The sequence below is a fragment of the Triticum aestivum genome, chromosome 2B (assembly GCF_018294505.1).
Source record: "Triticum aestivum cultivar Chinese Spring chromosome 2B, IWGSC CS RefSeq v2.1, whole genome shotgun sequence".
NCBI classification, from domain to species: domain Eukaryota; kingdom Viridiplantae; phylum Streptophyta; class Magnoliopsida; order Poales; family Poaceae; genus Triticum; species Triticum aestivum.
This window is the reverse complement of record NC_057798.1, coordinates 113,738,884-113,810,972: the sequence shown is the minus strand read 5'-3', so window position 1 is coordinate 113,810,972 and position 72,089 is coordinate 113,738,884. Positions and strand designations below refer to the sequence as shown.

Sequence of the window (72,089 nt, the reverse complement as noted above, 5' to 3'; positions counted from 1 at the left end):
TATAAAGGTGCATTACAGGTATCTCCGAAAGTAGCTGTTGGGTTGACACGGATCGAGACTGGGATTTGTCACTCCGTATGACGGAGAGGTATCTCTGGGCCCACTCGGTAATGCATCATCATATTGAGCTCAATGTGACCAAGGTGTTGGACACGGGATCATGCATTACGGTACGAGTAAAGTGACTTGCCGGTAACGAGACTGAACAAGGTATTGGGATACCGACGATCGAGTCTCGGGCAAGTAACGTACCGATTGACAAAGGGAATTGCATACAGGGTTTGATCGAATCCTCGACATCGTGGTTCATCCGATGACAACATCGAGGAGCATGTGGGAGCCATCATGGGTATCCAGATCCCGCTGATGGTTATTGACTGAGAGCGTCTCGGTCATGTCTGCATGTCTCCCGAACCCGTAGGGTCTACACACTTAAGGTTCGGTGACGCTAGGGTTATGAAGATATGGATATGCAGAAACCCGAATGTTGTTCGGAGTCCCGGATGAGATCCCAGACGTCACGAGGAGTTCCGGAATGGTCCGGAGGTAAAGAATTATATATAGGAAGTGCTATTTCGGGCATCGGGACAAGTTTCGGGGTTATCGGTATTGTACCGGGACCACCGGAAGGGTCCCGGGGGTCCACCGGGTGGGGCCACCTGTCCCGGGGGGCCACATGGGCTGTAGGGGGTGCGCCTTGGCCATCATGGGCCAAGGGCACCAGCCCCTATAGGCCCATGCGCCTAGGGTTTCCCCCTAGGAGGAGTCCTAGTGGTGGAAGGCACCCCTAGGTGCCTTGGGGGGGAGGGAAACCTCCCCTAGGCCGCCGCCCCCCCTAGTAGATCTCATCTACTAGGGCCGGCGCCCCCCCTGGCACCCCTATATATAGTGGGGGAGAGGAGGGACTTCAGACACCAGCCCCTGGCGCCTCCACCTCCCCCCGTTACGTCTCTCCCTCGTAGTCTCGGCGAAGCCCTGCTGCTGTGACGCCCTGCATCCACCACCACGCCGTCGTGCTGCTGGATCTTCATCAACCTCTCCTTCCCCCTTGCTGGATCAAGAAGGAGGAGACGTCTCCCGTCCCGTACGTGTGTTGAACGCGGAGGTGCCGTCCGTTCGGCGCTGGTCATCGGTGATTTGGATCACGTCGAGTATGACTACATCATCACCTTGCAAGCTTCCGCACGCGATCTACAAGTGGTATGTAGATGCAAACTCTCTCCCTAGACTCGTTGCTTAGATGAACTCATAGATGGATCTTGGTGAAACCGTAGGAAAAATTTTAATTTTCTGCAACGTTCCCCAACAGTGGCATCATGAGCTAGGTCTATGCGTAGTTCTCTTTGCACGAGTAGAACACAACTTTGTTGTGGGCGTGGATTTTGTCATCTTACTTGCCTCTACTAGTCTTTTCTTGCTCAACGGTATTGTGGGATGAAGCGGCCCGGACCAACCTTACACGTACGCTTACGTGAGACCGGTTCCACCGATTGACATGCACTAGTTGCATAAGGTGGCTGGCGGGTGTCTGTCTCTCCCACCTTAGTTGGAGCGGAATCGATGAACAGGGCCCTTATGAAGGGTAAATAGAAGTTGACAAAATCACGTTGTGGTGATTCGTAGGTAAGAAAACGTTCTTGCTAGAACCCAATTGCAGCCACGTAAAAGATGCAACAACAATTAGAGGACGTCTAACTTGTTTTTGCAGCGATTGATCATGTGATGTGATATGGCCAGAAGTTGTGATGAATGATGAATTGTGATGTATGAGATCATGTTCTTTGTAATAGGATTCACGACTTGCATGTCGATGAGTATGACAACCGGCAGGAGCCATAGGAGTTGTCATTATTTTTTGTATGACCTGCGTGTCATTGAATAACGTCATGTAAACTACTTTACTTTATTGCTAAACGTTAGTCATAGAAGTAGAAGTAGTCGTTGGCGTGACAACTTCATGAAGACACGATGATGGAGATCATGATGATGGAGATCATGGTGTCAAGCCGGTGACAAGATGATCATGGAGCCCCGAAGATGAAGATCAATGGAGCTATATGATATTGGCCATATCATGTCACAACTATATAATTGCATGTGATGTTTATTATGTATTATGCATCTTGTTTACTTAGGACGACGGTAGTAAATAAGATGATCCCTTATAAAATTTCAAGAAGTGTTCTCCCCTAACTGTGCACCGTTGCTACAGTTCGTCGTTTCTAAGCACCACGTGATGATCGGGTGTGATGGATTCTTACGTTCACATACAACGGGTGTAAGACAGTTTTACACAGCGAAAACACTTAGGGTTAACTTGACGAGCCTAGCATGTGCAGACATGGCCTCGGAACACGGAGACCGAAAGGTCGAACACGAATCGTATAGAAGATACGATCAACATGAAAATGTTCACCGACGATGACTAGTCCGTCTCACGTGATGATCGGACACGGGCTAGTCGACTCGGATCGTGTAACACTTAGATGACTAAAGGGATGTCTAATCTAAGTGGGAGTTCATAATTTGATTAGAACTTTATTATCATGAACTTAGTCTAAAACCTTTGCAAATATGTCTTGTAGATCAATGGCCAACGCTAATGTCAACATGAACTTCAACGCGTTCCTAGAGAAAACCAAGCTGAAAGATGATGGCAGCAACTATACGGACTGGGTCCGGAACCTGAGGATCATCCTCATAGCTGCCAGGAAACAATATGTCCTAGAAGGACCGCTAGGTGACGCTCCCGTCCCAGAGAACCAAGACATTATGAATGCTTGGCAATCTCGCGCTGATGATTACTCCCTCGTTCAGTGCGGCATGCTTTACAGCTTAGAACCGGGGCTCCAAAAGCATTTTGAGCATCACGGAGCATATGAGATGTTCGAAGAGCTGAAACTAGTTTTCCAAGCTCATGCCCGGGTCGAGAGATATGATGTCTCCGACAAGTTCTACAGTTGTAAGATGGAGGAGAACAGTTCTGTCAGTGAGCACATCCTGAAGATGTCTGGGTTGCACAACCGTATGACCCAGCTGAACATTAACCTCCCAGATGAGGCGGTCATTGACAGAATCCTCCAGTCGCTCCCACCAAGCTACAAGAGCTTTGTGATGAACTACAACATGCAGGGAATGGAAAAGACCATTCCTGAAGTGTTCTCGATGCTGAAGTCAGCAGAGGCTGAAATCAAGAAAGAACATCAAGTGTTGATGGTCAATAAGACCACTAAGTTCAAGAAGGGCAAGGGTAAGAAGAACTTCAAGAAGGACGGCAAAGATGTTGCCGCGCCTGGTAAGCCAGTTACCGGGAAGAAGTCAAAGAACGGACCCAAGCCTGAGACTGAGTGCTTTTATTGCAAGGGGAAGGGTCACTAGAAGCGGAACTGCCCCAAATACTTAGCGGATAAGAAGGCCGGCAACACCAAAGGTATATTTGATATACATGTGATTGATGTGTACCTTACCAGTAATCGTAGTAACTCCTGGGTATTTGATACCGGTGCCGTTGCTCATATTTGTAACTCACAGCAGGAGCTGCGGAATAAACGGAGACTGGCAAAGGACGAGGTGACGATGCACGTCGGAAATGGTTCCAGAGTCGATGTGATCGCCGTCGGCACGCTGCCTCTACATTTACCTACGGGATTAGTTTTGAACCTCAATAATTGTTATTTAGTGCCAAGTTTGAGCATGAACATTGTATCTGGATCTCGTTTAATACGAGATGGCTACTCATTTAAGTCTGAGAATAATGGTTGTTCGATTTATATGAGAGATATGTTTTATGGTCATGCTCCGATGGTCAATGGTTTATTCTTAATGAATCTCGAGCGTAATATTACACATGTTCATAGTGTAGATGCCAAAAGATTTAAAGTTGATAACGATAGTCCCACATACTTGTGGCACTGCCGCCTTGGTCACATTGGTGTCAAGCGCATGAAGAAACTCCATGCCGATGGACTTTTAGAGTCTCTTGATTATGAATCGTTTGACACGTGCGAACCATGCCTCTTGGGCAAAATGACCAAGACTCCGTTCTCCGGAACAATGGAGCGAGCAACCAACTTGTTGGAAATCATACATACCGATGTGTGCGGTCCAATGAGCGTTGAGGCTCGCGGAGGATATCGTTATGTTCTCACTCTCACAGATGACTTGAGTAGATATGGGTATGTCTACTTAATGAAACACAAGTCTGAGACCTTTGAAAAGTTCAAGGAATTTCAGAATGAGGTGGAGAATCAACGTGACCGAAAGATAAAATTCTTACGATCAGATCGTGGAGGAGAATACTTAAGTCACGAATTTGGTACACACTTAAAGAAATGTGGAATCGTTTCACAGCTCACGCCGCCTGGAACACCTCAGCGAAATGGTGTGTCCGAACGTCGTAATCGCACTCTATTGGATATGGTGCGGTCTATGATGTCTCTTACCGATTTACCGCTATCATTTTGGGGATACGCTCTAGAGACAGCTACATTCACTTTAAATAGGGCACCGTCTAAATCCGTTGAGACGACACCGTATGAATTATGGTTTGGAAAGAAACCTAAGCTGTCGTTTCTAAAAGTTTGGGGATGCGAAGCTTATGTCAAGAAACTTCAACCTGAAAAGCTCGAACCCAAGTCGGAAAAATGCGTATTCATAGGATACCCTAAGGAAACTGTAGGGTATACCTTCTACTTAAGATCCGAAGGCAAGATCTTTGTTGCCAAGAATGGATGCTTTCTGGAAAAAGAGTTTCTCTCAAAAGAAGTAAGTGGGAGGAAAGTAGAACTCGATGAGGTACTACCTCTTGAGCGGGATAGTGACGCAGCACAGGAAACCGTTCCTGTGATGCTCACACCAACTAAAGAGGAAAACCATGATAATGATCAAGGTACTTCGGATCAAGTTACTGCTAAACTTCGTAGGTCCACAAGGACACGTTCCGCACCAGAGTGGTACGGCAACCCTGTCCTGGAAATCATGTTGTTAGACAACAATGAACCTTCGAACTATGAAGAAGCAATGGCGGGCCCGGATTCCAACAAATGGCTTGAAGCCATGAAATCCGAGATAGAATCCATGTATGAAAACAAAGTATGGACTTTGACAGACTTGCCCGATGATCGGCGAGCGATAGAAAACAAATGGATCTTTAAGAAGAAGACGGACGCGGATGGTAATGTTACCATCTATAAAGCTCGACTTGTCGCTAAGGGTTATCGACAGGTTCAAGGGATTGACTACGACGAGACTTTCTCTCCCGTAGCGAAGCTAAAGTCCGTCCGAATCATGTTAGCAATTGCCGCATACTATGATTATGAGATATGGCAGATGGACGTCAAAACAGCATTCCTTAACGGGCATCTTAAGGAAGAACTGTATATGATGCAGCCGGAAGGTTTTGTCGATCCTCGGAACGCTAACAAAGTATGCAAGCTCCAACGATCCATTTATGGACTGGTGCAAGCATCTCGGAGTTGGAACATTCGCTTTGATGAGATGATCAAAGCGTTTGGGTTTATGCAGACTTATGGAGAAGCCTGCGTTTACAAGAAAGTGAGTGGGAGCTCTGTAGCATTTCTCATATTATATGTAGATGACATACTCCTGATGGGAAATAATATAGAATTTCTGGACAGCATTAAGGCCTACTTGAATAAGTGTTTTTCAATGAAGGACCTTGGAGAAGCTGCTTATATATTAGGCATCAAGATCTATAGAGATAGATCGAGACGCCTCATAGGTCTTTCACAAAGCACATACCTTGATAAGATTTTAAAGAGATTCAGAATGGATCAGTCCAAGAAGGGGTTCTTGCCTATGTTACAAGGTATGAGACTGAGCTCAGCTCAGTCACCGACCACGGCAAAAGATAAAGAAGAGATGAGTGTCATCCCCTATGCTTCAGCCATAGGATCTATTATGTATGCCATGCTGTGTACCAGACCCGATGTAAACCTTGCCGTAAGTTTGGTAGCAAGATACCAAAGTAATCCCGGCAAGGAACACTGGACAGCGGTCAAGAATATCCTGAAGTACCTGAAAAGGACAAAGGACATGTTTCTCGTTTATGGAGGAGACGAAGAGCTCGTCGTAAAGGGTTACGTCGACGCTAGCTTCGACTCAGATCTGGATGACTCTAAGTCACAAACCGGATACGTGTATATGTTGAATGGTGGAGCAGTAAGCTGGTGCAGCTGCAAGCAGAGCGTCGTGGCGGGATCTACGTGTGAAGCGGAGTACATGGCAGCCTCGGAGGCAGCACATGAAGCGATTTGGGTGAAGGAGTTCATCACCGACCTAGGAATCATACCCAATGCGTCGGGGCCGATCAAACTCTTCTGTGACAACACTGGAGCTATTGCCCTCGCAAAGGAGCCCAGGTTTCACAAGAAGACCAGGCATATCAAGCGTCGTTTCAACTCCATCCGTGAAAATTTTCAAGATGGAGACATAAAGATTTGCAAAGTGCACACGGATCTGAATGTCGCAGATCCGCTGACTAAACCTCTCTCGCGTGCAAAACATGATCAACACCAGAACTCTATGGGTGTTCGATTCATCACAATGTAACTAGATTGGTGACTCTAGTGCAAGTGGGAGACTGTTGGAAATATGCCCTAGAGGCAATAATAAAAGTATTATTATATTTCATTGTTCATGATAATTGTCTTTTATTCATGCTATAACTGTATTATCCGGAAATTGTAATACACGTGTGAATACTTAGACCACACTATGTCCCTGGTAAGCCTCTAGTTGACCAGCTCGTTGTGATCAACAGATAGTCATGGTTTCCTGACTATGGACATTGGATGTCGTTGATAACGGGATCACATCATTAGGAGAATGATGTGATGGACAAGACCCAATCCTAAGCATAGCATAAAAGATCGTGTAGTTCGTTTTGCTAGAGCTTTGCAAGTGTCAAGTATCTCTTCCTTCGACCATGAGATCGTGTAACTCCCGGATACCGTAAGAGTGCCTTGGGTGTATCAAACGTCACAACGTAACTGGGTGACTATAAAGGTGCATTACAGGTATCTCCGAAAGTAGCTGTTGGGTTGACACGGATCGAGACTGGGATTTGTCACTCCGTATGACGGAGAGGTATCTCTGGGCCCACTCGGTAATGCATCATCATATTGAGCTCAATGTGACCAAGGTGTTGGACACGGGATCATGCATTACGGTACGAGTAAAGTGACTTGCCGGTAACGAGACTGAACAAGATATTGGGATACCGACGATCGAGTCTCGGGCAAGTAACGTACCGACTGACAAAGGGAATTGCATACAGGGTTTGATCGAATCCTCGACATCGTGGTTCATCCGATGACAACATCGAGGAGCATGTGGGAGCCATCATGGTTATTGACTGAGAGCGTCTCGGTCATGTCTGCATGTCTCCCGAACCCGTAGGGTCTACACACTTAAGGTTCGGTGACGCTAGGGTTATGAAGATATGGATATGCAGAAACCCGAATGTTGTTCGGAGTCCCGGATGAGATCCCAGACGTCACGAGGAGTTCCGGAATGGTCCGGAGGTAAAGAATTATATATAGGAAGTGCTATTTCGGGCATCGGGACAAGTTTCGGGGTTATCGGTATTGTACCGGGACCACCGGAAGGGTCCCGGGGGTCCACCGGGTGGGGCCACCTGTCCCGGGGGGCCACATGGGCTGTAGGGGTGCGCCTTGGCCATCATGGGCCAAGGGCACCAGCCCCTATAGGCCCATGCGCCTAGGGTTTCCCCCTAGGAGGAGTCCTAGTGGTGGAAGGCACCCCTAGGTGCCTTGGGGGGGAGGGAAACCTCCCCTAGGCCGCCGCCCCCCCTAGTAGATCTCATCTACTAGGGCCGGTGCCCCCCCTGGCACCCCTATATATAGTGGGGGAGAGGAGGGACTTCAGACACCAGCCCCTGGCGCCTCCACCTCCCCCCGTTACGTCTCTCCCTCGTAGTCTCGGCGAAGCCCTGCTGCTGTGACGCCCTGCATCCACCACCACGCCGTCGTGCTGCTGGATCTTCATCAACCTCTCCTTCCCCCTTGCTGGATCAAGAAGGAGGAGACGTCTCCCGTCCCGTACGTGTGTTGAACGCGGAGGTGCCGTCCGTTCGGCGCTGGTCATCGGTGATTTGGATCACGTCGAGTACGACTACATCATCACCTTGCAAGCTTCCGCACGCGATCTACAAGTGGTATGTAGATGCAAACTCTCTCCCTAGACTCGTTGCTTAGATGAACTCATAGATGGATCTTGGTGAAACTGTAGGAAAAATTTTAATTTTCTGCAACGTTCCCCAACAAAGAGATCTCGTCCCGAGATCTTAGGACCGAGTCGGAAGGGAAAAGGGATGAGGTGAAACAAGAGCTGAAGAGAAGAAGCAAAGAATCGAGAGCACTCGAGAAGAAGAGAGGAACGATGAGAATGACGAGAATCGAAAGCTCACGGAATCAGATAGACTATGAAAACACTCCGGTTAGAACGAGATAAGAAACGAATAAGACTGAAAGGATTTAGGCAGCACTCCGGCTGAAAATGGAAGGAAAAGAACATGAACTTCACAAGATGGGATGACACTTGACGATATGATTGAAGCAATACCTCCGGAAGAATTGAAAGAATGGAATTGAAAATATTTAGAAGGAAGGATTGAATGGAGTTGTTGAGACAATCAACAACAAAAGACTAAGCTTGTTGTGGAGTTATGGTTAACATCTAAAAATCATAAGTTGATAACTGGCCACAAACGGAAATGATTGGATAGCTGAGAAGAACGAAGAAATGCAAAACTCCACTTCAAAAGAAAATGAAGAATTACTTGCACTTCGAGACGCGAGAAGAAAAGATACTTGAACTCCATCGACAAGAATCTTGATGAACACTTGAAGAATGAATTAAATCATGAAGAACCACCATGAAGAACTCCGGTGACAAAAAGGATGATGAGATAGAATGAAGGAAGAAAGTGTAAGATTCAAGCCTTGCGATGATTTAGATGGAGGTTCCGACGAAATGGCTAAGGAAATTAGAACTCCAGAAAAGAATAGATGAAAACACTTGGAATCAAGAATTTATTCCTCACGAACAAACTCCGAAGAAAAGGATTAATCACTTGGAGGAAATAAGAATAAGATTTATTGTATGCTTATCCTTCATCAAATTAAATTGATGACAAGCAATGGATTTCACCTACTACTTATTCTTCTTGAAAAGGATTGAGAAGGGATAGCACAAAACTTGAGAAGGTCTTCCTGAGCCACCGGTAGGATTCGAAAGAACGAATGGATTAAATGATAATCAAGCAAAAAGAATCTTGAACGAACCACCGTTAGAATTCGGAAATGACTGACGAAAGGGACTGAATCACCGGGAAGGATTAGAAGAACCAATATGCTCGAGGGGATTTAGATGCAAAAGGACAAAGAGATCATGAGCTGATTAAAGAACCCTTGAACGAAGCACCGGGATAATTAGAGAATGATATCTGGAATGATGGCCTCCGGTGAAAAGAAATAGAAATCAACTCCTGAAATACTCCGGATGGATAAGAAAAGAATATCTGACAAATGGAATAATTCGAGACTGATAACATGAAGCTAGAACCATGAATCTTCGAGAGAACGGACAAGATTTAAGGGGAACTCTTCTTCGATCTTCAAATGCTGAGAAGGACGACGAGAAACACCACCAAAATTATTGAGATACTCCGGGAGGATGAAAAGCGAAGAGGTTGAGCCAACAATGAAATGATTTGAAATCGATCTTGAAAAGGCATGTGACTGATGGAATCCATTCTTACATCAAACTTCAAAAGGATTTGAGAATAGCTCCGGGAAAATCAGAAGAGTCAGGTAAGATCCTGGGAAAAGACCTGTGGGTTAGGACCCACTGAAGAGAAAACACTGTTGGAAAGGATTGATGAACACATAGATGATACACTGGAACAATTGAAATCTTTGAATAAGGTGACAACCTCGAATTAATTCAAACACAGACGAATCTCCTGAGATGTCTTACAAACTCCGGGATGATTGAATGGCGAGATGCAAACGAGCAGGGAAAACACTTCGAGGAAAAAGGATATGATCTACCGAAAAACTTGAATTGAATCCACCGGAAAAGAAAAAAGAGATGAAGAATGTCCACCGAGACGAGATTTCACCGGTTGAAATGATTAACGAAAGACTGAAGAGGATCCACACGAATGAAATAGATGGTCGAGAGAGAGTCAGACTCCGGGAAGAAAAGGGTGGGAGGGCGGGAAAACAAAGACAACTTGGAAGGGGAAATCGACGAATATCTTGAAGAGACAACACCGGTTGAAATCATTGAGGGAAGAAAGCAAAGACTTCGCACGAGTAGGATGGATAGTCGATTACGGATTCCGGTTTCGAGAAGAAGAAGGGTGGGCGGGTGGGAAAAAGAAAACAACTGAGGAATGAACTTAATGATGAAGAGGCTCGAGTCAACTTGACGAGAAATGCACCGGATAAAAAGAGCTGAGGAACAATGATCGGAAAACCAACTACGTGATCCTAAAGAAAATTTGAAAGGGAAGAGGAGTAATTCAAAACACCTACATCAAGAATCCTTACCAGAGCGACGAAGGGGCTGAGGAGTAAAAAGAATTCCTACTCTCCGATATAACTAGACTCCGAAAACAGTTTTCTTCTAGACTCAACAACGGCCAAACTACACGATCAATCAAGGGGGCTCCTAAGGTCGGTCGAGGCTCTGATACCAACTTGTCACGCCCAATATGCGACCCTATCCAAAAGGAACTCGAAGGTCCCACCAAGGATAGACCCGCATATTGAAACGCTTTTGCAAGGTGGATATCATTACATCAACATTATATAATAGATGGGGATACATACATAAGGCATACAATGCCACACGAATACAACATCACAATACAAAAGAGCATCATCCGACTACGTATGAAACACAAACAGAAACTCAAACGACATCCACCCTGCTAGCCCAGGCTGCCGACCTGGAACCTATCCCCTGATCGAAGAAGCAGAAGAAGAACTCAACGCAAGCCAACATCGCTCTCGCGTCATGATCATCAAATGAACCTGTACCTGCAACTGTTGTTGTAGTAATCTGTGAGCCACAAGGACTCAGCAATCCCATTACCATGGGTATCAAGACTAGCAAAGCTTAAAGGGAAAGGAAGGGGTAAAGTGGTGAGGCTGCAGCAGCGACTAAGCATATATGGTGGCTAACATACGCAAATAAGAGCGAGAAGAGAGCAAATGGAACGGTCGTGAAGCTAGCAATGATCAAGAAGTGATCCTGAACTCCTACTTACGTCAAACATAACACAGAAACCGTGTTCACTTCCCGGACTCCGCCGAAAAGAGACCATCACGGCTACACACGCGGTTGATGCGTTTTAATTCGGATCTGGTGTCAAGTTATCTACAACTGGACATTAACAAATTCCCATCTGCCTATAACCGCAGGCACGGCTTTCGAAAGATTATACCCTGCAGGGGTGTCCCAACTTAGCCCATGATAAGCTCTCGCGATCAATGAAGGATATACCTTCTCCCAGGAAGACCCGATCAGACTCGGAATCCCGGTTTACAAGACATTTCGACAATGGTAAAACAAGACCAGCAACACCGCCCGATGCACCGACAATCCCGATATGAGCTGCACATATCTCGTTCTCAGGGCAACACCGGATGAGCAATCCATACAACTAAAACCAGACCTCAAGTTTCCTTGAGGGGGCGCTGCAAAGGGCTCTAGTTCGGACCAACACTTAGACAAGCACTGGCCCGGGGGGGCTAAAATAAAGATGACCCTCGGGTTGGCCGACCCAAGGGAAAGGTATAGGTGGTGGTGAGGCAAATGGTAAAACCAAGATTGGGCCTTGCTGAAGGAGTTTTATTCAAAGCGAACGATCAAGGGGGTCCCATAAATCACCCGACCGCGTAAGGAACGCAAAATTCGAGAACATAACACCGGTATGACGGAAACTAGGGCGGCAAGAGTGGAACAAAACACTAGGCATAAGGCCGAGTCTTCCACCCTTTACCAAGTATATAGATGCATTAATAATATAAGAGATACTGTGATATCCCAACATAATCCTGTCCACCATGGAGAAATCTTCCACTTCACCTGCAACTAACAACGCTATAAGAGGGCTGAGCAAAGCGGTAACATAGCCAAACAATGGTTTGCATAGGAAAGGTGTCAAAGGTTAGAGGTTCATGGCAATATGGGAGGCTTGATGAGCAAAAGATAGGTAACGCGGCATAGCGATAGAACGAAGCAACTAGCATAGCAATGATAGTAGTGAGATCCAGGGTAGCGGTCATCTTTCCTGAAATCCCGCTAGGAAGAATAATGAGTCCATGAAGAAGATGAAGCCATGAAGACGAACCAAGCGTAGACGAACGAATCCTCACGATCGCAACGAAACGGGAACTATCGAAAAGAAGCACACAACATGGTAAACACACCACACATGAACAAGACATGATGCACAACAAGCATGATGCAAGACAAGACTACATGAAGCTACTCATGGTAAGAGATGATGCAAACAAGAACAACACATCAAGGCAAGTTTAAATGAGGCCGGGAACAACATATAACAATTCCGGTAAGTCCTCATATGCATATTTCGAAGTTGGTCCAGATCTGAATAAACCTTATGTTCTAGTTTGTTAAGCACCACGTTAAGATGCACCAAGATGACCTACACGAGATTCTAGTCAGGTTACGTATAAAGTTCATTTAGTTCGGAGCTACGGCCTAGAAGATATGAGCAAAACAAGTTAAACATGGCATTGATGCAAAATGCACCCAAACATCAAGAAAACACCTCAAAACATGGATGCAACATGATAATATGAAGCTACATGCAATTCTAAGCAAGTTTCATATAGAGCACACTCAAAACGGAGCAACGGTTCAACACACACACATGAAACAAGTTTAAAGGACAAGCTGTCCAAAATAGCAACTAGGCATATTGCAAGCATCAAAACAACATGCTACAGCACCCGAACATGATAACAAAAGGCATGGACATGATGTACAGGTAAAGCATAACAAAACATGAACACTGAGCTAACTCCAGAAATCACTAGAACATGCTCAAACACACATGGAAAGATTGCAAATTATAACAATTTCAGACTTTGCAGAAAATAACATCAGGTTGCAATGTTTAGAGCTATCAAACAACATGTTACAGGAACTTATAATGGTAAAAAAAGGCATGGCATGAATCTACTAATTGCATAGATCAAAAGTCCCTTACTGACCATGAGCCAAAAAAGATCAGACAATATGATGGCACCCATGTAAACATGGCAAGTTATATTACAGATTCAAACATGACAGAAACAGAATTATGAAGGCATGTAGATGAGCCTGTGCAACTCACTACAGAGCAATAAATGGCATGGCAAGGCACGCAACAGTAAGAAGACATGTTTGTGAAGCTAAGCATGGCAAGAGTAAGGTCATAGGGTACATGGAACACTAGCAAAAATCATGGTAACAACTGAACTTAATGTTAACAGGCTGACAGCAACATTTTCAAGCAACTTTGGAGCAAAATATGAACAAGCTACAGCAAGCTATAAATGCAACCAGGGGCATGAATCCATATAGCATGACATATAGAATAAAACATGTTTAGTGATCATCTCCAGATTATGAATAGAATGATTTATAAAAGCAGGTTTACATAGCATCGCGAAATAACAGATTCAGCCTAGCAAAAGAGCAACATCAAGTACACTACTTAACAAGCTCGATTCACTCATCATAAGTCATTGCATGACAATATAAGCATACAATCATCAAGAAGACATGTTTATGAAACAATCCAAGGCAAGAACAAGTTCATAGCATGCAAGGATCAACTATAGCATCCTTGGCTAAATTGAATAACATGTAAACAATCTGCCAGGAAACATTTTGAAGCAAAAGTAGAGCACGAAAATGACATGCTAGGATACTCCATAATTGCAACAAAGGGCATAAATGGATAGACAATAACCACATGTTCAAAACATCCTTACTGAAGTATCTCAAAATATGCATGGATCTCTCTGTAGCACCAAGTTTACATGGCATCAAAATAACAGCAGAACAGGGACTAAAACAGCAACATCACGATGCCTACTTTGCATGCTTGTGCTAGTCACCACATTGATCACAAAAATATATGGTAAGCACCTCTGTAAAGAAGACATGGCATAGTTCAAAACACATGTTGACATCAACCTCATAGGATGCACACATCAATCATGGCAAAAATGACAAAAGAGCTCGTTCTGATAACAGACAGCAGAAAACATTATGAAGCACTCTTACAACAATGATTCAGGCATCTAGATGACATCAAATGAACATGGTGCAATGGAATGAAATGATGTACTCGTCGAGACGAACAATTTGACATATTACACGTGCAAAACGGAGCTACATGCACAGAGATATGGCAGGTCAAACATGGCATAAAAATTACACCGATTCGGGGACTTGGGCAGAATTTCGACCTCGGGGAAAAGTCAACCGCGGCGGATCTCGCCGGAACTTCGCCGGAGAAGGACGAGGCGACTGGCGGGGCTCGGGGACGGCGGATCCGGGAGTGGGGATTCCATTCCCGGCGACGAGGTTGCTTGGGGCGCCTCGGGCGCGGAGATCCATGGCGGCCATGAAGGGCGGCTCCCTGTGGACAATAGGAGAGAGAGAGTTCGTGAGGGAGAGGGAGACGCACGGGAAGCATGGAGGGAGGAGAGGCAGGGGCGGCCCGACCTGGGTCGGCGGCGGGGTCGGGCGGCGTTGAAGCCGTGGGACGGCGGGGCGAGGCACCGGCGAGGGGAGGCGCCGGAGCGAAGGCAGCTGCGGGATCGGGCCTCCCGATCCAGAGCGAGACGGCGGCGCGGTGCGGGCGCGCGGGCGCCCCCCGAACGGCGGCGGCGGCGGATCCGGGCCCCGGGGGCCTGGCGCGGGCCGGCGGAGGCGGGCGGAGGCGGCGGACCGGTGGCGGGCGTGGGTTGGCTGGAGGGCGGCGGCGGACATGTCCGGCCGGGGACGGACATGTCCGGCGCGGCGCAGAGGAGAAAAACTAGGGTTAGGGTAGGAAACATCCGCGAAAATGGAAGGGGAGGGCCTATTTATAGGTAGAGGAAGCTAAGAGAGTCCAAATGAGGAGCGGTTTTCGGCCACGCGATCGTGATCGAACGACCGAGAGCATGGAGGGGAGTTTGCTGGGCTTTGGGCCACTTTGGAAGGGGTGTTGGGCTGCCAAGAGAAGGAGGCTTTTACGGTTACCCGGTTAACCGTTGGAGTATCAAACGGACTCCAAATGGCACGAAACTTGACAGGCGGTCTTCCGGTGGTATACCAAGGCCGCTTGGCAAGACTCGGATCATTCCGAGAATGTTTAACACCCGCTCACAACGAGAGACGAAAGGGGAACGCCAGAGGGCATAGGAGCGCCGGATTGCGAAACGGACAACGGGAAAAATGCTCGGATGCATGAGACGAACACGTATGCGAAATGAAATGCACATGATGACATGATAAAATGCAACACGCAAGAAAATGACATGGCAACGACGGCGAATAACTGGCAGACACCTGGCGCATCGAATCCGGGGCGTTACAGGCATCCGGGAGTTACACGATCTCATAGTCTAAGGAAATGATACTTGACAGTGGAAAAGCTCTAGCAAACGAACTACACGATCTTGTGCTATGCTTAGAATTGGGTCTTGTCCATCACATCATTCTCCTAATGATGTGATTCCGTTATCAGTGACATCCAATGTCTATAATCAGGAAACCATGACTATCTATTGATCAACGAGCTAGTCAACTAGAGGCTCACTAGGGACATGTTATGGTCTATATATTCACACATGTATTATGATTTCCGGATAACACAATTATAGCATGAATAATAGACAATTATCATGAACAAGGAAATATAATAATAATCATTTTATTATTGCCTCTAGGGCATATTTCCAACAGTCTCCCACTTGCACTAGAGTCAATAATCTTAGAAATTGCATCTTAGAAAACGTAATTTCCAAGTTTGAAACAAGCCTAAAGGATGATTATTAAGATCAGACACACTAGAGAATTATGCGCCTCATGTGGCAACGAACAAGTCCAAACATGAGAACCATTGTCTTTGTGATGAATCATGTGGGACCTACATGTGAACGTGGACACTACTATATATACAGCTTGATGTACACTCTTCAACCCAAGTGTATTCTCCTGGCGACCTAGTTTTTTCATCTTAAATGCGTCCTCTCGGTGACAGTGCCTTTTCATTCTTCAAACATGTTCCTTTTCTCCCACTTTTCATCTACTTCTTTTTCTTTCTCTATTTAAAGATATTTCATACCTGGCAACTATTGGATACTACTGTTTTTGTTACTCAACCTCAATCAAACAATCAACATTTCATCATATTTGCTACTAATAAATTCTCTTGAGTAAATACTTTGTTTTCAGGTTTGGTTGATTTGACAACTCAACAACTAAACCTTATAAGTATTCTTTGGATCCCCTCATGTTGAATCATTAAATTTGGGTTGTGATACTTTTCATCAAAGATTGTTACGATACACTACGCTTGTGGGTTATCAGCACACACATTAAGGGAGGGCTAGGCTTAGTTGATACCTGAGTTATAGCAAAATGGATCGGTGACAGTTAAATAGTTGAAGAAAGCAAGAAGAATGAACATGCAGCGAAAGGTTGGAATCTAGCGAGCATGTTGCGAAATCCCAAAAGCAAGCAGAAGGGGTGATAAGATCATACGTACTAAAAAACACACCTATGTGGAAAACAACACTTCCATGTTTGAAGCAAGCCTAAGGGATGATTATTAATATCAAACACACTAGAGAATGATGTGCACCATGTGGCAATGAACAAGTCCATACATGAGGACCACTGTCTTTGTATTGTCTCATGTGGGACCCACATGTGAACGGGAACACTACTGTACAACTTGACGTACACTCTTCAACCCAAAATATATTCTCCTGGTGATCTAGTTTTTTCAACTTAAATGCGTCCTCTCGGTGACAATGCTTTCTCATTCTTCAAACGTGTTCCTTTTCTCCCAGTTGTCATCCGATTCCTTTTCCTACTCCCCCTTTAGATCCAAAACTATTGTCACAGCAATATCGTCGTCATTATAGTGCTTGCCCTCCCCCTTTCATCCCTCTTGATTCATCATTACATTCCAGCCTCTTATGACGCTTTGTGTGTTAACCACCACTAACCACACTTTCTTCATCCGTGATCTGTCTCTACTCATGGTATGCCCAGAATTACCATCCCTCTAAGCTTCTGGTCACCAGCAAACCCTATTCCGCTCTCATTCCCAAAACGCCAGATCAAATTCCTCAGACAAGCCAGAGCATAATCGCACGTGGAGAGGGAATGGCGAGTGCGCATTAAGCCTATCCTGGTTACTCCTATTCTGTTATCATGATGATAGTGGAACCCATCCTTGTGAGATAATATTTTTTCGACAAAGCGTGAAGTTCTTTTACTTGAAATGAAGCATCAAGAGGATACAAACACGACGATTACACAACCGGCCTCGGCATAGTTAGGATACACACAGCCAACACCAACACACACAAACACGCCAACAACTAGCAAACTCATATAAGACCAAAGCTATGCTTAGGCGGAAAAAATAAAACCCGATAGCAAACAGATCTGCGATCGGCAAGCTACAACAATGACCATATCCGCATCAACCACCCTTGTGAGATCATATGGCAGAAAAGAAGTAAGTCTATCTAGCAAGTGGTGCATGCATTGTCTAATGCATAGGGAAGGGAAAACCCTCCTTTTCAAAAAAAAGTCAAGTGGTATGTGGATATATATTTTTGACTGTGCTAACTACCAACTAGTCTGTATTTAAGCAACGGGTACGTACGATCTCTTGTCAACCTAACCACCCATCAAAATGAGCACATGCACACCCATGCATGCACCCATGACATGCAGACTTTTTTTTGCCACACACATTGACTAAGCATCCATGCAAAGTAATAAAAGAAGATGATATCAGCAAAAGATTCTCTCCATTTCAAAATTTTAAAATGTTTTGTAGCTCATACCGTCGCTCCGATGAAAAAACTTTTTTCGTATAAAAGATCGCCACGACGAGGCCTTCCATACTAGATCCCATGTTGGTATGTTCCACGAATTTTTTTTCAGGTAAAAATTACCACGTGTGCTATGCAAATTATCCTATCAGTTAAGCATAAGTTATCATGTTGTTTACGCTGAAGATATCAGGCACAAAAATGGTTGCTCCAACCTTCTCTTCACATGCACATGTGTCCATGTAGTGGGGGAATTAATTTCATCCTAGATTCTCCCTATTTCGAAACTTCAAAAATATTATATAGCTCAAATCGTTGGTCCAACCGAAAAATTATTTCCACATAAAAACTCCGTCTTGAGAGACCTATGAAACTAAATGGCATGTTGATATATTTGATGAATTTTTTCGTGCAAAAAGTTATCAGGCCTGGCCTGAGTAAGTTATCAGCTCTTATGTGTTTATATTATCATGCTACTTAGACACGCATTACCGTACTATATTTTCAACAAAAAAACTAGGATAAAGTTACTGCAGTGTTTGTGCATGAGTTATCACGCTCGTGGTCTGTATGTTACCACACTATTTACACATAAGGTATCGAGGGTATGTTTTCGAACAACCTTCTCTCCCCGGATCAAAGTTATCACTGTATTTGTATGTGAGTTATCAAGTCTATGGTACATACATTACCGTGCTATTTACACGGAGGTTATCGGGAGAGGGGGGGTATCTTCCTGCCATGCTCCCATCCCCAGGTCAAAGTTACCGCGGTATTTGTACGTGAGTTATCACGTATAAGGTGCGTATAGTAGCAAACTATTTACACAAAAGTTAGGGGAGGGGGGGTTGTAAACAACCACCTCGCCAAAGTTATCAGGATCGAGGCACATAAGCTGTCAGGTCTATGATGTGTGAGTTCCCATGTTGTTCACACGAAACTTACTGGGAGGATATTTCATCCCCCCCCCACTGCGCTAAAGTTAGCAGGACCGGGTGTGTGATGTGTGAGTTACCATGCTATTCACACAAAGTTACCTCAGAAACATTTCAGCAACCAACCCTGCCCCCCCTCCCGCGGCGCCAAAGTTACCAGGACCGGGGTACATAAGTTATCAGGTCTGCGATTTGTAAGTTACCATGCTATTTTTACACAAAGGTTACCGGGGGTATATTTCATCACCCACCCCACACCCCCCACCCCACGCATGAAAATTACCATGAGGGTGTACATAACTTATCATGTCTTCGGGGCGTAAAACATATCATGTTATTTGCAGGGAAGTTATCGTGATATGTTTCAACAACTCCCCCCATCTCCACCCCCGTCGCTTACCAAGACTAGTGTACATAAGTTATCAGTTTTGTAGTATGTGAGTTACCATGATATTCATGCAAATGTTACCGGGGGGTATATTTTATCAACTGCCCTCCCCCGGTCGCCAAAGTTACCAGGACCAGGGTACTTAAGTTATCAGGTCTGCAGCGTGTGAGTTATCGTGTGTATTAGTATTAAAGTTATCAAGGGTATATTTCATCACCCCCTCGCCAACACTATGACCGATGAAAACATTCACGGTTAACAATTTCCGCAAGTATAAAATAAAGAAAATTAGTATGTTTTGATTTACCGAACAACAACTATGGCCAATGTGACTAGATGATTGGGCCAAAATTTTCAACACATTGGTCATCATTGTTGGACTTTTTTACCAACATAGAGTAAAGTACAAAACTAATCTAATCTGCGTCTAGTCAACAAAAAGGAGCTAGCCCAGTGGTTCACGTGACTGTGTAGCAATCATTTGGTCATGCGTTCGACTCGTGTGAACGCACTTATTTTTGCATTGTGTAGTTGGGCGAGAGAGAATTGCACGGGTGGCCGGACGCGCTGGGATCCAGATTGAACGGATATCAATCCGTTTGGATATGTTTCAAAACTGAGGTAGTTTGAAATATAGTATCATCACCTCACTCAAACGTCCATGGATTTTTTTTAGAACATGCATGCGGGAGAACATATACACGTGAGGTCTAAGGCCAAGCGTTGCACAAAAAAAGCACCCAAAACAGGTCTGTACTAATGCACGGGTCAAAACAGGTCAAAAGGAGTAACTTTCCAATATCAAACACCATATGTGGTCGGATTAGTTGGTTGTCGTGTTAAGAGCATCTCCAACAGCCGCCGAACGCGCCGCGCGCTAAAAACTGATTTGGCGCGCGCCCATCGCCTGGTTTGGCGCGGCGCACAGCGTTTGCTCCAGCAGCCGCGCTGTAAAGCCGCCCGCGCGCAGCTCCAGCAGGCGCGGTAAAAATGCAGCGCACGCTCATTCTAAAACATTTTTTGCATAGATAAAAAGAACGATACAAGATATTTTACATAGATAGATAGATAGTTTGACATACATAGATAGATAGTTCGACATACATAGATAGATAGATACTACTACTACTACGGCATAGATAGATAGATAGAAACTACTACGGCATAGAGCGATAGAAACTACTCCAAGTCGCTACCATCACCATCATCCTCTTCGGTGTCGTCCGAGGTTGAGATCCATATGTCGTCCCAACGTTCATCGCCCGCGGTGAAGAATGACCTCCCACCTACTGAAGCTATGTCGCACTGCTCGTTCGCCAATGCCTTCCGCTGACGCCGGTCAGCTCGCTCCGGGCGGCGCCTTGCCGTCCTCTCCGCCCAGTAGGCATGCTCGTCGGCGACGTCCTCCGGGTGGCGACGGCGCCACTCCGCCATGGCTCGCTCGTCCTCCTCGGCGACGAGGAGGCGGCGCTGCCGCCGAGCGTGGTCGGCACGGTCCATGTCGGTGATGAGACACGGCGGAGGGGCGAAGCGCTGCGCCTGCTCGCGCTTGAAGACGTCCCGGAAGTTCATCTGCGACCGGGGCCTGTCCAAGCGCCACGCCGCCGCGTCGTACGCGCGGGCCGCCTCCTGCGTGCTCCGGAATGTCCCGAGGCCGAGCCGGACGTCGCCGGGCCGTATCTCGGCGGAGTACCAGCCGTTGGGGCGCTCGCGGATGCCGCGATAGCCCGAAGCACCCCGGCGGCGCGGCGGCATGGTGGCGCGGTAGTGGCGCGGAAAGCTGCGAAGCGGCGAGGCGGCGAGGTGCGAGGGAAGGGCGCGTGGTTGTGTGCTGTGCGCGTGGCGAGCGCGGCAATTTATAGGCGCGCGGCAAGCGGCGCGCCAAATCTACTGCGTCGCGTGCCGCTTTCTCCCACGCGCGCGCAAACGCTTCCCGCGCGCGGTAAGTTCCCGCCACCGCTGGAGCGCGCGAAATCAGCCGGCGCGCGCTAAAACCTAACTTTACCCCGCGGGTGCGCCTTTTGCCGCGCCTGTTGGAGATGCTCTAAGGTTGGATGGGGGAGGCGCGGGTTTGATTCGTGCATCTCGCGATCGCGATTGTTTTTATCCATTATACTGTTTCGGCGAAAAAAATCTACCCGCACGATCTGAAATCGACGGCAATTAATGTGTTCGGATCTGTAACTAAAATCCATACGTCAGGATTTTAGCTTTTCCGATTTTTTTTCTGTTTGTTTTCTTTTTTTTTTCTTCAACCTTCGTTTGAAAAATGAAGGTTCGTGGTGATCAATCCAAACCACCATTCCTCCTCGCCATATTGTCAAGTCTTTGTTTGTTTTAGCAAACATCGCCAAGTTTATATATAACCAATACATATGTTCCCGAGTAATGCTACACGTACAAAAGGATACATGCTTTTACATAAAGGTAGATTTTGATTGGAGATTAAGGGGGAAAAGAGGCCCACCCCCATGAAAATCAGGGGGAGATGTTAGTTAGTTTAAAAAGATCCTAGTCAGCGTGTAAAAGCATGTAAACCTCTGTATGTTTAGCATTATTGTATATTCCCTTATGGTAAAAATTAAACCTGCTAGGGCGAAAACGTTGCTGGCCTAATGCCGAAGAGTGGGAGGCCGACTTTGGTACAGTCCGTGCTCTGCGCCATGCCAATTCATGCGATGATGGCTTTGGACCTGCCCATGAAAACGATTGCAGCAATGAACAAGATTTGTAGGGGTTTCCTGTGGTGCAGAAGGAAGGAGGTGAATGGTGGTAACTGTGCAGTTGCTTGGGAGACAGTGTGCACCCTGAAGTGGGCAGGTAGTCTCGGTCTGCATAACTTACGCTGGATGAACGTGGCTATGCAAACTAGATGGCCTTGGCTTAAGAGAACGGACAATACCAGGCCTTGGAAGGAATTTAACATCAAAGTTCCCAACGACTCTTTGCTACTCTTCAAGCAGCCACAAGGAGCATTGCACGGGATGGTCAAACGACCTTGTTCTGGGAGGACCACTGGTTAAATGGACAAAGGTTTCAGGAGGTCGCTCCCTTGATCTACAACATGACCCCTGCGCGGATTCGCAATAATCGGACGGTTGGGGAGGCCATGGAGGATGGAGCATGGGCCCAGGATGTGGGTCCGAACCTAGGACTGGATGCTTTGCATGAGTTCCTTCTATTGTGGCATGAGGTGGTTGCTTGGGATCCTACAGAGGACATGCAAGACGAAATTTTTTGGTCTTGGGAGGATAACGGGCAGTTCACGGTCCGATCGGCATATGCGGCAAAGTTCTGGGCGAGAGAAGTGGCACCCACGGCGGATCTCACTTGAAAATCAAGGGCGCCCTCACAATGCAAATTCTTCGCATGGCTTGCCCTGCGGGATAGATGCTGGACGTCGGATCGCCTGGCAAGGCGAGGACTACCGCATCGGGATACGTGCACCCTTTGCGACCAGGAGGAGGAATCTATCAACCACATCTTGCTTACTTGTGTTTTTTTTTTTTGAAGCGTGCTTACTTGTGTTTTTGCCAGGGTGATCTGGGTTGAGATCTGTCAGGTCTTGGGGAAGCCGGATTGGGTGACGTCGCAACATGATTCTCTCACGCCATGGCTGTGCGGCAAGAGTGGACCTTACAAAGCCAGTACAAAGGATTTGTGCACTATCCTTGGGCTTATATTGTGGGAATTATGGAAGCACAGAAATGCAATTGTCTTTGACGGAGCGCGGCGTTTGTGTGAGGCGCTACTTGGTAGAATTAGACTGGAGGGTTTAATTTGGTTGTCGGCCGGCCTGCTAAAAGGAGATGTAGCACCCTTCTTTAGTCGCTTAGCGCTGTGGGATAGGCGCGAGGAGTGAAGTTTTATGTAAGCTCTTGTAACTAACGGTGGATGCATTTTTTTGCCTTTTTTCTTTCTTTAATATATAATATGCACACTCTTGCATATTCGAGAAAAAAAAGGACGAAAACGTTAGTGGGTACCACTGTATACCATCATAGTTTTCTTAGGAAATTAAGACGTAACCACATGCATCTTCCAAAAGCTGTGCATGTGCGTGTGCGTGTTTCTTCCTACGCAAGAACATAAAAGGGATAGATAAAATGTTGTGCGTGTGCGTGTTTCTTCCTACAAAGTCCGTTGTGCGTGTTTCTTTCTACAAAACCCTTCAAACTGTCATAAAACAGTTGTATTAATACGGGACACGTATGGATAAATGGATCGATTCATTCGTGTCTTCCACGGAGCAAAACGACCAAAGATACGTACGTGGGAGAAATTCATGGAGTATCACCGTGTCGTTAGTTTGGTCGCGGTCGTGGTGGTGCTGCTGCGTCGGTGGCCGGCTTTGAGCTCTGCGCAGGCGCCGGTGTCGAGGACCATCACGGTGGACAGTCATGGAGGAGGGGATTTCTCGAGCGTGCAGTCGGCGGTGAACTTCGTGCCCGACGGCAACCGGGAGTGGGTGAGGATCCACGTCCGGGCAGGGAGCTACACGTCGGTCGTCCTTGCTATACGATTCCATATTGCACTCAACGATTTTTTTGTACTCCTTCCAAGATGTTTACATTTGGTGCACGTGGTGCAGGGAGAAGGTGGCCATCCCGGAGGAGAAAGGCTACATCTTGCTGGAAGGGGACGGCTCCTCGAACACGGACATCAACTTCAACGACTACGCCGGCGCCCACGTCCGCAGCCGCGGCGACACGTCGCCGACGTACCAGAGCGCCATCTTCACCGTCCTCGCCGACGACTTCATCGCCCGGAACATCGCCTTCAAGAACACGCACAACGCTCACGACAAGATCAACAAGAGCCAAGCGGTGGCGGCGCTGGTCCGCGGCGACCGGAACGCCTTCTATGGCTGCGCCTTCCATAGCTTCCAAGACACGCTCTGCGACGACCTGGGCCGCCACTACTTCAGCGACTGCTCCATCGAGGGAGGGATTGACTTCATCTTCGGCTACGGCCAGTCCATCTACGACGGCTGCACCATCGTATCCAACATGCCGCCGTCTTACGGCCAGAATCCCGGGTCGGTGACCGCGCACGGCAGGATCGACGCCAGTGACCCCGGCGGCTTTGTGTTCAAGGGCGGCGAGGTTAGAGGCACCGGGCGCCAGTATCTCGGACGCGCGTGGAACGAGTACGCCACGGTCGTCTACTATCATGTGAATATGTCCAGGATCATCGTCCCGCAGGGGTGGGAGGCATGGAAAGCAGATGGCGAGACTAACAAAGTCGTATTCGCAGAGGTTGGGTGCACCGGGCCAGGATCGAACATGACCGGAAGAGTGCCGTGGGAGAAGCAACTGAGCGAGGTGGAGGTGGAGAAGTTCGTGGACATGAGCTACATCGACGACGGTTGGATAGGCGAGCAGCCATACTAGTATGAGATGGCCCGGCCTTCTTTTCCACAACTCACTCATGTATTTAGATTTGTAACACCAATCTGTAAAAGTGCTCAACTATACTTTTCCACAACTTGTGGCTGGAAAAGTGCTCAAAAGGAAAACTTTGTAACACCAATATGTTTTGTTTGTTTGAAAATATACACCATGGCATCTTTATTTAGGAAAACATACAGAGTAAAATGTCTTTGTATGTTTTCCTAAATATAGCCGCAATCAAAAACAACTCATACTATTGTTCCACAAACAAAACGTCATCGAAATCCAGATATTAATAGTGACATTTTTTTTCCTTTAGCATTTCTGACACACTATAATGCTAAATTTGTCTATTTTATTTCTTCTTGTGTATTTTCATTTTGGAATTAAACTTTTCAGGGGGTTTTGTCACATGTCTTATGAACATTTCCAATATTTCCCTAAAAAATAAGACATTCAGATTTGAATATTTTGTTTAAACATAGGAGCATGTAAGTGTTGAAAGCACCTGATATTTTTGGCATTGGAAGAGAGAGGGCAGTATGAGTTACAAGTTTACACTCATTATGCATTGCGCGGTTGCATCTGGCCAAGAGAGGGCCGGACACTCCTCCTCCCCAACCCGTTCATGTGTTTAAATGTCACCAGAAGTGTGGAAGAAGAAAGAAACTCAATACTCTCTTGGTTTTAAATTAATTCAAGTTCTAATTTTATCTTAAGTCAAATTTCTTTCGGGTCGATTAAGTCTAGAAAAATGCATCAGCATTTGTAACATCAGATTAGTTCTATCAGATTTCATCATAAAACACATTTTCTTACTATACATGTTTCATCAGCGTCACCAAGCCTTTTATGGTGATTGGTGTCTCGAACACCATCAGCCGAACTACACCATCATCGGCATGTCTCAACTCCAATGTCCATCTCCCGTGACATAAGGGAAGGGCGAGTGCTAATTAAGTATATCCATTGGTTACGCTTGGTCCATTATCATGATGACAGGGAACCCGTCTTTTAGAGGTCTCTATGGGAAAAAAGTAAATCTACCCAGCAATTAATAGTGGGGTGTTTCTTTAGTTCAAGCCTTCGATTGAAATCGAGATATGCAATGATCAATCGAAACCACCCACCATATCGCCATGTCTATTTTTTCGGAAATGATAAATCCCAAACGTTTAGGATCTGACCATGGCAAAATTGAACGTTTTCAATGGAAATTTTAGTTACGCAAGGATGACAAGTTTAGTTGGCATGCACATTATTTTTCTGGCAAAAAATACACCGAGCACCAAGTTGCCATGCTTGCCAACTAAAATTGCCATACTCGCGTCACTAAAAGTGCCATCGATAACGTTCAATTTGCCATAGTCAAATCCCAAACGTTCGGACATTTCAGGGTCCTTTTTTCCAGAAAAGGATCCCGATCTATTGTAAAAGATCACAAGAAGTTCTAAACACGTCAAACATAATGCATATATTTTCAGAAGTTAAAGTTTAACTTATTTTATGGGAAAAAATATTTACATGTACAATACCTAATAAATATCACAAGATACACCGTGAAGTATATCTTTATATTGCATTCATTTTTTTCATTTGGTATTATTGATGTTGATAACTTTCTCTATCAAGTCGGTCATTATACTTTATTCTAAATAAATTCTATAGACACTACATACTGAAAAGGAGGGAGTACAGAAAATCACAGTGTTTATAGAGTTATCAATACCTACATTCTCACAAGGTAAAAATTAACAACTGCCAGCGCTATATATGGCCGCAGTTTACCATGCATCATAATGAAGACGTAACAACTTGCTCATTTATGCAAAATCTTGGTTTCTTTCTACAAAAAAACTCTTTAAAAGATTTCCGCAAAAAAACTCTAAAGATATTGCAAACGGTCAAAAAGTTTTGCATTAATACGGGACTCGTATCGTATGGATGGATCGTGTCTTCTACAGAGTGAAGCGGCCAAGATATACGTGTGCGCAGGAGAAATGGGGTGCCACGGTGTTGTTAGTCTGGTCGCGCTCCTGCTCGTGCTGCTGCTCCGGTGGCCGGCGTTGAGCTCTGCGTGGGCGCCGGTGTCAAGGACCATCACCGTGGACAAGAAAGGGAGAGGGGATTTCAGAAGCGTGCAGCCGGCGGTGGACTCCGTGCCGGACGGCAACCGGGAGTGGGTCAAGATCCTCGTCCGGGCAGGGCACTACAAGTTTGACCTTGCTATACAGTTCCATATTGCATTTTTGTACTCCTTCATTCCAAGATGTGGTTGGTAAGCAAGTATACTGATGAATGTTCGCATGCATGCAGGGAGAAGGTCACCATCCCAAAGGAGAAGTGCTACATCTTGCTCCAAGGGGAGGGCCAGTCGACCACGGAGATCTACTACGACGCCAGCAACAACGGCACAGTCGACGACCTGCACCTGCTCATGCGCGGCGGCAGCGCGGGCGCCTACGCGTCAGGGACGTTCGAGAGCGCCACCTTCACCGTCCTCGCCGACGACTTCGTCGCCCGGGACATCGCCTTCATGAACTCACACAACGGTTTTGACAAGCGAAACGTGAGTCAGGCGGTGGCGGCGCTGGTTGGCGGCGACCGGAGCGCTTTCTACGGCTGCGCGTTCACCGGCTTCCAGGATACGCTTTGCGACTACACCGGCCGGCACTACTTCCGCGACTGCTTCATCAAGGGCGCCGTCGACTTCATCTTCGGTTACAGCCAGTCCATCTACGACGGCTGCACCGTCGTGTCCAACGTGCCCATGTCGCACAGCCGGCAGCCAGGGTGGGTGACGGCGCACGGCAGAATCGGCGCCAGCAGCCCCGGCGGGCTGGTGTTCAAGGGCGGCGAGATCGGAGGGACTGGCCGCCAGTACCTCGGCCGTGCGTGGAACGAGTACGCCACAGTGGTCTTTTACCACGTGAACATGTCCGGCGTCGTTATCCCGCAAGGATGGGATGGCTCGAAGAACGTCGGCCCCGATACGATGTTCGCAGAGGTTGGTAATACCGGGCCGGGGTCAGACATGGCCATGAGAGTGCCGTGGGAGAAACATCTGACCGATGCGGAGGTGAAGAGGTTCGTGGACATCAGCTTCATCGATGATGGTTGGCTAGCCAAGCAGCCATAGCCAGGAATCGGATCAACGGTAGTTGCAGGCATTTTTCTTAGGCAAACATGCGAGCTTTGTTATGTCGTCACAGTATTTATAGGGACGAAGAGAAGATCACCGGGTTGTCCTAACCGCCAACCCCTAAAGCCAAAGAATGTTTTGCAAGATTATGAGCCGCGACATTCGAGGTTCGAAACACATGATTAAAATTACAAAAAATAAAAGCAGTAGAACGATCTATAATTTCATGCGCATGTACCAAAATGTTCATAGCTTCCCTCCTTGATGGCTTCAACAACCACCTTGCAATCCAATGCTAGAAAAATCCTCTGAATATAGAGATCATCTGCAAGTGCCAAAGCTTCTCTCACTGCCAAAGTGTCTGAGTGCTGTAGGATCTTCAATATGCTACTGAACACAACTGCCGATGCTGCCAAGAAGGTGCCACTCTGATCACGGCACACTGCCCCAAATGCGCCAAAACGCCCGACCCTTGACACTCCAGCATCAACATTTATCAGGCCTAGAGAGATCCGTGTTTTCTTGTCCCTGCTCACTCGTGTGTGCAAATGGCACTAAAAGTGTGAAAAGAGGCTTAATTGTGTGCTCTCCCTTGATTTAAGTCAAATTTCTTCAGATCTGGCAAAGTCTGTAAATTATAACAGACATTTTCAGATTTTGTGAGTTTAAACAAAACTTTTTATAGTTTTGGAAAGATAAGATTATTTACAAGACTATGTTGGTTTATAGTTTTTTGCTGAAAGAGAGAAATAGAAAAAGGGAAAAAAATCTTTATTGGGCTGGCCTTAGTTGCTTTATCATGCCATGGCCTGTCTGGTGGTAATCCGCGACAATTTTCTCATAAAAATCATTACACAAATGGGCCCCCTGAGTCCACATTTGATATGTCTGATATGGAAATCTAAGAACCTTCGGAAATTTAGGCCAATTTATGACAGTGTTGAGAACGTCACTAAAAATACGTCATGGATTAATATATTTCTCGTAGTGGTCAATGTTAGAGGTTGTTTGTGCTTATCTTACAAAGACAATTGATTATATATTTTTTAACACTAGGAGGTTTGTTTTCCAATGGGCTTTTGATTGAGTTGTTTAGAGTGAGATGGGGCACTTTAAACCACATGAATTTGGTGACACTCTAAAAAAATTTAGAACATGTACATATATTTTAGTATTTGAGATGCTTTTGACGAAAAAGGGTTTCTCCCCGCTTTGTATTACAAAGCAACCATCCAATACAACCAACGATAGGGGCTGGGGCAGAAGCAGCACAAACACGCCCAAAAGAAATGAAAGAGAGAAAAAGAAAAGAAACAAATGCCGAACAGCGGATCGACAAAAACGACGAAGCCTCGTGACTGTTGCATCCACCGGAGATCGCCCACCAAGCTCCGAGACTCCGAAGCACCGGTACCAATCAACACCTCCAAGAAGGGACGCGATGATGATGACGCCGCTGCCAAGGGTTCCCCCCGTACGTGGTGAGGAGAGAGGAAGGGTAGCCCCGACGCCCTCCAGAAAGGGGGCGGCACCCTCAGGCGCCACCGCGTCGATGTGGCCAAGCCAACAGGGATTTCTCCCGATCTCAGCCTCTGCCTCAGGCACTTCGGAGCTCGCCACCAAACCGACCACCACCCCGCGCCAACACGAACACGAGCTTCGCACGCTGTCTCACCACGGCACCATGAAGATGGTCTGCATAAGGAAGAAGAGGAGCCGGGACTAGGGCAGCAGCACCGTCGGCATACGGGAGGGCCCCACCTCCACCATCCACAACGGTAGCCAACCGGACGCCATAGCAGGAGCCTACCGGGCCCGTGGTCCCACAGGCCCGGACAGCTCCAGCTTTGGCGCAGCAGCTGGCACGCCGTCGACGTCGTTGTCCCAGTCCAAGCCGCTCCCCTGCCTCCCCATACAGAGAGCGTCGTGGTCGCGCCAGAGCCGACCCGAAAGGACCCAGAAGGGACCATACGGACCAAGAGCTAGGCCGGGGACGCGCCACCGGCCGGCCAGCACAACCGGACCGCCCCGCCGCCAAGGGGCAGCACCACCACGTCGAGCGCCGGCGGCCTCCGCACCAGGACGCCGGACCGCCACCGGCGGAGGCGCACCGCCGCCGACCATCACCGCCCGAGCAGGGGAGGGCCGCGGGCGGGGAAGGGCATGCCCACCGCCGCCAGCACCACGCGGCCGAGGACCGGCGGCGCATGCTGACGACGGCGGGGGAAGGCAGGGGCGCGGGGGAGGGCCGGAGGAGCGCGAAGGAAGGGCCCGGCTGCCTCGCTCGGGGAGGCGGCGCGGGTTAGGGGGAGTGGAGGGGTGGGGGAGGACGAGGGGAACGGGAGGGGGGAAGGTGCTGGCGGCTCCGGCGGGCTCTGGCCGCCGCAGCGGCGGCTCCGCACGGGGGAGCCGGTGGCCGCGGTGGGGGAACCCTAGGGGCGGGGGAGCGGGGTCGGGAGAGTCACCTGATTCATCCTCCCTCACTAGGCTTCAGCGTAGAGATGTTTGAGATGCTTTTTATAGGCCCGTCTCGGTCATCGGGACGTGCAACGTGTTACTCAAACTTGGTCACGTCACTCGCCATATAAGATGTGCATTCCTCAACTACAAACTTGTCTTACTATAGCTCAATCATGTCAACTTGATCTCATGGAACTTTCTCGTCTCACTTTAACGTGTTCACACCAAGGGAAGTTCAGTGTTAGTTGATAGCATGGCCATAACTAACAGAGAGCGCAGGATTGTGGTGACTGGTAGACAGGAGAAGCTATAGTGGCAAAAGATGGTTGGAATCAAGGCAGAGCATGGAACTATTCGCAAAAAAAAGGAGAACATGGAACTGAATGCTAGAAGGAAACAAAAGGCATGATGAGATCAGACAAACTAGAGAAAGATGTACCCCATATGGAAAACAACATCTCCATTGATGAAGCAATAATAAGGGATGATAGGGCCAAACATATAGAGAAAGATGGTCTTCGTGTGAAAAGATGACATGTCCAGGTCTAAGCACCACATTGTTTGTGTTGTGTCTCATGTGGGACTGACATAACACTACCGTACAACATGATCTGGTCCCTTCAACCAAAACACATCCTCTCAGTGAACAACTACAAATGCATCGTCCCGGTAACCATGCATTTTCATTCTTAAGACATGTCAATTTCATATTCTCCTCCCACTTCTCATCCTCTTCCTTCCACTTCAGATCCATAGTTATCGTCACCACCATATGTTCTCCCCACGATCACAAATATGCGCTCACTCCCCCTTTGTCTCGCCATGCTTCTTCACAACAATTGATGTCATGACAGCAGTACGACACTTGTGTATTAATTACCACCTATCTTACACACTTTCCCATTGTCGATGCATTTCCAAACATGATCCATGCCCCCTGCCCCCCCCCCCCCAAGAAAAAACATTTTTTTGCAACCCTCTAAGGTTCATTGAGATCCCATCATTTTATGTCTCCAACAAGCTTCGAGGTTGCTATGGGTCGATCGCAGGACACTGGTTTGCTAGTCATGTATCCCTTGTGCCTCTGTCTGGATTTACAAGTTAGTGAGGCCCCACTCCCCGTGTTTCCCAAGATGAAGACAAGTAGCTACACCGTGATAAGTGCTTCCGTGCATGAAGACAATGTGCAAGTCGTCCGCAACGGTGAATCTGTTGTGTTAGTAAATCTTTATTTATTCGGGGTTTGATTATATTTGTCCTGTAATAACGTTTGTCATTCAATCCAGTTGTTGGACCCTTCAGGGCCCATTCCTATGTCGGAAAACCCCAAGCCACCAGATTGAGCTCCTACTACAATGCCATGCTCTACCATGTGGCACTACCAAAACAAGTTAGGTTATATCTACATTCGGTGGTCGTACGGAAGAAAAAAAAATCTATCCAGCAAGTGGTAGCTTGATTTTTCTTCGAAACCTTCATTTCTAAATGGAGCTTCTTCAAGATCAATCGAAACCACCCAATCCTCACCATATTGCCATGCATTTTCTTAATAAAATATCACCATGTTTATACTTTATACAGAAATCAATAGATATATTCCCATATGGTAAAAATAAATTAATACCTTGTTCTAAAAAAATTAATACCTGCCAGCGCAGAAAATTATACAGTAATGTTTCCCTTCATATATCTTTTTGCATGGAGTTTTCCTTTCATACTACTCATTTAGAGGTAGTACATTAAGGCGTATATAATCACCAGCCAAACGGTCAAGAAAGGGCTGTATTAATACGTATGGGACTCGTATGCACCTAGTGGGATCGATTACTGTCCTCCACATAGCAAAACGACCAAGATACGTGAGTAGGAACAATGGAGTGCCACGGTACTGTTAGTTTGGTCGTGCTCGTGCTCGTGCTGCTGCTCCGGTGGCCGGCGTTGAGCTCTGCGTCGGTGCCGGTGTCGAGGACCATCACCGTTGACAGTAAAGGGGGAGGAGATTTCAGGAGCATTCAGTCGGCGGTGAACCTCGTCCCGGACGGCAACCGCGAGTGGGTCAGGATCCACGTCCGGGCAGGGCGGTACAGGTTCGTCTTCTACATACTAGGTAGTTCGACATTGCTTCAAGATGTGGTAAGCAAGTATGGTTATGATGGTACATGTGGTGCATGCAGGGAGAAGGTGACCATCCCAAAGGAGAAAGGCTACATCTTGCTCGAAGGGGAGGGCCACTCGAACACGGAGATCTACTTCGACGACCACGCCCACGGCAGCACCGACGGCCTGATGCGCCGCGGCGCCGACGCGATGCAGACATACGAGACCGCCACCTTCAATGTCTACGCTAATGACTTCGTTGCCCGGGACATCACCTTCACCAACACGTACAACGGGGTCAACAAGAGCCGCGTCACCCAAGCGCTCGCGGCGATGGTCAACGGTGAGCGGATCGCCTTCCACCGTTGTGCCTTCAACGGCTTCGAGGACACGCTCTGCGACAACACCGGCCGGCACTACTTCCGTGAATGCGTCATCAAGGGCGGCGTCGACTTCATCTTCGGCTACGCCCGGTCCATCTACGACGGCTGCACCATCGTGTCCAACATACCCCCGCGGTACGGTCGCCGCCGTGCCGGGTGGGTGACGGCGCACGCTAGGCGCCAGGCCGGCGACCCCGGTGGTTTTGTGTTCAAGGGCGGGGAGCTCCGAGGCACCGGACGCCAGTATCTCGGACGCGCGTGGAACAAGTACGCCACCGTCGTCTACTACCACATGAACATGTCCAGCGTCGTCGTCCCGCAGGGGTGGGCTCCGTGGTACGCCGGCAACAATACTAACGACGTCATGTTCGCAGAGGTTGGATGCACCGGCCCCGGGTCAAACATGGCCGGTAGAGTGCCGTGGGAGAAGCATCTGACCGAGGCAGAGGTAGAGAAGTTCGTGAACATGAGCTTCATCGATGACGGTTGGCTAAGCAAGCAGCCATAGCCGCCGGGGATCGATCGGATCACGAGTAGCTGGCTGCACACATATAGCATAGGAAATAGCAGGATGAATTGCGAGCATACAGTCATTTCACCTTGCGCGCGGTCTAGAGAGGAGGGGCTGTTAAATATTTAATATCAATTTACTTACTCCAATTCTAATACATCATGATTTAAATCAAAGACCAAAATGTCATGGAAAATGTGCCTCAGCTGAGGTTTACACCTGGTGCCAAAATTAATGAACATTTTCGAAGGACATTACATTGAGAAAAAATAATTTGTCTAAAAAATGCACAAAAAATTAGTGCAGCTGGGACTCAAACCCAAGACCGCACGGTTTCTGGCGTTTAGAGCTATGCTAGTAACCACTAGGGTAGATGGAAAGACTTTGACATGGATAGGGAAGGAAACTATACATAGTGAGATCGTGACTTGGGTTAGGGCAGATGTGTATATATAGTGTTACTATTCATCACCCAGGATACAGAACAAGTTATTCTTCATCCGAGGTAATATTACGATCGTTTCATAAATAAATTACATTTAAATTACAAATAAATACATTCATAGTGATTCACTACGTAAAATTTGGCATAAGAAAACAAAAATATAGGTCATAAGACAAGAAAAATAGCATTTTATGTAAATTTTACACTATGTTTTTACATTGGTAATTTTATGTAACATAAAATATTTTTTATGGCGATTATATATTCTTTTACACTCTCTTTTTATGTCTGGAATAAGATAAAATTTACGGAACATAAAATTATGGTGCATTGACGTTAAAATAGAGGGGGTGAAGAATAATTGTTCCTCACCCAAGGTGACGAATAGTGTTTACTTATTTCAACATGCAACCATGCATTGCCGTTTCACTTATGCCACATACATTCAATAAATTTTACAACTATACAGTAATCTAAGGCTGGTCATAGTGGGGAGTAACTTAGACTAGTAACATGCACATGTTACTAGTCTATGAGGGTGCTTGGATACGTTTTAGTCCCATGACTAAAAGTAGTGGGACTAAAACTTGCTAGCCTCACCCATGCTTGGATCCAAATACTAAAAAGACTAAAATCAAGTTATTAAGCATTTATTATCCTTCAAACCCTCCAATCCAGAACTCGCATGTGTTAAAAGAGAGGAATTAAATGAGGAGAGAGAGGGCTAATACATATTTTAGTAGGGTTCCTATGACTAAAATGCTTTTAGCCTCAAGACTAGTCCTAGCCTCTCTTTAGTCAGGGGTGTTTGGAACTTTAGCCTCTAAAAGAGACTATTTTTAGTCAGACTAAAAATAGTCCCTTGGATCCAAGCACCCTCTATGTTACTACCTTCATAGTCAGGAGTAACATAAGTATGATAACATATAAATCTTCATTTATTGCTTTGTAGACTCATTTTGCATTGGGAAACGCTATGTGATGGTAACATATTATGTTACTCTATTTGTCTCTTTCTTCATTAATTGCGTGACACATCATCTTCTTTGCTTATGTGGCATGTATGTTACTACCTATGTTACTCCCACTATGACCAGCCTAATACAATAAAATCGTATGTATTTTTGGTTTTAATTTTTAATTTATTAATCTAAATAACCATGTTACATACAACTAAATCTTATTAACATATATCAAACAGCACGCAGAGCATCGAATTATCTTTATTAGTTTTATTAGATGAGAAATATCAAGACACTCGCAACTACCCTAGAACTTAGTGGGTGACTTATATCTAATATGGATAACTGGATTGAAATAAATTAACGGTTTACAATTACTACTAAGTACACATACATTATCTGAAAAGGTTCCGCTTCGATACCCCCTAAAAGTATAAGTGTGGTATGGTCTTTCGGCAAAAATGTGTACCCACCTCTGTATGGTTACCTGCTGGGAGGTATAAGTGGTACATACATGTACACGTTTGCCTACCGCCCACCCCTTCCGATCTGCACCCGTGCGCTCATCCGTCATCGGTCTACTAGCCGGCGTCCGCCGCCGGTTCCCACCGCCAACGTACGGGCCGCTGCTCGGCCCTCCTAGCGCATGTCTGCCTTGCTCCTCTTCGCCTTAGGGCATCGCCACTTGGTCCCTCCCACTCGCGCTAGACGTATGAAAATAAAATGGTTGTGTACATCACTTGATGCAGTGGCTGAGTTATCCCCTTTTCAGAAAAAAAAATTATAGCTGGATATTTCTTTTGAAACCTTCGCTTGAAATGGAGCTGCTTCATGATAAATCGAAACCACCCATTCTCATATATCGTAAAAAATAACACCCTCCAATTGCTTTTTCTTAATGAAATATCATCATATTTATACATTAATCAATACATATATCCTCATAATTGAAGTTGGCCTCCTCCTCCTTCACAAAAGAAAGTTAGGGTTTGTGCCTCTTGTCGGCGCCGGCGCATGTCCGCCTCGTCTTCGGTGACCCTGGGGCCATGGAGGCGCGGTGGATCCTGGCAAGGGCCGGCAGGAGGGCTCTGCTTTTAGTCTTTTTTTTTCAATTTTGTTAGGGTTTGTGTCCTGCTCAGGAAGGCGAGACGGCGGCGGCTCCCTGAGGATGTAATAAAGGTCTCCCCGCCTACCCCCGTTCCGGCGCGCGTTTAGAATCGTTGGTGGGTGTGTGAAGGTGTGTCTCCGGCAGATCTATCTTTGGTGGATTTGCTCGGATCTCGTCGTTATTCGTCTACATTCGTGTCTTTGGTTTGAGTCCTTCCGATCTATGCTATTTTTTATCGGCGGTGGTTGCTGTTCTACGGTGGATGGCACACGATAGATCCAAAACATCTGGACCAAACTGATCTCTTTTCTTCTTAGGAACCCACACTCGGAAACGACACAACGCAGCCCACAAGGAAAAAGAGACAACACGTGCCGCACGATGGCAAAACAGAAAACAACTCGTACGTATGTGCGTGTGAGACTACGTGGGCAAGGGATAAATTGGCACAAATCTTATAGCAATTAGATGTGTGGTGAAAGGACTTAGATGTGATATAATTATTTGTCATCTAGATGTGTTTTAGCAAAATTGTAATACTAATCCTACACGAAAACTAATTTAGGTACTAGTTGGATACATATACTGACATGTAATCTGGTTCTGACGATGGGTTTACTTCCAACAAAAAGGCATATATAATCACCAGCCAGACGTTAAAAAAAGGGCTGTGTTAATACGTACGGGACTCGTATGCGCCTGGCGTGATCGATTCCTGTCCTGCACATAGCAAAACGACAAAGATACGTGAGTAGGAAACATGGAGTGCCATCGTACTGTTAGTTTGGTCGAGGTCGTGGTCGTGCTGCTGCTCCTGTGGCCGGCGTTGAGCTCTGCCTGGGCACCGGTGTCGAGGACCATCACCGTGGACAGTAAAGGGCGAGGGGATTTCAGGAGCATTCAGTCGGCGGTGAACCTCGTCCCGGACGGCAACCGCGAGTGGGTCAGGATCCACGTCCGGGCAGGGCGGTACAGGTTCGTCTTCTACATACTAGGTAGTTCCGCATGTGGTAAGCAAGTATGGTTATGATGGCACATATGGTGCATGCAGGGAGAAGGTGACCATCCCAAAGGAGAAAGGCTACATCTTGCTCGAAGGGGAGGGCCACTCGAGCACGGAGATCTACTTCGACGACCATGCCCACGGCAGCACCGACCGCCTGATGCGCCGCGGCGCCGACGCGATGCAGACGTACGAGACGGCCACCTTTAGTGTCCACGCCAACGACTTCGTTGCCCGGGACATCGCCTTCACCAACACGCACAACAGCGTCAACAAGAGTCGCGTCACCCAAGCGCTCGCGGCGCTGGTCGACGGTGAACGGATCGCCTTCCACCGTTGTGCCTTCAGCGGCTTCGAGGACACGCTCTGCGACAACACCGGCCGGCACTACTTCCGTGAATGCGTCATCAAGGGCGGCGTCGACTTCATCTTCGGCTACGCCCGGTCCATCTACGACGGCTGCACCCTCGTGTCCAACATACCCCGTCGGTACGGCCGCGGCCGTGCCGGGTGGGTGACGGCGCACGCCGGGCAACACGCCGGCGACCCCGGAGGTTTTGTGTTCAAGGGCGGGGAGCTCCGAGGCACCGGGCGCCAGTATCTCGGACGCGCGTGGAACAAGTACGCCACCGTCGTCTACTACCACGTGAACATGTCCAGCGTCGTCGTCCCGCGGGGTTGGGCTCCGTGGCACGCCGGCAACGAGACTAACGACGCCCTGTTTGCTGAGGTTGGGTGCACGGGGCCGGGGTCAGACATGGCTAGGAGAGTGCCGTGGGCGAAGCATCTGACGGAGGCGGAGGTGGAGAAGTTCGTGGACATGAGCTTCATGGACGACGGTTGGCTAAGCAAGCAGCCATAGCCGGGGTTCGATCGGATCACGTGTAGAGCTGCACACATATGGCATAGGAAATAGCAGGATGAGTGCGAGCTTACACTCATTTTACATTGTGGTCTAGAGAGAAAGCGGGGGGCCTGGCCTATTTGTTTCCTACTAACTCCCGTGTGCAAATTAATGGCACCAAAAGTAGGCCAAAAAATTTGTACTCTCTCAGTTTCAAATTTACTCAAGTGTATTCTAAGTCATACTTCTTTAAATTTGATCAATATTATAAAAACTATATTAGTATCCTTTTTAGGAGTACATACATATTTTTTTGGTAAGGAGTACAAACTACTCTCTCTGTAAAGAAATATTAAGATAGTGACCTAAACGCTCTTATATTTATTTACGGAGGGAGTACTTTTTTATGCGAGTATACACTATTTTTTATATTGTACTATATACTCCTTTTTTGGTCTGGAAACATATACTTTTTTTTATATGAGTATATACCACTTCTTATGGAAGAACATACTCTTTTTAATTTTTTCGCACGAGTGTATGTACTGCTATCTGCATTGTAGTTTATAGAGCTTTTTCTACATACAAGTATGTACTATTTGTTCACGACAAATATATACTACTTTTTTGGTAAAGAGTATATAATTTTTTTTGTATCTAAGTATGTACATTTTTATATTGTAGTATATACTATACTATTTTGGTTTGGAAGCATATACTTTTTTTAATTAGTATATACTGTTTTCTAATGGGGTATATACCACATATTGCGACTCTTTTTTGGGGGTAAAGGAACATATACTATTTTTACTTAGAAATGAAGTATAATCCACTTGGGAATATAAATAACTACAAATTAAGGAGTATTCGGAATGAAGATAACAAAAAAAAGGTATACTCCATTCAAAAAGAAGATTCAGCAAAAACATGTACAGTTTGTATGGCACCGAGCAAACAATAGCACAAGTAAAAGAGTAAGAAACTAGATGAAACATTGTGGGTATTAAGTTCTTTTTATATGGCACCAAGCACATAAGGCTTCCGCGAAGCAAAATGAAGCACTCGTTGAAAGAGGGAAGTGCATGTACCCTTTTACAAATAGAAAACTAGAGCACAAGTTCAGAAAACTTTTTGGAGAATACGCATAGCATGCGTATCATTTCATTGATAGAAGAAGATAGAATGAGTACATGAGGTGGTGGTACAACACATGCCACGAATGCGAAGGGGTATGAACATGCCCAAAGCGGAAAGATGAAAAATGCTCGACCCAAGCAAAGAAGAACACAGGTAAACTCTCCAACCAGAGAAGCTATCCAACTAACAATCAAACTACACACAGCTCCAGAACTAGCACCAAGGACGCCACTAGCACACAGCTCCAGAACTAGCACCAAGGACGCCACGAGCAAAACAAGACAATGCCTTCACGAAGGAGAACGACACCGAGGCGCCGTCGTCGTCCGGTCCAGAAAACCGGACCTAGGGTTTCCCCCGAAGCTCGAAGAGGGGCCCAGAAGATGGCCATGGCAGCGCCTTCAAGAAGGAGACGGCATCCGCAAATGTCACCGCTGCCAGCATAAGCTGCAGGGATTTCGCCCTTGCCAAATTCCGAGCAATCCCAAGCATCGGAGCACAGATCGGATATGAGGCAGTTGGGCCTATGCCGGAGCAGCGACTGCAGGAAGGGGAACTGCACCCGACACCAAAGGAGGCACCGGACACCGCTGGACGCGCGAGCTATGGAGGAGGAGAAGGTTGCGTGGCTGGGCAGAGTGAAAGGTGGTGGGATGCGATGGTGGCCGGAGCCCCGGACGAGCCATGATCTGGAAAGGGGCACAGATCAAGGACACCAGGACCGGAGCAGGAAGGACACCGGCGTGCCCAGGGAGCCGGAAGGGAGCGCAGCTCCCGAAGCATTCCGGAGGCGAAGATGCACCGGGATGGACGGCCAGCCAAGGTACCGACAGGGTGGTGGTGATGCGGAGATGCCGAAGAACCAGCGAGCCAAGGGAGCCGGAAAACGCAGTTCCCGGGGCGCACCGGCACTAGTAGAAAAGGGGGCAATGGTCCAGGCCGGGTCAGCCCATTAGTCCCGGTTCAATCCAGAACCGGGACCAATGGTGGCATTGGACCCGGTTCGTGAGCCCCAGGGGGCCGGCCGGGCCACGTGGGCCATTGGTCCCGGTTCGGCTGGACCTATTGGTTCTGGTTAGTGGGACGAACCGGGACCAATGCGCCTCGCTCCTGGCCCACAACCATTGGTCCCGGTTGGTGTAGTGAACCGGGACCAAAGGCTGCCCTTTAGTCCCGATTCATGGCACGAACCGGGACCAATTAGTTGCCTATATCTACCCCTCGCCCGCGAGCAGAGCACTCCCAGTGCTCTGTTTTTCGTGGCCGGCGAGGGGAGAGCTTTGTGGTGCTCTAGCTCACCTCCTATGCACACGAGGTGTTCGATGGAATGCCCGAGCCACACTACTTAAGCTTTCTCCTCTCCAAGCTCGACCTCCAAGCTCCATTTTCCTCAATATTTGTCTAGATTTAGCGGTCCGTCACGTCCCATCCCTGTCTTCACCGCCGTCGATCGCCCGCGCCGATCTCGTCGCCGGCACCACCGTGGTGAGCCTCTTGTTCTTATCTTCTTTCTGAAAGGAAAAAAAATCTTACTTGTATATTTATATAGATACTTGTATAATTTTCTTACTTTTATTATTGCATCTTATATAGTGCGATGGTTTTGGTATCCGCCCCCGTCGGCCCTCGTCCTGTCTATGATTCAGATGTGGTATATATTATCTTTTCATAACTATTGGTTCATTTATTGTTTATGACAATTATGCCGACCAACGTGACATAGATTTTATTTATCTAGGAGGTTGTTGAACCGGAAATTCCAACCGACCCTATTGTCGAGAGGTTAAATTTAGTTGAAGAAGAAAACAATTTGTTGAAGGAAAAAATTAGAAAAATTGAGGAGGAGAAGATGATATTGGAGTTGCATGTTGCGGATGTCGTCGATGATCACAAGATCAAGATGGATGCAATGCGCTTGAAGATTAGAAAGATTAGAAAATATGCCATTCATACCGAGGCTTGGTATCATTATGCCGTTGGATCAGTTGTTACATTGGTTGCGATTATGATCGCATTTGTTTTCGCATTGAAATGTTTTACATAGTTTCAGTGTATGGTTTAATTAATTTAGATGCTCTGCAGAGCTTTATGTTGTTAGATGAGAACTATGTATGTACTTTGGTTTTAATGTGATGATGAACTTCTATTAATTTGGTCACTTAATTATCTATTCATGATGTTCTGTAATGATTTTTGACACACTTAATTATATATAATGCACGCAGATGAACCGGCAATGGATGTACGGTTCAAGACACACCTCCGAGTACATTAAGGGCGTGCATGATTTTCTCGAAGTGGCTGAGGCAAACAAGCAGAATGGTTTTATGTGTTGTCCATGCCCTATATGTGGGAATACGAAGTCTTACTCTGACCGGAAAATCCTCCACACCCACCTGCTTTACAAGGGTTTCATGCCACACTATAATGTTTGGACGAGGCACGGAGAAATAGGGGTTATGATGGAAGACGGCGAAGAAGAAGAGTACGATGACAACTATGTGCCCCCTGAATACGGTGATGCTACTGAACATCAAGAGGAACCAGACGATGTGCACGATGATGCTGCAACGGGCGAAGCTGCTGAAGATCAAGAGGAACCAGACGATGTGCCCGATGATGATGATCTCCGTCGGGTCATTGTCGATGCAAGGACGCAATGCGAAAGTCAAAAGGAGAAGCTGAAGTTCGATCGCATGTTAGAGGACCACAAAAAAGGGTTGTACCCCAATTGCGAAGATGGCAACACAAAGCTCGGTACCGTACTGGAATTGCTGCAGTGGAAGGCAGAGAATGCTGTGCCTGACAAAGGATTTGAGAAGCTACTGAAAATATTGAAGAAGAAGCTTCCAAAGGATAACGAATTGCCCGACAGTACATACGCAGCAAAGAAGGTCGTATGCCCTCTAGGATTGGAGGTGCAGAAGATACATGCATGCCCTAATGACTGCATCCTCTTCCGCGGTGCGTACAAGGATCTGAACGCATGCCCGGTATGCGGTGCATTACGGTATAAGATCAGACGAGATGACCCTGGTGATGTTGACGGCGAGCCCCCCAGGAAGAGGGTTCCTGCGAAGGTGATGTGGTATGCTCCTATAATACCACGGTTGAAACGTCTGTTCAGAAATGGAGAGCATGCCAAGTTGATGCGATGGCACAGTGAGGACCGTAAGAAAGACGGGAAGTTGAGAGCACCCGCTGACGGGTCGCAGTGGAGAAAAATCGAGAGAAAGTACTGGGATGAGTTTGCAAGTGAGCCAAGGAACGTATGGTTTGCTTTAAGCGCGGATGGCATTAATCCTTTCGGGGAGCAGAGCAGCAATCACAGCACCTGGCCCGTGACTCTATGTATGTATAACCTTCCTCCTTGGATGTGCATGAAGCGGAAGTTCATTATGATGCCAGTTCTCATCCAAGGCCCTAAGCAACCCGGCAACGACATTGATGTGTACCTAAGGCCATTAGTTGAAGAACTTTTACAGCTGTGGAATGGAAACGGTGTACGTACGTGGGATGAGCACAAACAGGAGGAATTTAACCTAAAGGCGTTGTTGTTCGTGACCATCAACGATTGGCCCGCTCTCAGTAACCTTTCAGGACAGACAAACAAGGGATACCACGCATGCACGCACTGTTTACTTGACACCGATAGTATATACCTGGCAAGCTGCAGGAAGAATGTGTACCTGGGCCATCGTCGATTTCTTCCGACCAACCATCAATGTCGAAAGAAAGGCAAGCATTTCAAAGGCGAGGCAGATCACCGGAAGAAGCCCGCCATGCGTACCGGTGATCACGTACTTGCTATGGTCAATGATTTACACGTAATCTTTGGAAAGGGTCCCGGCGCACTAGCTGTTCCGAGTGACGCTGGGGGACACGCACCCATGTGGAAGAAGAAATCTATATTTTGGGACCTACCCTACTGGAAAGACCTAGAGGTCCGCTCTTCGATCGACGTGATGCACGTGACGAAGAACCTTTGCGTGAATCTGCTAGGCTTCTTGGGCGTGTATGGGAAGACAAAAGATACAGCTGAGGCACGGGAGGACCTACAACGTTTGCACGAAAAAGACGGCATGCCTCCAAAGCAGTATGAAGGTCCTGCCAGCTATGCTCTTACCAAAGAAGAGAAGGAAATCTTCTTTGAATGCCTGCTTAGTATGAAGGTCCCGACTGGCTTCTCGTCTAATATAAAAGGAATAATAAATATGGCAGAGAAAAAGTTTCAGAACCTAAAGTCTCATGACTGCCACGTGATTATGACGCAACTGCTTCCGGTTGCATTGAGGGGGCTTCTACCGGAAAACGTCCGATTAGCCATTGTGAAGCTATGTGCATTCCTCAATGCAATCTCTCAGAAGGTGATCGATCCAGAAATCATACCAAGGCTAAGGAGTGATGTGGTGCAATGTCTTGTCAGTTTCGAGCTGGTGTTCCCACCATCCTTCTTCAATATCATGACGCACGTCCTAGTTCATCTAGTTGACGAGATTGTCATTCTGGGCCCCGTATTTCTACACAATATGTACCCCTTTGAGAGGTTCATGGGAGTCCTAAAGAAATATGTCCGTAACCGCGCTAGGCCAGAAGGAAGCATCTCCATGGGCCATCAAACAGAGGATGTCATCGGGTTTTGTGTTGACTTCATTCCTGGCCTTAAGAAGATAGGTCTCCCTAAATCGCGGTATGAGGGGAGACTGACTGGAAAAGGCACGCTTGGAAGGGACTCAATAATATGCAGGGACGGATATTCTTGGTCTCAAGCACACTACACAGTTCTACAGAACTCTACCTTGGTGACCCCGTATGTCGATGAACACAAGAACAGTCTGCGCTCCAAACACCCGGAGCAGTGCGACGACTGGATTACATGTGAACACATCAGGACTTTTAGCAGTTGGTTGGAAGCACGTATCAGAGGTGACAACACTGTTTGTGATGAGCTGTACTTGTTGTCCAGGGGACCATCTTTGACTGTATTGATTTGGAAAGGATACGAGATAAATGGGAATACATTTTACACGATTGACCAAGATCAAAAGAGCACCAACCAAAACAGCGGTGTCCGCTTTGATGCAACAACCGAGAGGGGAAAGGACACATATTATGGTTACATAGTGGACATATGGGAACTTGACTACGGAGTAGATTTTAAGGTCCCTTTGTTTAAGTGCAAATGGGTCAATCTGTCAGGAGGCGGGGTACAGGTAGACCCACAGTACGGAATGACAACAGTGGATCTGAAAAATCTTGGGTACACTGACGAACCGTTCGTCCTAGCCAATGATGTGGCACAGGTTATCTATGTGAAGGACATGTCTACCAGACCGAGAAAGAGAAAAGATAAGGAAGCGAATACATCATACGATGAGCCAAAGCGCCACATAGTTCTTTCAGGAAAAAGGGACATCGTGGGAGTGGAGGACAAGACAGACATGTCTGAAGATTATGAAAAGTTTCATGAAATTCCTCCCTTCAAAGTCAAGGCTGACCCCAGCATCCTGATAAACGATGAAGATTATCCATGGTTACGGCGCAATAAGCAAATGACACAAGCGAAGAAAAAGTGAAGACTTTCTCCCGCAACTATAATGATGATACAATGCCAACTTTGTAACTGACGAGTATGATACCATTGTCCGTTTTGTACATGCACATGCTATGTGGGTCAATTTATGATACCATGCCAACTTTCAACTTTTTCATAGTTCATTTGAAATGCTTTAATGTCTTATGGTTCGGCCCTCGTAATAATTAAAAATAGCAACAATAAGTATTTTGTTGTAAGTAGAAACAAAATAAAATAAATAAAGCAAGAAAGAAAACAGAAAACAAAAAAGTGTTTTCAAATTTGAAAACTAATGGCACTAATAGAAAGTTTATAATTTTCCTAAAACTAAAAGCAAAAACAATTAAAAAATAAAGCAAAAAACAAAAGAAAATAAATAATGCAGAAAACAAAAGAAAAAACAACAATAAGTATTTTGTTGTAAGTAGAAACAAAATAAAATAAATAAAGCAAGAAAGAAAAAAACAAAATAAGTGTTTTCAAATTTGAAAACTAATGGCACTAACAGAAAGTTTATAATTTTCCTAAAACTAAAAGCAAAAACAATTAAAAATAAAGCAAAAAAACAAAAGAAAATAAATAATGCAGAAAACAAAAGAAAAAAACTTGAAAAAAATAAATATAGCAACAATAAGTAAAGAAAACAAAAAAACAAAAAAATGCCTCCTACTGGGCCCCCACGGCCTGAATACGACTAGAAACCCTACTATGGGCCAGGATTCAGGCCCGCAGTAGGCCCAGAAGGCCCATCAGGCAAAGCAATAGCAAGTAGGCCCGAAAGCCTGCGGTGGAGAGGAGCTTGAGAGGGGTGCGGCAGTGGGGCTTATAAACCACTGCGCGCCCCTCTCGACTAGCGAGGTGGGACTAAACTTTGGCCCCGAGGCGGGCAGCACAGAGGCCTTTGGTCCCGGTTGGTGGCACCAACCGGGACTAAAGGGGGGGCATTAGTCCCGGTTGGTGCCACCAACCGGGACCAAAGGCCGCCGGTTCCCGCCCTTTGGGCTGCCGAAAAAGAGGCCTTTGGTCCCGGTTGGTGGCACCAACCGGGACTAAAGGGGGGCATTAGTCCCGGTTGGAGTCACGAACCGGGACCAATGCCCTTCGTATATATACAGCACTTAGCAGTTTTCGCCAAAACCATCTCTTTCTTCTCGCCCCGACGCCTCTGCTCCTCGTCGCCGTCGCCGCCGAGCCCTGCCCCGACGCCGTCAGGCTGGTCCAGCTCGCCGTCGCCGCCGCCGAGCCACTGCCCCGACACCGTCGCCGCGCCCGCCGCCCCTGCCGGCCCCGACCCCGTCGCCGTCGCCGCGCGCGCCGCCCCTGCCCCGACCCCGTCGCCGTCGCCGCGCGCGCCGCCCCTTCCCCGTCCTCGTCACCATCGCCGCGCGCGCCGCCCCTTCCCCAACCCCGTCGCCGTCGCCCCGACCACACGCCGCCGCCTTCGGTCCGGCCGCCGGCGCCCTTTCCTCTTATTTTTTGTGCATTTTATGTATATGTTCTCTGTGTATATATGTATATGTTCTCTGTGTATATATGTATATGTTCTCTGTGTATATATGTTCATATATGCAAAAGTTAGATTTTAGAAAAACTTTATATATGCAAAAATTTATACATATATGTAAGTATATATGTAAGTATATATGTAAGTATAGATGTATGTATGTGGATACATGAGGGGGTCGATATACCCCCTCTCCGATAGCATTTTTGTGCATTTTAGGTTAGTGTATATATATGTTGATGTATATATGCAAAAGATAGATTTTTAGAAAAAATACTATTTTTTCTGTTGATGATATGATGATGTTTTTTTCATATATGCATTTTTTCATATATGTATTATTTTTTTAAGTTGTTAGTAGATATCGATTTTAGGTTAGTGCATTTTAGGTTAGTGTAGAGGAGAAATTTAAAGTAAAATAAGGAAAAGGAAGAAAAGAGGAAGAAGGAAGAAGGAAGAAGGAAGAAAGAAGAAGAAAAAGAATGAGAGAAAAAAGGAAAATAAGAAGATGAAGAAGAGGAGAGGAAGAAGAGGAGAAATAAATAAGAAGAGGAAAAAAGAAGAAAAAGAAGAGGAGAAGAAGAAAAAATAGAAATAATTTCTATTTTTTCTTCTTCTCCTCTATTCCTTTCTTCTTCTCCTCTTTTTTTTCTTCTTCTTCCTTCTTCCTTCTTCCTCTTTTCTTCCTTTTCCTTAATTATTTTCCTTTCTCGTCGTTGTCGCGTCGTTGTCGATATAACCCCCTCGAGATAACTTCGACATGAGGGGCGGTCGATATAAATACCCCCCCCTCGGCCCTCTCGCTCGACCAAAACTCTCGAGGACACCCAAACCCTAGAGAGAAAACGATGTTGGTCTCCTACCCCCTCCCGCCGCGCCCCTACCCGACAAATTAACTCTCTCGAAGCGTTGTTGTGTCGAGGCGACCCCAAACCCTAGAGAAGCAGCGTCGAGGCCACTAACATGATTCCTTATTGTGATTAGCTGGCTAGTTCTACGTTTGCCACTAGTTCCATCTGTACCATATATAAACATGTTGTAAATATTTGCAGAAACTATGGAGCACTGCCGAGACGAAGAAGCAGAAGCGATATTGAGGGACATAATCTCAAATGGAAGGGATGAAGTTGCGTCATTTCTCCTCGACACCGTTGTTGGTCAGCTGGAAGAACGGGGTGAAGAAGAGGGCTATGTTCATGATGGCTTCGGCCCATTAATGCCGGTACAAGAACAGGACTATGTTCATGATGGCTCCGGTGACACAATGGAGGAACAAGAAGGAGACCGTGCTGACTGCTCCGGTGACCGAACCGAGCCCGGCCAGGTATATATATATTAGTTAAGCCCGTGCTGACTAGTTAATTGATGCTTCCATTGTTTTGGTATATGTACACATATTAATTACTCTCGTCTTTCTTCCTTATAATTTCTAGCCCTCCGGATCGAGCACAACTTCGGTAAGGAGACGAGGCCCGAAGAAAAAGTTGAGCTCGGATGAAAAGTTTGAGATCATAGAAATCGCGCCCGACGGCGAACCGATTGAACCCATCCGGACAAGGAAGGCATTTTCTTCTCAGTGCGGGGTTCTTGTTAGGGAGAAGATCCCGATCAGCATCCAGCAATGGTATAAGCCTAAGGAGGAAGACCCTGAGGTGTCTTATGTCAATGATACGCAGAAAGAATATCTTTGGACTGAGCTGAAGGCAAATTTCACCCTACCGCCAGAGGAGGATCCGGAGAAGCCAGTTAAAGAGGAATTAATCAAGTCTTGTGCTCTTAAGAAGATGGCAACCCTAATGAGGAGGTGGAGGAAAGAGCTGAACCAGTTTGTCAAAAATAAAAAGACACCAGAATTCATCGGCAAATATGAGAAGATCAAAGATCACTGGCCCGCATTTGTGGCCCACAAGACATCGGAAAAGAGTAAGAAGATGTCGGAGACAAACAAGAAAAATGCTGCGAAGAAGACGCTTCACCATCGCACGGGTTCAGGTGGCTACCTGCAAGCCCGGCCTAAGTGGTCCAAGGCTGAGAATGATCTGCTTGAAAAAGGGATCGAACCAGAGACAATGAGATGGCCAGACCGTTGCCGGACTTGGTTCTTCGGGTCTGGCGGAACCTTGGACCCTGTAACAGGGTTTTGCCAGTGGACGGACGAGCAACTGGAAATACCAGTCAAGAACCTTCGACACTATATCGATGCAGCGCAGCGAGGGACGTTCCTTCCAAACAGGGAGAAGGACGAGCTCACAATGGCCCTTGGGAATCCTGAGCACCCTGGACGGACACGAGGCACGCCAGGCTCCATTCCGTGGAAGGTTGGTTTTCCGGACGCAGGGGGTTACAAAACCCACGAGAGGAGGAAGAAACTGGAGCAGGACCAACTGCAGGCGCTGCACGAAAGGGTAATGGGGCTAGAGGATCGAGAAGAGGAACGAGAAGCAGCAGATCGCAGCAAACGACCTGCCGAAGCTTCCCCCGAAGCTACCCCGCCATCTCAGCCGAGAAGCAGCGTGGCTTCCACCGAGCTGCTTCAGCCGGAGCATGTCTTGACGGCTCCTGCCAGCTATCCCGTGGATGGTATCACGGAGTCTCAAAATTGCCACATGATGGCGCGATGGATGACTTTGAAGGTCAAGGCGGCTGTTGGCCAAGTTTATCCTAGTGGACCCGGCACAACTTATCACTGCCAGCCGATTCCAAAAGGATATGCTAAGGTGATGGTGGATGAAATAACGGAGGGATTTGAGGACCTCGTGCTTGACCACCCTACCGGTGAAGGGGAGACTAGGCTGGGTTCTGCTCTGAAGACTCCATGCCTATGGAAGAAGGAGCTCATCAACCTTTTGAACTGGACGCCTCCGCCTCCTCCTCCTGCTCCGGCGAGTCAGGGCACTCCGCCTCCTCCACCACCTCCTCCGGCGAGTGACGATCAGGGCACGAGTGGCAGCACTCCGCCTCCTTCTCCGGCGCATGGCGGCACTCCGCCTCCTTCTCCGCCTGCGCCGGCGCTCCCGAGCAGCCAGCAGCATCCTCCTTCTCCGCCTCGCCAGCAAGGGCGGAAGAGACCCGCCGCCGCCCCGGCTGCTCCGGCGCGTCGTACTCCTTCTCCTCCGCCTCGTAAGCAAGCACGAAAGAAGACAGACGCCGCAGCCGCTCCGTCTGCTCCGGCGTCTAGCAGCACAACCAGAGGCGGGAGGCAATACAAATACGGTCCATCATCTCTCAAGCCTCTAGAGAAGTTACCGTACGAGAGGTCCGAGGAGGAAAACGATACGATTGTGCGGACCCACGTGAAGGAGTTCTTTGAAGGGGTGAAAGCAAAGAGACATCCACCTCCGGAGGAGAAGGTAGATCCGGTGAAAGCAAAGCGCACTCTCGACGCCCTGAGGAAACCACCAAAGTCTCCGCCGAGAACCAACTATGAGCGCATTACTGAACAAACATATCTCCAAGCCCAGCGGTCGGGAACTACTGTCAGTGCTAAAAGGTCAAAAGAACGAGCAAAGGGGAAAAAATTGCCCAGCTCGGCGAACAAGCACAGCAATCGTGCCCCCCGCTCAATGTGTCTAATGCTCCGGGGACGGTGGCCGGTTATGGCAATCTTGACGATTACCTGCCTGACGATGCACTTCCTGATTTCTTGGAGGTGGACGAACACAGATACGAGTACGGGAAGCCTCTCGTCAAAGATGAAAAATCTCTGACAACAATGATGCGAAGATTCCATAATTGGTACATGGAAACCTGCAGAGAGTCTGAGGGTAAGAATGCTTTGTATCTGCATATTAAAGAGGAGCACGATCTCGTTGCAAATGATCTGTTGACTGTTCCATTTGAGGAGTTCTTCGAGTTCTTCAATCAAAAGGCCCTCGATAAATTAATGGTCTTTTGCTACTGCCTGTAAGTACTATTTCTGTCATTAAGTCTCTATATATAGCTCGGCTCTTTCATTGCATGTATTTATAATTAATTATCCTCAATATATTATGCAGATTGAAGATCGTCGAGTGCAAAAAACAAGAAATTTATGATATTGGGTTCATTAACACAAATATCATAGATGTATTTCTGGTTGAAAAGAACGTCAAAGAGGCCGAGGACAACTTGCTACAATCGTTGATCAAAAATCAAAACAAAGATACCATACTCTTTCCTTACAACGGCCCGTGAGTGTTACTGTCGTGTGCATATTCGGTTTCCCTTATTACTCAAGCGAGCTTATAGTAATGTAATTGATGAGTTATGCATGCGTGCGCAGGTACCACTATATTCTTCTGGAGATTAAGCTTGAGCGTGGACTAGTAACCGTCTTAGACTCGAGACGGAAAGATCCCAAATCCTATGCGGACATCACTGAAATGCTCAGCAAGTAAGTTCAATCGATCATTATCGCACCATATCGGCAACTTTTTGTTCATTTCCTGATATCTCAAGTAATAATAATAATTTTCTTTGTCTTGCAGGGTTTGGAAACAGTTCACCGCAGAAGCTCCGGGACTGCCGAAGGAGCTGACATATAAATGGCCGAAAGTAAGTACTACTGGCTAGCTAGTTGCGCGCATCTCCCGTTGATTCTATAGCTATACTTTCATCAATGCCATTTATAATGCTTCATTATCAGTTTGATTGACCTCTATTTCTCGTAAAGTGCTTGTGGCAGGAGGAAGGGAATGATTTCTGTGGATACTACGTGTGCGAGTTCATCCACACCGCGACTTTGAAAAACAAGCGGGGCTACTCTCAAAGACAATATGAAGTGCGTAAGCAATAATATTCACAATTTCATTTTATTACACCATCATTTCTGTTGAGTTTCATTCATATATATGTATTAATTAACCCCCTTCTTCAAATTAGACGTGGCAGATGCGGAATGAACTCCTAGAACCAGATCGCATGAAAGCAATTCAAGAGGAATTGGCGGGATTCTTTCTTGACCACGTCATCAATAAAGCCGGAGAATACCATGTGGAAATTGATTTCAAATGCTAGGGGTTTGTAATTAAGAGATCTTATACATATTGTACATGTATGTAGCCAGTAGCGTCGGATACATGATACGAAAACTTGTTGTTCGACCAATCTCTCGGAGAAGGAGAGGTCGATCGATCACTTCTCTCGGTATGCATGACGAACTTCTGTACTGAATGGTTCTCTCGATCACTTATGTATATATAGTACGTAGCGTCGACCAAGCACGGACATAAGAGAGGACACTTCTCTCTATTAATTAGCTAGCTAACACAATATATGAAACACCTAAATTAACCCCCCAAAACCCCCAACCTCCCCTCCTTTCAAAAAAAAAAAACCCCAGCCACTGGAATGCTGACGCGTGGATGCCTTTTGGTCCCGGTTGGAGCCACCAACCGGGACCAAAGGCCCCCTGACTGGGCTCGGCGCACAGGGCCACGTGGAGGCACATTGGTACCGGCTCTAGTTTGAACCGGGACTAATGGGTGGAGGTATTAGTAACGGCCCATTAGTCCCGGTTCATGAACCGGGACTAAAGGGCCTTACGAACCGGGACTATTAGGTGTTTTTCTACTAGTGCGGGTCCGAAGCCGCACCGGCAGGCCAGGAGCACCGGAGGAGAAGCAGGCCCATGGCCACCGGGCTGAAGCCGCCCCTGCCGGGTGGAAGATGAGGGGAACTCGCGCACAACCAAAATCCGGAGGACGCGCGGCCAGAAGGTCTTGCAGCCAACACCCTAAATTTTTTGTTCTGTTACAACAAAGGACAAAAAGCTTGCAGCCAACACCCTAAAATTTTAGTTTTGTTACAAACAAGGCCAAAATTTTGACAAGTCGGGGAAATTTCGGATAGAAATTTTGGCAGCATAACGCGTTTGGAAGAATCAGATGGATTAACACATGGGAGAAAAGCAAATTGGTGGCAGCCATGCAGTAAGTTGCTTAAAACCACAATATTCTCTATATACAGTTCTACATGCCAAATCATAACACCAGTTTTGAATAACCTCTACTCCACTGGTAGACATGCATGCTAGCTAGCAATGACACTTGAGCATTCGTATCAACCCAGAAAATTAAAATAGTAATATTACTAATACCACTACTAATAATAAGACTTGCACCAAGCTAAAACTGGGTATGGGTGTCATCACGAGCAATATGACGTGATTCACCAATCTAAAACTGGATAGGTTGATTGATACGTCGGCGCTGATCATGTGGGAGGGACTGATGGTTGCGACTGGGAGAGTGGGAGCGAGTCCCCCGTGGCTGTGGTTCTTTCTGTTAAACCAGGATATCGGGGCAACTGCTCGACACCCTTAGGGGGGTGCGGCTATCTCATTATACTAGAACGGGATCACGCCCTGGCGCGAGGGTGCCGGTGACAACGTTTTGATCAAAGAGATAACGCTAAGTTAATAGAAATCCAGGTATAACATATGCATTCATACAGGATAACAATAAAGCGAAGAAGAAACATTCAAATTGTGATAGGAAGCACACCTTGGCTACCACATGACATATGTTGTAAGCAATTCAAACTAATCCAATGAAAATAAAGCGCGCCAGCTACATGCCTCAAGTGCTGATCAAACACTTGGTATTTCATAAGAGGTACCAGCTAGCAGAACAACAACTTGCATCCGACGCGATGTAATAAGTGCCTCTAATATATGTAGCTTCCACATTGATAAGTATGAGCAACTGTACAAAAAAAGCCCTGCCAACGGCAAGGGAAGGATAATTATTAGAGTATACAAATGTTGTAGCAATGCTAGTTAGCATAGATGAGTAAATACATGAGCTTTACAAAATACAACAAAAAAGCTCATACCAGCGAGTAAGAAACAGGAGCCATCATTCTACATCAGTACATAAGTTAAAAATAAAGCCAAGTAGTTCATACCCTACATTGTAAAAATAGGTGTTACAGCAGTTGAGTTGTAGGGCCTTTGTCTTCGTTAATCAACGAACATGTACTACGCTTGTAGATTATCATTTCTGAGAACTCCTACTTCCTCTTTCAACATTCTGAGGTGAAGCTAATGCAGCTCGTAGTGCCGGATACTTGAAAGGAAAGACTAGGTAGCATCCTCATGGCTTCATTTCCTAAAGATACTGTGAAAGATCTACAAAAATTATTATAATTGGCTAACGAACCTAGGAAAGCTATACATCAGAAATGATGAAGTGGTGTTCTTAACCAAAAAAGGAACATATTTTCATAGAACAAATATATATCAGTCTCCTTAATACATGTAATAGCAACTCCTTGTGCACACAATGAGGGCGATTAAGGAATGCATTCCAGTCACTTTCAACATAAGGAAACAAAAAGTAGCAGCTATGATACTTGACAGCAACAGGTAACCATCATAAGTAAGCTCATCACAAATGAAAGAGCTGATTGGAGCTCTAAGGAATATTCATGTACCTGAACAATGCCCCTCGCACCTTCTGCTTCTGTTTCAGCAACCTGGTCCAAGGCAGTGGGGTCCTCCTTCACAACTGTTCATGCTCCTCCTGCTGAGTAGACTTCGTATCTAATCGCTGAACAAAGACTTCAGCAGATCAGCACAAACCAAGCAAACCATATTGCATAAGTTAGGAAATCTGCACCTTGTCATGCACCAAATACCAACATGATTTCCACTTGAATGTCAAATTTAGTCTTAGCATTGTCATTCCAGTTTGGAAATACCATCGATCTCTCACGGTTCTGAGCTTCTAATAATTATTATTTTGACAAAGCTACCACCTAATTAATAATTCGGACGATGAACTCTAACATCATGTGAAACTACATGAGATGACAAAATAATAAAATGATGGATCCATGCATGTTAGGAGCTAGGCGCAAATAAATATTGCCAAACCTGCAAACAGAACAACTTGAGAAGCATCACTATTTGAAACCACAAGGCATACAGAAATATAAACAGGAACCTACAAATTCCTGAAACAACACACCCAGAAATGGAAGTGCAAAATTCACCCGATTGTTTACAATATACTATTTCTTAGAACATGACAAATGCTTATCATATTTAGTTTGTCACCACACATAAATTCGAACTTCGGTTATTCTGTTTAGGCATACAACCAAGAGCTGAAAGAAGTAAATCCTATAGGCTGAAAATATTGCAGATTCAAAAGCACATCCCATATTTTATTTCATACGAAGCATAAACATGAACTTTAACTATTTTATTTAAACATATGAACAGGATAAATCTATGTCCAGAATAAGCCTAAAAAATCAACAGCCCGAGACATCCGTGAGTGAGGTACTGACAATAAATAGTTAGCAAGCTACACCCGTTGTCACCTGAAGTAATCTGACACCAAGCAAGGATCAACATTATTACTGATTCCATCCTTCTGACAATGTTTTAATGTTCACTAACCCAAAGACCACTTGCAGGAAAACAATATCTAGTGGCGCAACTGCATCAATACACTGATCCAAAAAGGACAACCACAATCTATAAGCTACCGAGTTCACCATCCAACCTAGAACTCAAAGGCGAGCTTCACTTCTAGTCTGGCCTAGCGACGCATTCAGCGGCCTCCCGTATCCGACGGCGACAACATGCAAGGATGGATGGGTGGAAGAGGGACTCGCCTTGGGTTTGGGACCGTTAAGCTGGGGAGGCACTCGGTAGGCGCCTCGCACATCGGACCAGAGGCGGCTCACCTCAGGTCCTCTTCCTCGCCTTCTCCCGCAACCGGCGACCGTGGGCCGTCCACTGCTCTCCCCCGCCGAACGCATCAAGCTATGAATGGTCCTCACCACCCCATTGATGGCGTCCTCCTCTGGCCACCTGGTTCAAGGAGAGATGCGGTCGTGGAATCTGAACATTGTTCACGATAGCCACAAGCCTAAGGTCAGACGCCTGAGAAGAACTAACAGTTAAAAAATACAATACCAAAAAGGACAAGCAAAAGAATACAGCTCCTAGTAGAAGAAAAGGAATCAAATGTCTCACTTGAGATCGAAACTAAATCTTGAATGAGAAAACTCTCAGCTTAGAGTCCACACGGGGCAATTTCATAAGCTCCATGAAGAACTGCAGTACAAGAAGCAAATTGTATCTCAGTATTGGGATAATAAGTAGTGTCATTTTTCCACAGCAGTATCAGACTGTAACATAGGATCACGATACCAAAGGCGCATGCGATGCAACGGAACGACAATAGAATATAGAAATACATTTCTCTAGATAATTTTTTCTTAGGACATACATTTTAATAATTTTTTCCATATTTCTTCATTCACTCATCCACTTCATCCCGGAGTACACATACATTGATTCAAAATTTGCATCCCGAAGCGCATGTCTATTGCTACAAAATTACACATATTATCCCATGATAGATAATACCTGCGTTTAGATTGCAATGGGGAACTTGCTTGGTTCCGCCAGCAAGCTTTGCCTTGCTTAATAACATGATGTATACATGCTAGTGGTGATGATCTGCTTCGTCCGCCGTCCATGCATTAGCTGGCACTGCCTTTGGCAACACCACCTTGGGGTGTCCCATCCCATGTTCGATAACACAGGTAGCTCAGGGTATCCTATATATGGTAACACATCTGAAAGGTAATCTTCAGCTATAGCATCATTTTGACTGTATCTTTTTCTTTTTAGGGATAAACTTTTGATAACGCTACCAGATTAATTGGTTGCAGTTTACGATAAATATTGCTAAGCACTCTCATGGGTCCTTTTGATCTTTACATAAGCCCACAATCTCTGGATGGTTTAATATAATGCCAGTACTCCCTCCGCTTGGGTTTATAGATCGGGCACATGTTTCTAGGACTTGGATTTGACTAATAAAACATGTATAATATTTGACAAAAATTATACGGTTAGAAACTACATTCGACAGCGAATCTAAATATTTATTTTTGTAGAATATAACTCTCTAGCTTAGCCTGACATCCCGAATTATGTGGCAAATTCTTTCAAGCTTCTAGTATATGCACCTAGTTGATCAAAAGTTTGCTGGCAAAAAATCGTGCAGCCATGTCATCAACTTTCAGGAAAACAAATACATCAACACAAAAAAACTGAAGCATGAAAGAGCCATTGGCCATGAATTTTCATCTATACATCCCAATTCTCAATCATGTATATGGGAGGCTAGCAAGTGTTCTGCACCATTTAAACAAATATCTTATAAGTCTAAGATTACCATACAAAAGCTAACTATGTTCCCACTTGCAGTACTTCTTACGATTCAATGCTCCTTTGGCTGACTCTGGTTATTAGTGTTTGACATGCTCTCGTGATTGACATGCCAATTACGAGAGCATGTCAAATGGATAAATAAAATCGAGCTATCCATTTGACTACCTACAGAATAGATACTTAGTTTGAGTTTTCTTGATATAATCAGGAAGTGAAGATACTGGAGAACTGCATACCATACCACAAGGTGACCAGATTGCAGGCATAATTGTGTCATGCAGAGACTTCAACTGCCTGGTGTTGCATGACAACGGGTGTCAATTGTGTCACCTCACTTCCAGGTCGGATGCCAAGGAGAACTGCTTGCTGTGCAATTTGGTTCTGAACCTGAGGCCAATTAGACATGCTTCTCCACATATGCACAATCTGAAGTCAACAGAAGCAATGAACATAGAGCAACATTAGATATATCCGACACAGAAGTAACACTATCAGAAAGAAACGAATGGAGAATGAGCATAGAGCAACATTATATATATCTGACATAGAAGTAACACTATCAGAAAGGAACGAATGGAGAATTAGCGACCTGTATATGTCAATGGTGAAAATAATACAAGGGGCGTGCGGCGCCACTACAGTCCAGCACATAATGCATGAGTTTAATACTAATAACTCTCTGTATCTGCCAACAACCATGAACAACAATAGAGCTGCAATATTTGGTGCTCATGATGAAATTATATCAGCTATTGACAGCAAGGACATGGGATAAATAGAACCTCCAGAGTGCATTTCTTGTATTAGGAATTTAAAACAGAGACCATACACTTAAATCCTCACAGTAAAGTAGCAACATATTTAAGTGTATGGTGACCTTTTTCCATTTGGTGAACCATTTTTTTCAATACGTGAACTTCATTTGAAATCTGTGAACAGGTCTGTGACAAAAATAAAAGTGCTCTTGTTAGGATAATCCCATACTACAACAGTTTGGTTTACTTGATTGAGAAACGAAGCACAAACTATTTATCTGGTCTGTAGGCATGAAAGCACAGTATCATTTACCACTTGCTGCATAATACAATGAGAAATAAAAAAAATGAACACAACAAAGCCTGGCATTTATAATCAATTTATAATGTAAAATAGAGCAAGCACAAAAAGGCCACCAAGAAAACTATACATTTTTTTTACATAAAAGCCTGTAACAGCAAAAAAGACAACTAAAGTTTTAGTTATATATGCTCAAAATAATGCATACCCCTCTGTAATTGGTGATTACAGCAGTCCAGGCATACTGTAAAATAAACTTTTGCAACTATAAAGAAAGGGTAGCTTTCACTTCCACATGTGCCATTATCTGAGATCTTGAAAAATTGTTCGATGCACAAAATCCTTTCAACCCTACCCCCACCAATCAAAACGGCATTTCTGCCTGAGTATATCTACTTTTTAGATATACCTACCAGCTATGTACATGATTTTCAGGCATGACCTTTTTGTGTTTGCTACCAAGAGATCCCCATTCCATGTCTATCACTAATAGTACAACTATCCTTCAGACCCAAATTGATCATCTTCAGACCCAAATTGATCATTTCTCAAGCAAAGATAAACCGAAACCAACGACATCAGATCACCACTTGCCATAACACCATGATCATTTCTCAAGCAAAGATACACTGAAGCTAGCAATTAAAGCAAGACATAACAACAGAAATAGTAGTGGCACATCTCTTGCTATGAATGGAGGAATAGTAATATCAAGAAGTGTAGGGAGTAGCAGAAACACACCTTGCTTCTCCGGGACGCCATGGACACAGGAGCACCAGCCTAAAAAGTTTGGGGACACCATGATCTTGTCCAACTCCGCGACGATGGCACCGGGTCAGATCAAAGGAGGCACCGGCAATAGCAGATGAATCTGCAAGGAAAACAAGGGGAAAATCAGAGGTGAGGAGAAGCCAGTAGCCAAGAAGAGGACATACATACATATATACCTGAAAATCAATGACCACAATAGCACATCGAGGACCACAACAGCAGATTGGCAGAGTGAATGATTGGCAGAGTGAATGACGACCACATCGACGACCACAACAGCAGACCTGCACGCAAACAAGATCACAGATCAATGAAGAAAAGCATGGAAAACCAACGCGCCACGAGGAAAGGCAGCTCTCGACCGGCGCCACCTTGCTCCACCGCTCCCTCCTGCGCGCGTCCACCACTCCCTCCTGCGCGCGTCCGGCACTCCCTCGCAAGGGCCGACTGCGAGCCGCGCTCTTCCTGATGAGCACCAAGGGGGCGTGGAGGAGGAAACGGCACGACAACGTGAGGGCGAGCAGAGGCGGAGGCGGCGGCGCAGCCACATCTCCCGTGCTCCTCTTGCCGTGTGCACGCGAGGACGACGCCGACGACGCCGTGGACGCGGATGGCGGGGACCGGCAGGCCGGGAGAAGGAGCCGGCGGCAGTGTGGGGTGCAGCTAGGGTTAGCGGGTTGAGGCTGAGCCCCCTGCCGCCCTGCAACGCCTGGAACTGCCGCTTGGTGGCGGGCTTGGGCTTCTGGGCGTGGGCGGGGGTTGCTGCTTCTTCGAGAGGCGGGAGGCGCTGGGGAGGAGAGGAGGCGGGAGGCGGCGGGGAGGAGAGGAGAAGAGGGGAAGAGCGCGGGGAGGAGAGGAGGGGAAGAGAGGAGGCGGGCTCGAGGGGGAGGGGAACGACCAGCACGGTCTCAACCCTAGTTGGGCACTTTTCCAACAAAATGAAATTACGAAAATGCCCTCTGCGGGGCACGGGAATAACGGCGGTGGCACGAGATCTTCACAGTGGGGTGAAACTGTTCATTGCTACAGGAGATCCTGTTCAATCCGACGGCCAAGGTCTTTCCTGAGGGGCATCGAACGGTCTCAAACGCATCAACCAAATTGATCCAATGGCCAGAATTTGCTAATCGTTGTGAGAGCCTGGGAAGGGTCTGAATCCTTATTTCACGATATAAGTACCAAAGGGTACAAGTACAAGGTGTATACACAAGTCTACGTATAAACAAGCCTACGTATACATATACAGTCTAACACCCTTCCTCAATCTTAACTGTGGCCTGAAGTATAGACTAAGTTAAGATTGCGCCTGCAGCCTACAAACTGTGGTTGTGGAAGAGGCTTCGTGAAGATGTCAGCAAGTTGATCCTTTGATGATATGAACTTGATGCTAAGCAGCTTCTGTGCAACACGCTCTCGAACAAAGTGTTAATCAACCTCAATGTGTTTTGTCTGAGCATGAAACACTGGATTAGATGACAAGTATGTAGCACCAATATTATCACACCAAAGCACTGGAGAATGAGCTGACGGAACTCACAACTCTCTCAGCAAGGACTGAACCCAAATGATCTCAGCTGTCGCATCAGCAACTGCTTTATACTCGGCTTCCGTGCTGCTGCGAGGCACTGTAGCCTGCTTGCGAGCATTCCAGGCAATCAAGTTAGAGCCAAGAAACACTGCATACCCCCCCCCCATGGATCGCCGGTCATCAGGACTACCAGCCCAGTCTGCATCTGAAAAGGCTGAGATCTCATAAGACGGCGCACGCTGGAGGAGCAAACCATGAGGTGCAGTGAGACATATATAACGCAGAATACGCTTCACAGCTGACCAATGGGATGTTGTGGGTGCATGGAGAAACTGACAGACACGATTGACTGCATAAGAGACATCTGGTCTGGTGATAGTAAAATACTGCAGGCCTCAACAAGACTGCAGTACTCAGTGGCATCATCAGGGGAGAGAGGATCTCCATCAAAAGCAGACAACCGATCAGTGGCAGACATAGGAGTAGTGGCAGGTTTACACTTCAGCATACCAGCACGACGCAACAGGTCCAGAGCGTACTTCTTCTGAGTAAGAGTTACTCCATAAGAAGACCGTGAAACCTCCAGACCAAGGAAGAAGTGCAGAGCACCAAGATCCTTGACAGCAAAATCACCACTCAACGCAGCCACAAGACGATCTGCCGCAACATCTGAGGAACTGATGAGAATAATATCATCAACATAGACCAGTAAATACATCGTAACCTCAGGGCGCTGAAGAAGAAACAATGATGTGTCTGCAGTAGAGGGAATGAACCCAAGTGCTCGCAAAACTGAGCCAAGACGTGCATGCCAGGCACGGGGAGCCTGCTTAAGCCCATAGAGCGCCTTAAAAAGACGACAGAGATGATCAGGACGTGCAGGATCCACAAACCCTGGTGGCTGACGCATATAAACCTCCTCCTCCAGAACTCCATCCAAAAAAGCGTTCTGCACATCAAGCTGACGGATAAACCATCCTCGAGTAACAGCAAGGGACAGCAGCAGACGAATGGTAGTGGGCTTGATAACTGGACTGAACGTGTCTTCATAGTCAAGACCATACCTCTGTTTGAAGCCCTTAGCCACTAGCCTTGCCTTGTAACGCTCAATGGAGCCATCAGCATGCCATTTAACTTTAAACACCCACTTAGAGTCAATGATATTGACCCCAGATACTGGAGGAACAAGCTACCAGGTGTCGTTCTTCAGCAACGCGTGAAACTCCTGTTCCATCGCAGCACGCCAGTGGGGAATGCCTAGCGCAGCCTGAAAATGGCAAGGCTCAGCAGAGGGATCCTCAGCAGCATGAGCCATGCACGCGGCTAGCCACGCTACAGTCCCATCGGTCCGGATCTTAGGCTGAAAAACACTTGTCTGACTGCGTGTGCGATGTCGAGGAGCAGCGGGTTGTGGTGGCAGCGCAGGGCTTGATGCAGGCGACAAAGGAGGCGACGCCAAGTCGCCAAGGCTCACGCCAGAGCCACTTGGCGTCGGAGAAGCGGGCGGTGTGGATCCCAACAAGGCCGAGTCGCCCAGGCCCACGCCGAAGCCACTGGGCGCTGAAGGATGTGGCGAGCCTGGGGTGGCCGGCCCATCAGGAGCCGAAGCCGGCCCATGCGAGCCTGGCGTGGCCGGCCCAGGAGAAACCTCCTGCGAGGCCCGCTCGAGCGACTCCCACGAGGCAGGCGAGGACGACGCTCGCGGGGCGGTGGCGGGTGAGAGCGATGCCCGCGAGGCAGCTGCGGGCGCAGCTCCCGCGGGTTGCTGGGTACCCCCCGATATGCATGCCCCATGCACGCGATCGTCCTCTGGACACGAAGCGTGCGCCGGTGCCCGTTCCTCAAGAAGCTCAAGACGAGCGCCACAGCCAACACCTGTAGCATGGTTAGGGAGCAACACAGGAGCATATGCAACATCCACAAATTGATCAGGCATAGGTGTGGTAGAAGAAACGTCTGGCATAAGAGTATTCGGAAGTGCACGAAAGGGAAACACATTCTCATCAAATACAACGTCACGAGAAATGTAAACGCGATTGGTGGGAACATGTAGGAATTTGTACCCTTTGTGAAGGGAACTATACCCAAGAAAAACGCACTTTTTCGACCGAAACTCCAGCTTACGTTTATTATACGGACGCAAATGAGGCCAACATGCACACCCGAAGACTTTGAGAAAGGTGTAGTCTGGGATTTCATTGAGCAAGAGTTCAAGTGGAGTTTTCATATTCAGTAGTCGTGAGGGCAGCCTATTGATCAAAAAATAGGCAGTGGAGAAAGCATCACTCCATAACCTAAAAGGTACGGAGGCATGGGCTAATAAAGTGATGCCAGTTTCTACAAGATGATGATGCTTACGTTCGGCAGTCCCATTCTGCTGATGTGTATGAGGGCAAGACACACGGTGTGCAATCCCAAGTTTGTTAAAGAACGAGTTGAGGTTGTGATATTCACCCCCCAGTCGCTTTGGACATGAATAATTTTCTGGCGAAGGAGACGCTCAACATGTGCTTGAAACTGTATAAACACATCAAACACATCAGATTTTTTCTTAATAAGATAGAGACAGGTAAACCGACTGTAAGCATCAATGAAACTGACATAATAATTGTGGCCACTAACAGACGTTTGGGCATGACCCCATACATCGGAAAAAATAAGCTCAAGAGGATGTTTCACAACACGACTAGACTCTGAAAACGGGAGTTGGTGACTCTTGCCCTGCTGACAGGCATCACAAATAGTTTCAGCAGTTTTATTGGACACAACTGGTAACTCATGACGATGCAACACATGACGGACTATGGGAGCGGCAGGGTGACCAAGTCGCGCGTGCCAATGTGTAGGTGAGACACGAACACCACTGAACGCCTAAGGAGAAAACTGCATGGGAGGTGCGGTTGGCGCGTCAAGTGCGTACAAGCCACGGCGAAGACAACCGCTAAGCAGAACGGCCCTCGTGTCCCGATCCTTGATAAAGAAACGAAAAGGGTGAAATTCAGCAAGGACATTATTGTCACGAGTAAGTTGTGGAACAGACAACAAACTACGCGAAGCAGTAGGAATACGAAGAATGTTAGACAGATGCAATTTTCGTGAATTGTGTGCAAGAAGGGATGCCTGACCAACATGGGAGATGCACATACCTGCTCCGTTGGCGGTGTGCACCTGATCATGACCGCGATATGGCTCCTGGACTGAAAGCTTGCCCATGTCATTGGTGAGGTGGTTGGTAGCTCCCGTGTCCATGTACCACGTTGGATCAATCGAGTAGGATGGAGTACGCCCGTGCTCATGACCCACTACCGTAGCGGCCGCCTGTTTTTCATTCCCCTTGCCATTGTTGCCTAGGCCAAGGAAATCTTGCTTGTAGCGGCGATGACAGCGAGAAGCTACGTGGCGCTCAATCCCACACAGTTGGCATGCCTGCTGAGCGCCACAACTGGGGCAGCAAGCCACCGGCCGTGATCCGCCTGTGATGGATGGCGCGGTGCCCCGTGAGGGCTGAGATGGAGCCGCCGGCTTGGCAGGGAGCGACGGCTTCTGCGATTTGCCACGGGTCGCGGTGTTAGCAGAGGCAAAACTCGGAGTAGATCGGCGTGCTTTGATGCGCTGTTCATGACCAAGGAGTCGCGCGTACAATTCCAGCGGCGGGAGAGGCGCCTCGCGACCATGGACGTTCTCAATAAGATTATCATAGTCATCATCGAGGCCATTGAGCACATGAGTGGTGAAGTCCTCATCTCCAAGGGGCTGGCCAATGGAGGCCAGCGTATCGGCAAGACCTGACATCTTGTTGAAGTACTCCGTGATAGTGAGGCCACCAAGCTTGGTCTCCCCCAACTCAGTGCGGATAGAGTGAGCACGCGCCTGAGACTGAGAGGCAAAACTGCTGTGAAGCGCAGACCAAGCCTCCCGAGAGGTCAAAGCGAAGATGACAAGCGACGACACGCTTGGAGTGAGCGAGGACTGAATGGCCGAAAGTAACGCCTGGTCTTGAGCCGCCCAAACATGAAGAGCCGGATGATACGGCGGCGGACACGGGATGGAGCCATTAACATAGCCCTCCAAGTAGCGACTCCGTAGGAGGGGTAGCACCTGCGCCCGCCAGGACAGGTAGTTGTCCGGTGTAAGCTTCACCGGAAGTAGATGCGAGAAGTAGAACGGCGATGGCGCCGGAGCATAACCCGCATGGAGACCCATGTTCTGCACATCAGCATGGGGAGCAAGGGCCAAGGACGCCTTGTAGCCAGGACCGGCAGGGGCATCGGTCGGACTGGGCGGGCCCCCCGAGGACACGGCGGGTGCGGCACCGTAGGCCGCTCCATAGGGCGACGACGCCATCTGTGATGCCGGAGGTGTCGACCAAGCAGAGGGCATCGGTGGCGCAGCGCCGTAGGTTGGTGTAGGGGCGCCGTACCACGAGGCGTAGGGCTAGGGCGCGCCATATTGATGATGGGCGCCGTAGGGCGGAGGGGCTCCGTAGGGTTGGGGTGGAGCCATCCCGTAGGCGGGCGGTGCAGGGCCGCGAAAAGGTGGCGGCGCGAAGGCGAGGGTCGAGGAAGCAGCGCCGCTAGCAGCGAGCGGCGGCTGCGGATGGCCGGGCCCGCCCTGGTCCTGCCCGCCCTGCAGATGGCCTTCGGCGGGCAGCAGCTGCTGCCGCCAGGCCGTGGCGAGTGGGGAGGACGCGAGGAAGGGCGACGAAGGGGCGACCGGCGCACCAGCAGTGGAGGAAGCCGAGGCGGCGGCGGGGTTGGCGGAGGCCATCGGGCGAGGCGGCAGCGACGATCGGCGGCGGCACGAGGGGTGCAGTGGAAGACACAGGAAACCCTAGTCTGATACCATGTTAAACCAGGATATTGGGGCAACTGCTCGACACCCTTAGGGGGGTGCGGCTATCTCATTATATATAAGTAACAAAGGATACAAGTACAAGGTGTATACACAAGTCTACGTATAAACAAGCCTACGTATACATATACAGTCTAACACTTTCTCGTAGCATGGTGCCTGTGACCAATTTAAATGTCACAAGGTACATTAGCAATACATATAGATGGGCATTTTTCTGTATATTTATAAAATTTCAACGATTTCCTAAGAATTCTACTGATCTGCGGATAGTACAAGTTAACTTATTGCCTTGCCATGCACCATTAAGATCGGGGGAATCTCGGATAGAAATTTCGGCAGCATAACGCGTTGGGAAGAATTGGATGGATTAACACATGAGTGAAAGGCAAATTGGTGGCAAACATGCAGTAAGTTGCTTAAAACCAGAGTCTTGTCTATATAATGTTCTACATGCCAAATCATGACACCAATTTTTAATAACCTCTACTCCACTCATAGACATGCATGCTAGCTAGCAATAATACATGAGCATTCGGATGAACCCATCAAGTGTAAATAATTACTAGTAACAATAGAAACGCTTGCACCAAGCGAACTGGATATGTGTGTCATCAGTCATCACAAGAAGTAGAGCATGATTCACCAAGCTAAAACTCTGATTGATTGATTGAAACGGTGCTCTTATACTGGAGTTGTGCCAGGTATGATTGGTACATCGGCATTGATCATATGGAAGGGATTAATGGTTACGACTGGGAGAGTGGGAGCGAGTCCCTCCTGGTTGTGGTTCTTTCTGGTAGCATGGAGCCTGGATTAAAAAGGGTCAGTTACCTAGTTGCACAATGTGAGGATGATTCTTTAGATGCATGCTTTTCTTATTTTTAGGGCATTTTGGCTGCACACATAACTGTTTCCTTAGGAATACATATAGATGGGCATTTTGTTGAGTCAAACCTGTCTTCGATGCATGCATGGCTATGCATGCTTGGTTACAGCGGCAGCAGTAGCGGTTACTTAGCCAGGAGGTGGAAATGACATGCAGCTGCATGTCGGCAAGAAAAGCAGTAGCGGCTGCAATGCCTTGGTAGTTAAGGAAACTACTAGTAGTAGTAATTTACTATGGTAAAAGCTGAGCAAGCTAGTCGTCAGCAGTGATGTAATCTAGGAGCTTGACGTAAGCTCATACGTATAGTTAGTCGGTTCAGCTACCTATAAAAGGAGCTGCATCCCGGTTGTAAAACTAAGGCCATTCCACTTCAATACAAGGCATTTCCTCCTTCTAGTACCATCGTGTGTGCTCCAAGCCTCAAGTGCTGTGTACTAGTACTACTACTACTACGTGTGTGTGTGTGTGATACACTAGTGAGTGTGTGAGTAGTACGTGTGTGTGCTCATCCACCGGTCATCTATCAGTGTACTCGAGTGCTAGCGAGTAGTTCTGGGCTGACAATTGGCATCAGAGCCTCTGGTTGTGGTAGCCATGGCCGGTGGTAAAGGAGTGCAGCAACGCACCACCTCGGATGGTTCCCAGTCGCCGGCTCCGGAGGAGCGGCGAGGGCGCAGCCGCTCCAGGCGCGGCCATCGCGGTGAGGTCGTGGTTAGGGAGATCGTGCGCGAGACCGCAATCAGCGGTAGCGTGCCCATCACCTTCCCGATGCTCACGCGCTCGAACTACAGCGAGTGGCGTTGATCATGGAGTGCAACCTTCATGCGGCGAGCCTCTGGGCTCCCATGGAGGACGACCTGATCGAGAGAAAGGAGGACAGGAAAGTCGTGGCAGCCCTCATGCGCGCCACACCACCGGAGATGCACGGCATGCTCGCGGCGAAGGCAAGCGCCAAGGAGGCGTGGGAAGCCATCCGTACCCAGCGCCTCGGCAGCAACCGCGTGCGCGAGGCGAACGCGCAGAAGCTGCGGGCAGACTTCGAGAACATCGCCTTCAAGGAGGGCGAGCTCGTCGACGAATTCGCCATGCGGATCTCCAGCCTTGCGTCACAGCTCCGCGCGCTCGGCGACACCATGGACGACGCGAGAGTCGTGCGGAAATTTCTCCGCGTCGTGCCATCTCGCTTCGCTCAGGTAGCGGTCTCCATCGAGACCTTGCTTGATCTGAGTGAGCTCTCCGTCGAGGAGCTCACGGGCCGGTTGCGGGTGGTCGAGGACCGTCTTGACGACGGCCGCGAGAGCTTCGGCGGCGGACAACTCCTATTCTCAAAGAAGTGGGAGGCGAGGAAGCGTCAAGGACGTGGTGGCGGTGCCCAGAGCAGCAGAGGCGGCGGTCGCACCCAGGGTGGAGCCGGGCGAGGTGCCGGCAACGACGACCGAGACAAGTGCCGATATTGCAGCATCAAGGGCCACTGGGCCCGTGAGTGCCGCAAGAGGATGGCTGACGAGGATGCCGCGGCCGCGGCGAACCTCGTCGAGGCTGAAGAAGACGGTGGGCCAGCAATGATGATGGCTTGTGTCGAGACCATGCAGGAGGGCGGAGCACCTCCGGCGACCATGGTCCTGACAAGCATCGAAGCCGTGCAGGAGGGCGCAGCACCTCCGGCGACCACGGTGCCGGCAACCGTTAAGTCCGTGCGGGAGGCACGGAGCTCTTCAAGTAATCCCCTCTCGACATCGGTAGCGCTCTCCTCGGCAACAACGTTCTCGGGAGGCTACAATTGGGAGGAGATGAAGACCCGGGTGTGGGGGAGCCACACCCCGGAAACCACGTCCCCTGCGACGCTGGTCAAGCCCGTGCAAGTTGGCACGGCAAAGGCATACCCGACATCCTCGGGACCCAATAAGCCCGTGTCAGGAGGCACGGCAACGACGTATATGGTGGGCCACGTCCCAACCATGATGCTGGTGACCAGTGAGACCGTGCAAGAGGCACGACACTCTCAGGTCGACCACACCCCGACAACCAGGTTCTCGGGGTTCTGCAAGCCCGTGTGGGCAACACGGCACTCTTCGACGGGCCTCAACAGCTGGGAGGCCATGAAGAGATGGTCATGGGGCGGCAAGGCCTCGACCGTGACTCTGGCGACCATCGAGGCTGTGCAGGAGGCGCAGTGCTCTATGGTCAGCCACGCAGCAACCCTGACGCGCTCGGGGTCCATCGAGTCCGTGCGGAAGGCACGACTCACAACTGTCGGAGGAGACCCGACAAGCAAGTCTGATGGGAAGAACACCAAGGACTTCGCTACCCTGAGAGGAGCCACTCCGGGCAGTGCGGCGTCCGGCACAACGACCCCAGGAAGGGAGTTCCTGGGTAGTGCGATGTCCGACAAGTCATCCCCGGGAAGGGAGTTCCCGGGCAGTGCGGCGTCCGGCACGACGACCCTGGGAAGGGAGTTCCCGGGCAGTGTGACATCAGGAACTACGACCCCAGGAACACTGACGCCCACGAGCGAGTTGGTTCCCGGGCAGTTCATGTCCCCATCAACAGCGCGGTCGGACTTGTTCGATGCCAACAAAAATGGTGGCGATCCACACAGGTTCCGAAGCCTAGGGGGACCTTCTCGAGCCCGCGAGACGATCGCAGCACCCGAGATCAAGAAGCACGAACAGGGCATACGGGCCGCCGAGAAGGCGGACATCCCAACGAAGGCACTTGGTTGCGTCGAGTTCCAAGAGCCGCACGACAGGACCGGGATCATCAAGACCCTCCTACAGGTTTGAGGGGGAGATTGTTGAGTCAAACCTGTCTTCGATGCATGCATGGCTATGCATGCTTGGTTACAGCGGCAACAGTAGCAGTTACTTAGCCAGGAGGTGGAAATGACATGCAGCTGCATGTCGGCAAGAAAAGCAGTAGCGGCCGCATGCCTTGGTAGTTAAGAAAACTACTAGTAGTAGTAATTTACTATGGTAAAAGCTGAGCAAGCTAGTCGTCAGCAGTGATGTAATCTAGGAGCTTGACGTAAGCTCATACGTATAGTTAGTCGGTTCAACTACCTATAAAAGGAGCTGCATCCCGGTTGTAAAACTAAGGCCATACCACTTCAATACAAGGCATTTCCTCCTTCTAGTACCATCGTGTGTGCTCCAAGCCTCAAGTGTTGTGTACTAGTACTACTACTAGTACGTGTGTGTGTGTGATACACTAGTGAGTGTGTGAGTAGTACGTGTGTGTGCTCATCCACCGGTCATCTATCAGTGTACTCGAGTGCTAGCGAGTAGTTCTGGGCTGACACATTTCTCTGTATATTTATAAAATTACAACGGTTTCCTAAGAATTCTACTGATTTGCAAGTTATCTTATTGCCTTGCCATGCACCATTAATTATCCTATTAATCCCCAAAATTTCATCCCTATTTGGCAAACAGTATCCATGGATATAATGTTTTTTTAGAAATGGAGGCATACCCCCGGTCTTTAGATCATGATGATGCATGCGGCCCTATCCATGGATATAATGTAGTTTTAGTTTCACTTCAGAGTTCTGTTTCGCGTCCTGTAACGTGCCATCATCATAGGTCTTTTTACCATTACTTATCTGATTGAATCTTGTACTAAAACTGGTGTATGTGGATTCCACGCTCTATTGGCTCGATTATACATACTACTGGAAAAAAAATTTCAAATCGAGACATGTAGCGAGAGTAAATCAATCAATTTTACCAATGAAAGGAAGCACATATAATTTCTTCAGTACCTTTGCTTGGATGAACTCGTGTGGATCTTCCGAATCAAACACCCATCATGTACACGGGATGACCCATCGCCCTTGTCAGGAGCATATCATCATTGATGCCTGTGCGGAAGTGTGCTACTTGCCTGCATCTCTGCCTCCTCAGGTCAAGGAGGACCATCTGCATCACAAGGCACATACGAAATAGAACACTTGTCAGGTTGACTGACACCAGGCCAAGATTTCCTTGAAGAAGGTTATTAGATGGAGAAACGAGAGATGGGGGACAAAATCAACAAACCTGACATTGTGGACGATTGCTGGGCAGCAGCCAAAGGTATGGCCAGTGCGTCAAAAATAGGGTGTGGCCACTCAACTAGATAATTCTTGGTGTGCGCCCCTGGCCGCTCAGTGACACCGCATGTCATGGACATGGCACTTGGGTACTTGTTGTGTGTTCGTTTGAGGAAAAGGCAGGAGCAATGTGTGGGGCGCGAGGGAAATATCAAAGGCAGGAGCAACGTGTGTGCGCGAGGGAAATATCAAAGGAGCAACGTGTGTGCGTGAGGGAAAGATCAAAGGCAGGAGTAATGTGTGGGGCGCGAGGGAAAGATCAAAGGCAGTACAAAAGGGTTGACCATTTATAGAGAAGATGGCTACGGCTTGGGCAACATTGAGCGAGCGGAAAAAGCGGAGGGACGTCGGATGGGAGACCTATCCGCGTGACGCTCACCGGAGCCAATGGGACGAACGGGAGGGGTGGAGGGGTCGAGGGAGGGGGAGTAATGGGGAGGAGGCGAAAGGATAGCAGCAATCAAAGGGGATGTGTTGGTTTTGGAAGTGCCTACTGATTTCAAGGAGGAAGACGAGATAACTAATGTACCAAGATTTGTTAAGCTCCCCTCCCTAAAATAACGCCAGGAAGGTAGTTTCCATACTGTGAGGATTTTTTTCACACTAACTGTAACTTGTTTCGTGTGATATCATCTCTCTCTGCTAATCCCTAATCGTCTCCTTTTGTCTATCCAAACAAACTTTTTTTTGCGGGTCCTATCCAAACAAACTTGTGTCTGCTTTCCTACTAATTACGATAAAGAAAAAAAGATTTCGTATATTAGATTAGAGAAGAGAAATGCACCGCGTGTATATAAAACATAAATTAGATACTACTACCTACACAGATTTGACGTTGTGCTCCAAATTAATGTTAACTTGGTCTTCACTTTCCTAGCTAACTACTCTGTTCTTTGTGTTAGATGTGTATAGTCTCTTTTCGCTTTATCCCCATTGTATAAGGGGTTTTCTGCACTTTTTCACACATGTATATGTATTGGCCTTTGTCCCTCAGTAAAGTTAGTTGCTCATTATCCAACATGGTATCAGATGCTAGGTTAGCCTCTCGCTCCCGCACGATGCAACTCCGTGCGCCTCGTTCCTAGCTTGCTTGTCTCCGGCCGTCCGGCCGCTGCCTCTCCAGCCGTCCGGTTGCTGCCTCCCCATCCCGGCTCTACTGCTCTTCCAGCAGGACGCTGCTGTTCCGTCTCGCGCGGCCATCGCGTCGTGCGGCCGCTCCGTCCAGCCGCTGTTCTGTCCGGCCGCTGCTCCCGTCCAGCCGCTGCCCTGCTTGGCTGCTCCCGTCCGTCCGCTCTCCCGTCCAGCCGCTGCTCTGCCTGGCTGCGGCTGCTGCTTCCGTCCGGCCGCTGCTCCCCGCCCCCCTCGTCCGCCCCGTTGCTGCTCCCTCCTGCGAGCGTGCGGGAGCGTGGGCCGGGAGCTGCGGGCCGCAAGCGGGCGCTCCCTCCATCGAGCGCGTGGGGCTCGATCCCGCGAGGGGTTCCCACGACCGGGTGCTCGATCCAGCGAGCAGGGGGATCGATCACCTCGATCCCTTTCTGATCCCGATCTGGTTTTACTGTTCCCGTTGACCCAAAAGAGAGAGAGAGAGAGAAAGAAAGAAAGGCAGCAAATTCCTCATGTCTTCTTCGGGTTATATTGTTGTTCCTTGGTGCTTAGTGATCTTCGATGGCACCAACTATGCTGAGTTTGTGGGTTTCATGCGCATCCATATGCGGGGTCTCCTTCTGTGGGGTGTTATCTCTGTCGAGGTTCCCTGTCCGCCCAGCCCTGTTGTTCCGGTGGCTCCTGTTCCACCGGTACCGCCGGTGCTTGCTCCTGATGCTTCTCAGGCTGATCGCGATGCAGCCAAGGCTCTTGATGATGCTGCAGTTGATGCTTATGATCAGCAGGTATCCGCTTATTCCGATGCTCTCTCTCTATACCAGGATGATCTGTCAGCTTACACTCAGTGGTGCAATGATGATGCTCGAGCTGCTGCTGTTCTCACTGCGAGTTTCCTCCCTCGGTTTGCTTTGGAGTTCATGGGGCTTGGCACAGTTGCAGCGATGTGGTCTTACCTTTGTCAGCGCTATCAGCCCTCTGGTGATGCTCTCTACCTATCTGTGGTGCGTCAGGAGCATGCTCTTCAGCAGGGTGACTCGTCTGTTGATGAGTTCTATTCACAGTGCTCTGCCATCTGGCGTCAGCTTGACTCACTGAGGACTGTTGTTTGTGGCACTTGCCGTTGCTGTCAGACTGCGCGGTCTGACTTGGAGTTTCAGAGGGTTCATGAGTTCTTATCTCGTCTCCGCTCCGAGTTTGAGCCCCGCCGAGCTCACTTGCTTGCTCGTGGTCGTGTTCCTATCTCGGAGGTGCTTGCTGAGCTTCGTGCTGAGGAGACCCGTCTTCGCTCTGCTGGGTTACTTGTGGTTCCTTCAGTGTTGGCCACCCGGGCTCCTATGTCCTCTACTCGCCTCACTACTCCACCACTCCTGCCCACTCCTTCAGGGGGGGGGTGAGCCGTCCTCTTTATGCTGAGAAGAGTACGTCGCGCCGTGACACTTTCTGTGGTTACTACTCCCGTTCAGGTCACCCAGAGTCTGATTGTCGCCAGAAGAAGCGAGACCAGAGACGCTCCTCTTCCAGTGGCCCTCCTGCATCTTTCTCGACTCAGTCACTCATTGACCAGGACATTGTACGCCTCAAGCGTCTACTTGCCTCCTCTGG

General features: G+C 47.7%; 4 protein-coding genes across 4 annotated transcripts; all 4 read left to right on the top strand.

The window, feature by feature from the left end:
• Positions 1 to 23,684: 23,684 nt before the first annotated feature.
• Positions 23,685 to 25,008, top strand: LOC123040712 (probable pectinesterase 66). The gene is made up of 2 exons (XM_044463485.1): positions 23,685 to 23,957; positions 24,049 to 25,008. The coding sequence occupies exons 1-2, from the start codon at positions 23,743 to 23,745 to the stop codon at positions 24,848 to 24,850; spliced, it is 1,017 nt and encodes a 338-aa protein (XP_044319420.1). The 5' UTR covers positions 23,685 to 23,742; the 3' UTR covers positions 24,851 to 25,008.
• Positions 25,009 to 26,850: 1,842 nt separating this feature from the next.
• Positions 26,851 to 27,989, top strand: LOC123040711 (probable pectinesterase 66). Its single transcript, XM_044463484.1, has 2 exons — positions 26,851 to 27,065; positions 27,167 to 27,989. Exons 1-2 carry the CDS (start codon positions 26,851 to 26,853, stop codon positions 27,987 to 27,989), a joined length of 1,038 nt encoding a protein of 345 aa, XP_044319419.1.
• A 3,596-nt stretch (positions 27,990 to 31,585) lies between these two features.
• On the top strand, positions 31,586 to 33,440 carry LOC123040710 (probable pectinesterase 66). The gene is made up of 3 exons (XM_044463483.1): positions 31,586 to 31,668; positions 32,348 to 32,539; positions 32,627 to 33,440. The coding sequence occupies exons 1-3, from the start codon at positions 31,586 to 31,588 to the stop codon at positions 33,438 to 33,440; spliced, it is 1,089 nt and encodes a 362-aa protein (XP_044319418.1).
• A 3,139-nt stretch (positions 33,441 to 36,579) lies between these two features.
• Positions 36,580 to 38,082, top strand: LOC123040709 (probable pectinesterase 66). The gene is made up of 2 exons (XM_044463482.1): positions 36,580 to 36,933; positions 37,010 to 38,082. The coding sequence occupies exons 1-2, from the start codon at positions 36,719 to 36,721 to the stop codon at positions 37,821 to 37,823; spliced, it is 1,029 nt and encodes a 342-aa protein (XP_044319417.1). The 5' UTR covers positions 36,580 to 36,718; the 3' UTR covers positions 37,824 to 38,082.
• The last annotated feature ends 34,007 nt before the right edge of the window (positions 38,083 to 72,089 follow it).

Bases quoted from the DNA above. Each gene is read 5' to 3' on its own strand.
- LOC123040710 (XM_044463483.1), top strand. From the start codon at position 31,586: ATGAAGACAAGTAGCTACACCGTGATAAGTGCTTCCGTGCATGAAGAC. The intron at 31,669-32,347 runs GTTAGTAAATCT...CGGTACTGTTAG, and splicing joins CGCAACGGTGAATCTGTTGT to TTTGGTCGTGCTCGTGCTCG. The intron at 32,540-32,626 runs GTTCGTCTTCTA...TGGTGCATGCAG, and splicing joins GTCCGGGCAGGGCGGTACAG to GGAGAAGGTGACCATCCCAA.
- LOC123040709 (XM_044463482.1), top strand. From the start codon at position 36,719: ATGGAGTGCCATCGTACTGTTAGTTTGGTCGAGGTCGTGGTCGTGCTG. The intron at 36,934-37,009 runs GTTCGTCTTCTA...TGGTGCATGCAG, and splicing joins GTCCGGGCAGGGCGGTACAG to GGAGAAGGTGACCATCCCAA.
- LOC123040711 (XM_044463484.1), top strand. From the start codon at position 26,851: ATGGGGTGCCACGGTGTTGTTAGTCTGGTCGCGCTCCTGCTCGTGCTG. The intron at 27,066-27,166 runs GTTTGACCTTGC...GCATGCATGCAG, and splicing joins GTCCGGGCAGGGCACTACAA to GGAGAAGGTCACCATCCCAA.
- LOC123040712 (XM_044463485.1), top strand. From the start codon at position 23,743: ATGGAGTATCACCGTGTCGTTAGTTTGGTCGCGGTCGTGGTGGTGCTG. The intron at 23,958-24,048 runs GTCGGTCGTCCT...CACGTGGTGCAG, and splicing joins GTCCGGGCAGGGAGCTACAC to GGAGAAGGTGGCCATCCCGG.